The 59,308-nt window shown below is 43.8% G+C and overlaps 1 protein-coding gene across 1 annotated transcript; it reads left to right on the forward strand.

The window, feature by feature from the left end:
* The first annotated feature begins 493 nt into the window (after positions 1 to 493).
* Positions 494 to 55,763, forward strand: LOC147121904 (fibronectin-like). Its single transcript, XM_085982442.1, has 27 exons — positions 494 to 751; positions 894 to 1,148; positions 1,351 to 1,611; positions 3,287 to 3,547; positions 5,452 to 5,706; positions 7,210 to 7,470; positions 7,584 to 7,844; positions 9,127 to 9,387; positions 9,733 to 9,993; positions 20,916 to 21,176; positions 21,319 to 21,573; positions 21,776 to 22,036; positions 23,711 to 23,971; positions 25,876 to 26,130; positions 27,634 to 27,894; positions 28,008 to 28,268; positions 29,551 to 29,811; positions 30,157 to 30,417; positions 41,337 to 41,597; positions 41,740 to 41,994; positions 42,197 to 42,457; positions 44,130 to 44,390; positions 50,779 to 51,033; positions 52,858 to 53,118; positions 53,232 to 53,492; positions 54,778 to 55,038; positions 55,372 to 55,763. The coding sequence occupies exons 1-27, from the start codon at positions 523 to 525 to the stop codon at positions 55,656 to 55,658; spliced, it is 7,005 nt and encodes a 2,334-aa protein (XP_085838568.1). The 5' UTR covers positions 494 to 522; the 3' UTR covers positions 55,659 to 55,763.
* The last annotated feature ends 3,545 nt before the right edge of the window (positions 55,764 to 59,308 follow it).

Consider the following 59,308-nt stretch of genomic DNA (forward strand, 5'->3'; position numbering starts at 1 on the left):
AGTTCCAAGTCACCTGGAATAAGGGTGAAGGAGCCCAGTTTAAGCCCAGGACATATCTCTTCTAATCCCTGCCTTGCCTATGTAACCCAAATTCCCTATGTATCCATTTGTGTGCACAATTTGGCTACCGATTCAAACCTGAGCCCATTACTTTTATCTCCCTTTTTCTTTGACTATTGGGCCCTTTTCTCCTTTCTTCTTCCCTTCCAGTCACCCAGTCCTCCTTTAGAAACCTCCATAAAACTTATTTCATTGACCAAGATTTTGGTCACCACGCCCAATTACTCCTCCTTTGGCTCGGTATTATCTTTTCTTTAAGCCTCTGCGAACCAACTTGTGACTATTCTTGTATTTTAAAGGCACTATAAAAATGTAAATAGTTGTTGTTCTGTTGGTAAGATTTCATATCATACAGCTTTTAGTCATGTATATGCAGCATTAAATCTACAGCAGTTTAAGGATTGCATTCTGTGCTTTCTCTTTTCTGCAGTGCCTTGTATCCCACAGAATGTGGTAGCTCACATGAACTGTGAAAGTAATATTGTGTCAGTGTTTTGGGATCCCAGTAATGGCACAGAGTCATACCTTGTAACAGCAGAAGGAAGCCATGGCCATTGGGCCTCCTGCAATGCAACAGACACTGAATGCGAGGTCTCAGATGTGGATTGTGGACTGAACTACTATATAACTGTACAGGCAATCCGCATGCAATGTAACAGCTCACAAAGCTCTGCTTTTACAATTAAAACAGGTAATCCTAGACAAGAATTTAGAATAAGAAATTCTAAAATATACATAAAGTAGTTGGAATTTGGTCATTTTTGTATCTTACAGACAGATATGTGGCTCAGTGTTTTTCCACTGGTTGATGTTTATGAATTTTCTTCTTGCAGTACCATGTGTCCCACAGAATGTTGATGCTCACATGGACTGTGATGCTGGCTATGTGTCAGTCTCATGGGAGCTAAGTGAAGGGGCAATATCATACACTGCGACTGCAGAAGGAAGCAATGTGCAACAATGCAGTGCTAATGATACATTGTGTGATATCACTGACCTGCACTGTGGAGAGACCTACACTGTCACAGTTCATGCACACGATGACGCATGTGACACTACTGAAAGTCCTTCCATCACAATGAAAACAGGTAACTAAAGAGAAATGCGATTTCCCGTATCACTAATTTCTGTATCAATCTCACTAACCCTGATTTCTGCACTGTTCAAAACACTGTTCTCCAGAAAAACTCTCAAATACAACTGCATGAAGATTTCAGTTAGAAAACAATTCCATACAGTTTAGCAGCTGCTGGACAAGTGCTCTTCATCTGGTCTTTTTGCTCTTTTCAGTATCGTGCATCCCGCAGAATCTCGATGTCCAGCTGGACTGTAACACAAATGATGCTGCTGTGTCGTGGACCCACACTAAAGGTGCAGTGTCTTACTCTGCAACAGCAGAAGGAAGTGATGGGCACATGGTATTGTGTGATACAGCCAACAGAGAGTGTCAAATAAATGATCTACACTGTGGACAGATGTATAATTTAACTCTAATAGCACTGGATGGTATATGTGACACTTCACAAAGCTCTAACTTTGACTTCAGTACTGGTAAGTCTCTTGTATAGAATAGGATGGTTCAAAACGGACACAACCAATTTGCCACGACAATTTCATTTAGGAAGAGCCATCCGCATAGTACAATATCCCAAGACACTTCATTGTGACAGGGGATATGGATACTGAACAGCTATTGGGAGAAGTTGTGACTGAAGGCAGTATCCTAAGAGGTAAGTTTTACAGAGCCTTTTGAAGATAGGTAGAGAGGTAACAAGTCAATGGTGTTTGGAAAGTGGATTCCACACAGCAAGTCCATGATGGCTGAAGGCTCGTTCTCCAATGGTCGTCTGGAACAAGTGGGTGGGAAGTGGTGGGAGGGTAAGACGAAGTAATCCAGAATCAGAAGAGCAGGGGCTGAAAACTGGGATAAAGAACTAGAGATGTTTCCTGAAGTAGGATGTAGTGAGACCATGGTGGGATTTAAAATCAAAAAGAGAGACTGTCATTTATGTAGCGACTGTCATGGCCTCAGGACATGCCAAAGCACTTTCCAGCCAATGAAGTATTTTTGAAGTGTAGTCACTGATGTAATGCAGGAAATGCTTTTTTTGGATGGGGAGACATTGGAGGAGAAGGATGGCAGGAATTCTGTAAGAGATGAAGCTTTGTAGGATGGAGCGCAGGATGCCCTTTCGGAGAGTGGTGGTGAAGTCGATTATATGGTTCTTAGGGGGCTGCTGTCTAATTAAAATTTCCTGGCTGTGATGCATTTTCATTGAAGTGGTCATGTACTGAGTTTTTGCTATGATTGATTCTGTAATGTCATGTCTTTGGAAACAAATGTTGGAAAGGTGCATCAAACATGAATGTCATTCTCCTTTATAAACAATGGATCTAATTTCCTCCCCATCGTGCTGGCCTTCAAATTACTGAATTCATCCACCAGGATAATCGTCCTAAATTTATTCAGGGGTTCTCCCTATTGGTCGGTGTAACTTTGGCAGAAATTCAACAGAAAGCTCTTACACAGGATCTATCGGAGGTTTCCACTCATCATTCCCCGAAGTTACGATGACCGATCGGGAGAACCCTCAAGAAAGTTGCCGGCAAATTTGTATTACATGGTACAAAAATCTGCACTAACCCCAAAGGTATTTAGATTGGGCTGCAGTGTAAGTAGTTCCACGACAACAGATATTTATGAGTGCAGTGAGCAGGAGTGGAGCGTTAACTAGTTAACAGCTACATTTTATGTGTCATCCAGTATGAGAGTACTGTAAATAGAACAGCCGAAAGTGTAACCTCAAACACATGTCAATTAGTAAAGTTCAAAAATTTCAGATTTCCAGCATCCACAGTATTTTGTTTTTGTATTAGTAAATTTCAAACACTGAATAGTGAAAGTCAGTCTTGATCTTAATACACTAGGATGGTTACAGAGCTTTAAATATAATTTTCAATGAAACCAGTGCTATCTTTGAGTGAAACTAAGCCATTTTTTTTCAAAAGAGAAACTTTCTGTTTTAAAAAAAAGAGTCCAGATTTTATCTGGTGACTATTCCAACAGGTGCAGTCAAATATGTTAGTGGATTTTATTTATATAAAGAAAATATAAAAGTAAATTAATTCTTGTTTAGATGCACAAAATAATTAGTGACTTCTTGTTTTGAACATTTTGGATTATAGATATTTCCTGTCAGCCAGTTTGTCTTTCTATATTTTGCAGCCCCATGTGCACCCCAGTATATTTCCACCAATCTAAGGTGTGACACCAAGATTACATCAGTGACATGGGAGAAGGGTGATGGCGCGCTGTGGTACCTTACAACAGCAGAAGGTCAAGACGGACATGTAGCACTGTGTAACACAACAAAGACAAGCTGTGATTTCATGGACCTGCACTGCAGTCAAACATATTTGATAACTGTAAAAGCGATGGATGGTTATTGTCAGAGTATAAACACTTCCATTTTTGAAACTGAAACAGGTAAAATTTCTAAGGAACTTTGTGCTGTGTGGGAAATGTTACACTGGCGCAGTAGCAAGTACTGTTCGGAGGCCCAGGAAGGTCACATTGGTAGTCTGGGAAGTCACAGCGTCACTCTTGTGCTATCACAGGACAATTAATACAGCCCAAATAAAGAAATGCCTCATTGCTTCTCCGATCCAACATGAGTGGAGGTTTTGCAATGTACCAGTCCCAGTCCGGAGCCTCACTAGTCAGAAGCATGGACTTTGAAATTAGCTGTGGAGGTCTGTATGCCCGGCTGGTTCGGCTGCAAATTTAGCAAGAACATTTGTTTAAAGACTTTTCTGAGGCTGTGCTGCCATGTTATTCCTGGGCTACCATCAATTGCTTCTTCTCACCTCTACACTCTGCCTCCACCAATGCAACTCCTCATGCTCATTAATTGCATCCTCTGGCCTGTTTCTAGCTGTGTTGCTGCTAGCAGACTTTAGTCAGAGAGATGCAGGATGCTGTGTGGTGCTGCCTTGTTCTGGGCCCTTGGCAAAGCTGATGGACTGCTCTTTCTGGCCAGCACCTGCTGGCCACTGCCTCTTACCTTCCTCTGGCGATGAGACCTTGGAGGTGATATGGGGCAATGTCACTCTACCACTTGCCCACAGATTCCACTTCCTGCCTCCTTACTGGCCTTTCTGACCTTCTGTTTTCCTTTCCCCCTTTTTGCAAAAAGCTGAAAACTTGTTAAAAGCATTTTGAGCATTTAAAAAGGCTCAATCATTTTTTTACCCCCATATGCAACTACTTGCCTTTTAAGCTTTGCATCCCTTTCATTCTGAGCAGCAGGGTGCTGGCGTGACTCCTCCTGCAGTGCGGTGAAAGGACGGGTGGTGCAGGGAGCTTATGTAAATGATATTCGTGAACTGGGCTCACTTCATCCAATCAGTCTAGCTCCCCATTGTGATGTCATGCAGAGCAGCTGGCACAATCCAGTTCTCGAAGCTCTTCCGCCAGGGCGGGAAAAACAACCCATTGTTTATTGTGAAAGAACGTGGGGCCTTTTCATATCAAAAAGCGGTGAATGAGATAGGCCTTAGAACATAAGAACTAGGAGCAGGAGTAGGCCAATCGGCTCCTCGAGTCTGCTCCGCCATTCAATAAGATCATGGCTGATCTGATCCTAACTGCCAATCCACTATCACAGAATTTGTAGATATATCGAAGATGTGAAATGGCATATAAAAGGTAAATGGATGCATTATTTTCAGTTAAATTACAACAGCAGGACAAAGGGACGTAGTTAGGAATGAATGAAAGGCAAGTTCAAGACTGCTGTCAAGAAGCACTTCTTCACCCAAAGAGTAATCAATATCTGCAATGATCCTCTAGGAAGGATCATGAAGACATTCAGGAAACCCTGGAATAATTCAGGAGACAGTTAAATACTCTGATGGAGGAACCGTAGGTTTCTATGGAAGGATGAGGTTGTTGGAACCAACACCCTCTCTTATATGTAATTATCTTTGTGATATGTCATAAATATTTTCAGCTTAAAATAACATGGTTACAAAATGAACACCGAACCTGTGTCGCACACATCAATCAAAATAAAATGAAAGACATCTTCCGATCACTAAATGTTCACTAAGGTTGGACAATTCAATTGATTTATAATATTCTACTGACAAACGGTACCGGGAACAGAATATACTTTCAGGTGCACTTCCTCCTTGAACTGGTGATTTTCCCAATCCACCCGTGGAGTAAGGAAGGGCCCAATCAAAAATTACAGTCCATGTTGAATTCAGTGTCTGAATGGGAATCTATTTACTGCACGGCTATTGGGAATCTCTTCAGTAAGAGTAGATTTTCTGAGTTTGGTATCACTAATTCATGACATCTTATTTCTCTTTCCTCCTCCCCTAAAGTACCATGCCCCCCTCCGAATGTACAAGCGGATTGTGACGCTCTCACTGCCTTTGTAACATGGGAGCCGAGTAATCGCACAGTGTCGTACACTGCAACAGCAGAGGGCAGTGATGGACACACAGCCGCCTGTACCACGTCTGAAACAAACTGTCTGATCCTAGATCTTCACTGCAGCCAAATATACAGCATCTCTGTACTCGCATTTGGTGAAAACTGCAGCAGCATCCAAGGCTCCAGTTATGAAATTCAGACAGGTAATATAGAAAGAAAGAACTTGCCTTTATATAACACATTCCATCTCCTCAGGACAACTCAAGGCACTTCACAATCAAGAGATTACATTTGAAGTGTAGTCATTGTACTGCAGGCAAAGTGAGCAGCCAATTTACTCACAGCAAGCTCTCAAAACAGACACTGTTGAATGAGAAGTTAATCTGTTTTAGACATTCTTGGTTAAGGGACGAGGTCAACTCTTCTTCAAAAAAGTGCTGCGGGACCTTTCAACCAGAGTACATATGACCCTGGATGAACGTCTCATTGGAAAGACAGCAGATGAACAACCAGCGCTGCCTCAGTACTGAATTGACCGATCAGCCATGCTTACATGGAAGCAGGGCACAAATGCCCTGAAATTGGTGGGAAATGACCTACCACCCCGTTGCTGCGGTTGCTGTGGCCGTGGCAATGTTACCCCGGGACTATATCTGGCTGTTCAAAGCGGCCCGAGTCATGCGATGGCCCATTTAAAATGTTGATTTGGGACCTATGTACTTAGGACCTCGGCTTCCATTTCTGGACTGAGCTGGGTGAAGTGTGCGTCATGCTCACTCCGACCAGCATCAGGGAATTGTCCGGCTAAAGAGGATCCCAAAAGTGAGTTCCTTTTTGTTTTTGTGGGGGCGGTAGGAGCAGGGGTGCGAGCCCAATGCAAATAAGGCGCCTTGCTCAAAATGGATTGGCGGGGTTTTCATCGGCCACCAGCCCGGATTCCTCACTGGGAACAACTCTATAATGCTATCTTTGGGACATACAAAAAACATGGAGTAAAAGGGGCATTCAAGGGCTGTTTTATATGGGTTCTCTATTCGTGAAATAGCCAGAGGTAATGCGCATTAGAGGTACTTAAAAAATAATGTCTTATATTAGTATAAAGAGAGGGATCTGCCTATTACATCCACCCACTGGACTGGTCCAATTGGCCATCATTCACAAGTGCCTACATTACCAAGGGTTTAAGCCAAAACTAAACCAGGACACAGAACCTCTGTCCTGCCAACCTTAAGTGAACAGCACATGTGCCAGCCTGCTGCCCTGGAGCTGCCATCCTTCTGTGGATGCTCCTGGAGACAGTGGCAGCAGTGCAGTCCCCATGGTCCACTCATTTCATCCCCGCTCAGCCTACACCACGGCAAACTTCACTGGTCACTGTGGATACCAGCAATAAACTAAGGATTTTGGGATAAGCAACCTTCTGTGCCCATCTGAGATCATTGATACAAAGATTCAACATTCAGAGAAAACATTTGTAGACCTAGCAGTCAAGCTGGGTACAGACCATAGTGACCCAGAGTCCTGAGCTGCAATTTGTTGGCCCTAATACATAACATCTGGATTGAGTAGTCACATTGTGGAATATAAAGGTGACTGCATTATTGAGGTTATTTAAGTTTTATGAGATGTTGGCAAAGACCATTTGACCAAAATGTTTTCTCACATAAACACATTGGATATTAATGTTTATATTTCCTTTTCTACAGCACCGTGTGCCCCAGATGAAATCATTGTGAACGTGGACTGTAACTCTAATCGAGTAGTAGTGTCATGGGGACGGACTGCTGGAGCGATGTCATACGATGTAACTGCAGAAGGCAGTGATGGACATACACACTCGCACAACACAACAGAGACTCGCTATGAAATGCTGGATTTACACTGTGGACAGTCTTATAACATAACTGTAACAACAGTGAGTTATAGCCGGAATGGAATTTCAAGTACTTCTGCCCAAATCCAAACCGGTAAGGCTATTAATCCTTAAATAATACGCTCTATGGAAATAGTTTTACATTTATTTGTTATCACATTTACAGAACAGTGAGAGGATTGATAGTCATTTGTATTTTCTATCCAGCACCGTGCATTCCTGAGAATCTAACAGCTGAGCTGAACTGTGATTCGAATGCGGTATCCTTCTCGTGGGATGATACCGATGGGGCAAAGTTATACACTGTGACTGCTCGAGATAGTCAAAGAGTCACCGCTTTATTCAACACAAGCGAGACAAAGGCTCAAATCCCACACCTGCAGTGTGGTGAATATTATACAATCACGGTTCTGGCAACAGACAACATCTGCAAAAGTCCCCAGAATGCAGTGGTGAATGTACATGCAGGTATCGCTCATTTCCATAAAGTCTTTTGTGACATCTTAACAAATGAAGTCTTGCGTTCCACAGGCAGTATTTAAATGTTATGTGTTTTTTTCCCATGTTTTTTATTGATGCTCTTGGATATATTTAAATGTGTGTGTTTTTTGACGTTAATTATGCTCTTGTTAAATGGCTCTCTGAGGGCGGTGCAGAATAAATTGTATAACTTATGTTAGAGAGTCCACAGCTGGAATTACTCTTTATGTTGCTGACATCTTTGGTCTGGCAATGCTATAGAAATACATTGTTTATAGGTTCAAAGGCATTATTTAAACGTGGGGCGAGGGGAATCACCTCGAATTTGGTTGCTAGTGGTCAAGTTGTAAAAGTCAGGATATCTCAGCAGAAATTAGTTCCACCGGAGCTCCCCTTGTTTAAGCTCTCCACGATCTTATCATTGGGTGTGGGGCGGGCAGCTAAAGCTGAAGCCTGAAGCAGGTGGGAGCTTTATTATCATATACACAGGAATGGGGAAAGGCTCGGCACTATTTTCAGGCCTATGTGTGACAAACCTCCAGCGCATGCAGTGAAAGCTGGCAGGCACAAGGCCCAGATGGACCTGCAGGTGAGAGGGCATTTAAAAGGCCCATACACTGTAAAGGTAAGTGGACTTGGTGTTTTAAGGGACTTTTTTGCAGTTTCTTTCTTAAAGTTTTGTTTCCAGCTCACATTTAGGCTTTCATGAGCCTTTGTGCCAGGTGCAGTTATTTATTTATTTTGCCCGGGATTCCCTTCATGGACAACAGAGGATTTGCCACCAGGAATCCATCGAGCTGACCTGTTTGGATGAAGAAGGGGACAAATGAAAGTTTGCCAGTCAGATCAGATCCGACTGCCCAAGAGCGGCTCTGTGCTCTTCCACCCACATCAGCACCCCAACATCTGCAGAGAGAGGTAGCCAAATCCACCTTGGCAAAAGCTTACTGTTCAGAATAAGCGTGCAAATGACGTGTTTGACGCACTTTGGAGAGCATTTTAGTTTGTTCTTGTGGTTGTGACTCCAGTTAGATAGTCACTTGTTCAGACAGTTACGACACAGAATTAATGCAGCTCTGCATTTACAGTGTTCATTTGTGCGAGTTAATGGAGACACTCTGTATCCTTTAATTTTCTATCCACTTTCCTGTGTTTTTAGAATGACAAGTTCCAATGCAATTATTGATTATTTAGTAAATTCATCCATCCGTTTATTTATTTGAACTTACACTGATGGTTAATTCCATTTCAACTTTCAATCTCTTTTCAGTCCCTTGCAACCCACAGAATGTAGATGTAAGACTGGATTGTAACCTAAATACAGCTTTGGTGTCGTGGGACTCTAGTAAAGGTGCACTGTTGTACACTGCCATGGCTGAAGGACCCGATGGGAACATCACGTTGTGCAGCACATCAGAAACATCATGTGTAATGCCCATGTTACTCTGTGGCCAGTTGTACTCTGTATATGTCATAGCATCTGACAGCACATGCAACCAATCTCAGAGTTCAATAGTTGAAATTCAAACAGGTAACTCCTTATTTTACTGACTAATATGGCCTCTAGTTCAAAAAAAGTAATTGCCAGCATGTTTTATTAACCAGTACAGTACTGCAGTGTATAGACTTATAATACTATACAAAAAGGATCAGTAACATTGAGGACTCTCTGTTCATCCACACCATTCAATATCTTCCATTAAGTGTGTACTCTCAATCCTGCACGTAGTTCCTGTCCATGTTAACAAAGCAGCAGATGATTTACATAGTAGACTTTATTTTAATCTTTTTTAATGCAATTTGTATATACATATTCTTGAATTGAAGTAAAAAGCTGATTGTGCCTTTATCCATCTTGCTTCTCCGATATCTTCAGCCCCTTGCAGTCCCCAGAATGTAAGTGCTTCTTTGGACTGTGCAACACACACAGTGTCAGTATTGTGGGAGCAGAGTGAGGGCGCAGTGTTCTACATCGCAATTGCAGAAGGAATGGAAGGAGACAGGTATTCCTGCAATGCATCGGAAGCAAGCTGTGAGATCATAGACCTACCATGTGGCCAAATATACAGTATAACTATATTGGCAATGGATGAGAATTGTACCAGTTTACCAAGTCCAGCTTTTGAAATTCAAACAGGTAAAACATTGGTTCTCTTTTTATGAAAATAATCAAAATGCAGTCCCTAAAAGACAGGAAAATTTACAATTGACATTGCGTTATAAAACTGTCTATTAATTAACACCATCTCACATTTTGTATATTGATATTTGCTACAGTTAATCTTTGTTACAAACCCAACTATCCACCAGTTAATCCTATCAGATACTGATCAAAGTGCCTCTCACACATGTTGTGTAGCTCATATTAAAGTGTGAAACCATCAGGAAATCAGCAGCACATAAGAGGGATTGATGCCTTTACCCAGTAAACATCTGGGAATCAGGACACACTCTGAAGCAGTGCCTTGATCCACTCTTTCAATTTGTGGGCCTTCCTTTCTGGATTGCCTAAATGTTTGTTGAGGTTGTTGAGGCTTTTCAGCTGTGAGCTGAGAGTTGTATGTTGTTGTTTCTGGAGGGGGAGGGTGAACAACCAGTTGTCGTGGTGCATATAGGTACCAACGATATAGGTAAAAAACGGGATGAGGTCCTAAATAGGGAGTTAGGAGGTAAATTAAAAAATAGGACCTCAAAGGTAGTAATCTCAGGATTGCTTCCAGTGAGAATAGAAATAGAAGGATATTTCAGATGAATACGTGGCTAGAGGAATGGTGCAAGGGGGAGGGATTCAAATTCCTGGGACTTTGAAACCGGTTCTGGGGGAGTTGGGACCAGTACAAACTGGATGGTTTGCACCTAGGCAGGACCGGGACTGGTGTCCTAGGGGGTGTATTTGCTAGTGCTGTTGGGGAGGGTTTAAACTAAAATGGCAGGGGATTGGGAACCTGTGCAGCAAGACAGGGGAAAGGGAAGCAAGGATAGAAACAAAAGACAGGAAGGCGAAAAGCAAAAGTGGAAGGCAGAGAAATCAAGGGTGTAAATCAAACAGGGCTACAGTAAAAAATAATAATTCTAAAAGGACTAAGAGTGTTTAAAAAAAACAAGCCTGAAGGCTTTGGCCTAGAAATTCGGTTTTGGCGCAGCGAGGGCTTTAGCGCCGGAAGTTAGTGCCGGCGCTAAGTCCCCCTGCGCGCGCCAAAAATTCAGTAGCGCCGCGCCCAAACGGCTGCCGGCGCTACTGAGGGGTCTCAGCGCCTCAAAACTGGCACCGCATTGCGGCGCTATTCCGGCGCTGCGGCACCCGCTGCGGTGCGGCAGGCTCGGGAAGTGCAGGCCTCCTCCTTCCGTTAAGGAGGAGCTGCCTGCACCCGGCCGCGGCCCGCGATAATCTTTTTAAAAATGAGCCCGGCACCTCGGACAAGTGCCGGGCTTGCTTCTGTTCGGGGGGGGAAGTCCGGGGAGGGAGCTGCGGCCAGGCGGCCGGCGGGAAAGCGGCCGGCCGCCGCGGGGCCTTTAATGCGCCGGCGCAAAGTTCTGTAAGGCACCTCTGCCAGAACGTTGCTTGCGGCTGCCACGGGCGAGGCAGCCGCAACTCAATTTCCGAGTTCGGGCGGGTTACCATGGCAACTGGGACGCTGCGCACAGCGATGACGTCATCGGTGCCGGCGCAGCGCTACCGGCCTAACGCAGATTTAGGGCCCCTGTCAATTTCTAAACTGGCCATAACTTCGGCGCTAGGCCCTCTAGCGCCTCAAAAGCGGCGCTAAGGCCAGTGAATTTCTAGGCCTTTGTGTCTTAATGCGAGGAGCATTCGTAATAAGGTGGATGAATTAGCTGCGCAAATAGATGTAAACGGATATGATGTAATTGGAATTACGGAGACATGGCTCCAGGGTGACCAAGGCTGGGAATTCAACATCTAGGGGTATTTAATATTCAGGAAGGACAGGCAAAAAGGAAAAGGAGGTGGGGTAGCATTGCTGGTTAAAGAGGAGATTAACACAATAGTAAGGAAGGATAGAGTTCTTTGCAGCCGAGCACGAGAGTCCCGAAGGCTGTGTTGCCTGCCCAGTGCCAGGGTTAAGGACATCTCCTCTGGACTGGAGAGAAACTTGGAGTGGGAGGGGGAGGATCCAGTTGTCGTGGTCCATGTTGGTACCAACGACATAGATAGGACAAGGAAGGAGGTTCTGCTGAGGGAGTTTGAGCAGCTAGGGGCCAAATTAAAAAGCAGAACCACAAGGGTAATAATCTCTGGATTATTACCTGAGCCACGAGCGAATTTGGCTAGGACAAATAAAATTAGAGAGTTAAATGCGTGGCTCAAAGACTGGTGTGGGAGAAATGGGTTTTGCTTCCTGGGACACTGGCACCAGTACTGGGGCTGGAGGGAGCTGTTCCGTTGGGACGGGATTCACTTGGCCAGTGCTGGGACTAGAGTCCTGGCGGATCATATAAATAGGGCTGTAGAGAGGGCTTTAAACTAACTAGTGGGGGGGAGGTTCCTAGAGAGCAAATAATAAAAATGACAACAGAGAAGGTCATAGACTTAGGTAGCAGTGGGGAAATTAAAAACCAGAGCGTGTCAGGAAGGGGCAGAAGGTATGGAGTAAAAAGTAAAGTAATAAAAAGGGCAAAAGCAGGAACTAAGTGTCACAAAACATATTTGAAAGTTCTCTATCTGAATGCACGTAGCATTCGTAACAAAATAGACGAGTTAATGGCACAAATAACTGCATATGGGTATGATCTTGTGGCCATTACAGAAACATGGCTGCAGGGTGACAATGCCTGGGAATTAAACATACCAGGTTATTTAACGATCAGGAAGGACAGGCAGGAAGGAAGGGGAGGTGGGGTGGCTATGTTAATAAAGGAAGGAATCACTGTAATACAGAGAAATGATATTGGGTCAAAAGATCAGGATAATGAAACAGTTTGGGTGGAAGTAAGGAATAATAAGGGGAAAAAAACACTAGTGGGCGTAGTCTATAGGCCTCCGAACAGCTGCAACTCTGTTGGACGGAGTATCAATCAGGAAATAGTTGAGGCTTGTAATAAGGGAGCATCTATAATTATGGGGGATTTTAACTATCATATTAATTGGACAGATCAAATTGGGCAGGGCTGCCTTGAGGATGAGTTAATTGAGTGTATTAGGGATGGGTTTCTTGAGCAGTATGTAACTGAACCGACCAGGGGGCAAGGAACCTTAGATCTGGTCCTGTGTAACGAGACAGGATTAATTAAAAATGTCCTAGTAAAGGATCCCCTTGGAATGAGTGACCATAACATGGTTGAATTCCATATTCAATTAGAGGGTGAGAAGGTTGGATCTCAAACAAGCGTGCTAAGCTTGAATAAAGGAGACTATGAAGGTATGAGAGCGGAATTGAGTAGAGTGGATTGGGAAAATAGATTAAAGGGTAAGACGATACATGATCAGTGGTGTACATTTAAGGAGTTATTTTACAACTTCCAAAAAATATATATTCCACTGAGAAGAAAAGGGTGTAAAAGAAAAGACAGCCATCCCTGGCTAAGTAAAGAAATTAAGGATAGTATTCGACTAAAAACAAGGGCATATAAGGTAGCCAAATCCAGTGGGAGGATAGAGGATTGGGAAAACTTTAAAAGACAGCAAAAAATAACAAAAAGATTGATTAAGAAAGGGAAGATAGATTATGAAAGTAAATTAGCAAAAAATATAAAAACAGATAGTAAGAGTTTTTATAGTTATATAAAAAGAAAAAGGGTGGCTAAAGTAAATGTTGGTCCCTTAGAGGATGAGACCGGGAAATTAATGGTGGGAAATATGGAGATGGCAAAAACACTGAATGAATATTTTACATCAGTCTTTACAGTAGAAGACACTAAGAATATCCCAACACTGGACAAACAGGGGGCTAAAGGGGGGGAGGAGCTAAACATGATCAAAATCACTAAGGAAGTGGTACTCGTTAAAATAATGGGACTCAAGGCGGATAAATCACCTGGACCTGATGGCTTACATCCTAGGGTCTTGAGGGAAGTGGCGGTAGGGATTGTGGATGCATTGGTAATAATTTTCCAAAACTCCCTGGACTCGGCAAAGGTCCCGGCAGACTGGAAAACTGCTAATGTAACACCCTTATTTAAAAAGGGCAGTAGACAGAAGGCTGGAAACTATAGACCGGTTAGCCTAACATCTGTGGTAGGTAAAATTTTGGAGTCCATTATTAAGGAGACAGTAACAGGACATTTGGATAATCATAATTTAATAGGATAAAGTCAGCATGGTTTTATGAAGGGGAAGTCATGTTTGACAAATTTGCTGGAGTTCTTTGAGGAAGTAACGTATAGGGTGGATAAAGGGGAACCAGTGGACGTAGTGTATTTAGACTTCCAAAAGGCATTTGACAAGGTGCCACACAAAAGATTATTGCTTAAGATAAAAAATCACGGGATTGGGGGTAATATTCTGGCATGGATAGAGGATTGGCTATCTAACAGAAGGCAGAGAGTTGGGATAAATGGTTCATTCTCAGACTGGCAATCAGTAACTAGTGGTGTTCCGCTGGGGTCAGTGCTGGGTCCCCAACTCTTTACAATCTATATTAACGATTTGGAGGAGGGGACTGATTGTAACATATCAAAGTTTGCAGATGATACTAAGATGGGAGTGAAAGTAGTGAGGGAGGAGGACATAAAAAACCTGCAAGGGGACATTGACAGACTAAGTAAGTGGGCAGAGATTTGGCAGATGGAATACAATACTGGAAAGTGTGAGGTTATGCACTTTGGCAGGAAAAATCGTAGAGCAAGTTATTATCTTAATGGCAAGAAACTGGAAAGTACTGAAGTACAAAGGGATCTGGGGGTCCTGGTGCACGAAACTCAAAAGGTTAGTATGCAGGTGCAGCAAGTGATTAAGAAGGCCAATGGAATGTTGGCTTTCATTGCTAGGGGGATTGAATATAAAAATAGGGAGGTTTTGCTTCAGTTGTACAAGGTATTGGTGAGACCGCACCTGGAATACTGCGTACAGTTTTGGTGTCCATACTTAAGAAAGGACATACTTGCTCTCGAGTCAGTACAAAGAAGGTTCACTCGGTTAATCCCGGGGATGAGGGGATGGACATATGAGGAGAGGTTGAGTAGATTGGGACTCTACTCATTCGAGTTCAGAAGAATGAGAGGCGATCTTATTGAAACATATAAGATTGTGAAGGGGTTGGATCGGGTGGATGCGGGGAAGATGTTCCCGATGATGGGTGAAACTGGAACTAGGGGGCATAGTCTTAGAATAAGGGGCTGCTCTTTCAAAACTGAGATGAGGAGGAACTACTTCACTCAGAGGGTGGTAGGTCCATGGAATATGCTGCCCCAAAAAGCTGTAGAAGCTACATCATTACATAAATTTAAAACAGAAATAGACAGTTTCCTAGAAGTAAAGGGAATTAAGGGTTACGGGGAGCGGGCAGTAATTTGGACATGAGTCTAGGTTTGGATCGGTCATGGCCCTATGGGTAGCGGAGCGGGCTCAGGGGCCGTGTAGCCTGATCCTGCTCCTATTTCGTGTGTCTAATTCTGTTAGATTCAGGAGATGGTTCTGTGATAGTGGATTGGCGGTTAGGATCAGATCAGCCACGATCTTATTGAATGGCGGAGCAGGCTCGAGGGGCCGATTGGCCTACTCCTGCTCCTATTTCTTATGTTCTTATGTTCTTATATTAGCTCTGATGATGTGGGTAGAGCTGAGAATTACCAAGGGGCAGAAAACGTTAATGGGAGTTGTATGCAGAACACCAAACAGTAATGCTGAGGTTGGGGATGGCATTAACTAACCCTAACCCTAACCCTAACCCTAACCCTAACAGCAGTTATCATGGGTGACTTTAATCTACATATAGCTTGGGCTAACCAAATTAGTAACAATACCGTGGAGGAGGAATTCATAGCGTGTTTGCAGGATGGTTTCCTGGACTGATATGCTGAGGAACCAACTAGAGATCAGGCCATCTTAGACTGGGTATTATGTAATGAGAAAGGATTAATTAGCAATATTGTCGTGCGAGGCCCCTTGGGGAAGAGCGATCATAATATGATAGAATTCTTCATTAAGATGGAGAGTGAAGTAGCTGACTCAGAGACTAGGGTCCTGAATTTAAATAAAGGAAACTATGGTAGTATGAGGCGCGAGTTGGCTAGGATTCATTGGGGAACATTACTTAAAGGGTTGACGGTGGATAGGCAATGGCAAACATTTAAAGATCGCATGGATGAACTACAGCATTTGTTCATCCCTGTTTGGCATAAAAATAAAACAAAAATGGTGACTCAACCGTGGCTAACAAGGGAAATTAGGGATAGCATAAGATCCAAGGAGAGGACATACAAATTGGCCAGAAAAAGCAGCAAAAATGAGGATTGGGAGCAGTTTAGCATTCAGCAAATGATGACAAAGGGATTAATTAAGAGGGGGAAATATGATATGAGAGTAAGCTTTCAGGGAACATAAACACTGACTGTAAAAGCTTCTATAGATATGTGAAGAGAAAAAGATTGGTGAAGTCAAGCATAGGTCCCTTGCAGTCAGATTCAGGGGAATTTATAATGGGGAAGAAAGAAATGGATGACCAATTAAATTCATACTTTATTTCTATCTTCACAAAAGAGGACACAAATAACCTTCCAGAGATGTTGGGGAACATAGGGTCTAATGAGAGGGAGGAATTGAATGAAATCAGTATTTGTAGGGAAATGGTGTTAAGGAAATTGACAGCATTCAAGGCCAATAAATGCCCAGGGCCTGATAATCTACATCCTCAGCTACTTAAGGAAGTGGCCCTAGAAATAGTAGATGCATTGCTGGTTATCTTCCAAAATTCTATCGACTCTGGAATAGTTCCCATGGATTGGAGGGTAGCTGATGTAACCCCACTATTTAAAAAAGGTGGTAGAGAGAAAAGGGGAAATTATAGACCAGTAAGCCTGACATCGGTAGTGAGGGAAATGCTAGATTCCATTATAAAAGATGTAATAGCCGAGCACTTGGAAAACAGTGACAGGATTGGACAAAGTCAACATGGATTAACAAAAGGTAAATCATGCTTGACTAATCTACTGGAATTTTTTGAGAATGTAACTGGTAGCATAGATAAAGGAGAACCAGTGGATGTGGTATATTTGGACTTTAAGAAGGCTTTCGTTAAGGTCCCACATAAGAGATTGGTGTGCAAAGTTAAAGCACTTGGGATTGGGGGTAAGGTACTGACTTGGATAAGAGAACTGGTTGGCAGACAGGAAGCAAAGAGTTGGAATAAACGGGTCTTTTTCCGAGTGGCAGGCAGTGACTAGTGGGGTACTGCAGGGATCGGTGCTAGGACCCCAGTTATTCACAATGTATATTCATGATCTAGACGAGGGAACTAGATGTAATATCTCCAAGTTTGCAGATGACACAAAGCTGTGTGGGCATGTGTGCTGTGAGGAAGATGCAGAGAAACTCCAGTATGATTTGGACAGGTTGGGCGATTGGGCAGATGCATGGCAGATGCCGTATAATGTGGATAAATGTGAGGTTATCCACTTTGGTGGCAAAAACAGGAAGACAGGTTATTATCTGAATGGCAATAGATTGGGAAAAGGGGAAGTGCAACGAGACCTGGGTGTCCTTGTGCATCAGTCGCTGAAGGTAAGCATGCAGGTGCAGCAGGCAGTTAAGAAGGCAAATGTTGGCCTTCATAAAGAGAGGATTCGAGTACAGGAGCAAAGATGTCTTGCTGCAGTTGTACAGGGCCTTGGTGAGACCACACCTTGAGTATTGTGTGCAGTTTTGGTTGCCTTATCTGAGGAAGGATGTTCTTGCCATGGAGGGGGTGCAGTGAAGATTCACCAGGATCATACCTGGGATGGCAGGAATGACGTATGAAGAGAAATTGGGTCGATTAGGCTTATATTCACTCGAGTTTAGAAGAATGAGAGGGCATCTCATTGAAACTTATAAAACTCTGACAGGACTAGACAGACTAGATGCAGGAAGGATGTTCCCGATGGCGGGGAGTCCAGAACCAGGGGTCACATTCTAAGGATAAGGGGTAAGCCATTTAAAACTGAGATGAGGAGGAATTTCTTCACCCAGAGAGTGGTGAACCTGTGGAATTCTCTACCACAGAAGGCAGTTGAGGCCAACTTATTAAATATATTCAAGAAGGAGTTAGATATATTTCTTAAGGCTAAAGGGATCAAGGGCTATGGGGAGAAAGCAGGGACAGGATTCTGAATTTGGATGATCAGCCATGTTCTCATTAAATGGCGGAACAGGCTCGAGGGGCCGAATGGCCTACTCCTGCTCCTATCTTCTATGTTTCTATGTTTTCGTATATTGTTTCCCCTGGACAATCGAATGAAATAGTCGAGGATTCGCAGAATGATTAACAGTCTAGCAGGCTGCAAGCTGAGTGCTCCTTCCATTGCCGTAAGTAATGTTATACCAACCAATAGACAGGTTAGGCCATTGCAGGGAGGGTTTTATGGGCCCGCAGAACCCATATGAATTGGGGGAGGTGGGGGCCACCCACACCCACTGGATGCAAGTATCCTGCTGGATGTTAACCTAGAATTCAGATCAGGAGCTCCAATCTCCACTCGGCAGGATTGCCTGGAGCAGGGTTCCAAACCTGCACCTTCTGGGCTGAATTTTGCTGGCGCTCAGAGAGCGGGTTCGGAGGCGGGTCCGCTGTCAATAGCAGTGATTGACAGCGGGGCGGAAGTCCGCTCTGAACCTGCCTCCTTGTTAATTTCCCAGGTGCCTGTTCTGCCTGCGGTTTGCAGACCTGGCACTAAGCGGCGGGTCAGGCAATTGAGGTACTTAAGAAGCTGCTTAAAGGTAATTAAGCAGCATTTTACCAGGTCCTATCAATTTTTCCATGTTTTTTGCGAGGTTCCCGGCACTCGGGGATCACGTCAGGTAAGTGTGTCGGGTTCTCAATGACTCTCCATTGCTCTGAATAGTTGACAGTTACAAAAGTGGTATCAAAGCTAGCATTTCACAGCTGTTCAATTTCCAATCTTAGAAGCTGGATCCTTCAGGATTTGGCATACATATTTCAGCTTTATGGAGGTTTGAAGTGTTTGGAGCAAACTCTCTATCCAGTGTCACCTCCTTGGAGCAAGCTCTCTCTCCATTGACAGATCGCTTCTATCATTTCAACTTCAGCTACCATCTATTCCATCAACATCGGTGCCCTTGAAAAAATCTCACCTAGGTCCTCAGATTCCCACCACGATCAGCCCCAACACCAACGTCACCAGGCACACCAGTATCACCAGGCACAGCAGCAGCACCAACAACAGCTCCAATCTTCTCCGCAATCACCTGATGCTGCACAGGACACAGGGCATCAGCACTCGAGCACATTGCTGCCTGGGAGGCCAGGGATGGCCACACCATGGCCAGATTTACTTCACTTGACGCTGTACACCCTGGCTGCCACATGATGCGCCCCGACAATGTCCAATCCATTCCTTTCTCACTCGTCACCATTTGGGGGGTACTGTTATGTCTCACCATTCATTGCAACGCACTAAGCCACTTCCAAAAGTGCACACATATCTGTCCAAGAAGGCAAAGTGTTGAAAATAAAGATTTCAATGTTTGACAACAGAGTAACAGAAACTTTACATCAACATTGGTGAAAACACCCAACTGCCTACCCTTGTGTGTTGTTAGTTGGCATGATTGGACAAGGGTGAGGGTCAGTGTGAGGGCTGGTTAGTGATTTGGGGAAGTGATAATGTAGATAGAGAGGGATGGGTGGAGGTGCAAGGTAAGTTGGTGTCAGTAAGGATGTGCAGGAGTAGGGTAGGGAAGGCAGATTGATGGGGATGTGATGAGTGGCACAGCAGAATGAGGTTTGGTGTGGCTTTCCAGTAACGTTTTGTGATCTACTGAGATCATTGAAAGGTTTGCGCCACTGCAGCCTGGTCCTCCTGATGGCATCCCTGCTTTTGTCCTCCTGTGCAATGTGCAACCAGGCTGCATTGGTCTCCTGGGGAGGTCTCTTCCGCCTATTGGAAGGGAAGAGAACCTCCCTGCATGCTGTGACCCCGTCCATAAGCATATGGAGGGAGTAATGGGTGAGCCTGGGTGCAGCCGTGTGCCTCTGTGCAGTGCTTGTCTGTGTTTCCAGCACCTCAATGCGGTAGAACACTGACAACACAAGTGTCAAAATGAATGTGGACATGGCCCCTTTAAGGAAACTGGCTGGTGACGCGTCATATAATGATGGTAGCAGACCCGCTTCCTATTAATTGGGCGGAAACCTCGCAGGGCAGCCTTAACAAGCCCCATCAATGGAAAACCTTGTTGCAGGCCGGGATCGAGACGGATGAGAGGTCCCCACACACCACGGACATCGCCTACCACGGACCCACCGAGGTTGGAAACATTTATCACTCTGAGTTGGAGGCAGGAATCCTATTACTAAACCAAAGGCTTGAGTCTGAGAGTTGGTTAATCAGATATTGTGGCATTTTATTGTAAGATTACTGTACCGAGTATACTGAATATAACAATTTTTCATCCATCGGTTCCAAGTCACCTGGAATAAGGGTGAAGGAGCCCAGTTTAAGCCCAGGACATATCTCTTCTAATCCCTGCCTTGCCTATGTAACCCAAATTCCCTATGTATCCATTTGTGTGCACAATTTGACTACCGATTCAAACCTGAGCCCATTACTTTTATCTCCCTTTTTCTTTTAACTATTGGGCCCTTTTCTCCTTTCTTCTTCCCTTCCAGTCACCCAGTCCTCCTTTAGAAACCTCCATAAAGCTTATTTCATTGACCAAGATTTTAGTCACCTCGCCCAATTACTCCTGCTTTGGCTCGGTATTATCTTTTCTTTACGCCTCTGCGAACCAACTTGTGACTATTCTTGTATTTTAAAGACACTATAAAAATGTAAATAGTTCTTCTGTTGGTAAGATTTCATATCATACAACCTTTAGTCATATATATGCAGCATTATATCTACAGCAGTTTAAGGATTGCATTCTGTGCTTCCTCCTTTCTGCAGTGCCTTGTATCCCACAGAATGTGGTAGCTCACATGAACTGTGAAAGTAATATGGTGTCAGTGTTTTGGGATCCCAGTAATGGTACAGAGTCATACCTTGTAACAGCAGAAGGAAGCCATGGCCATTGGGCCTCCTGCAATGCAACAGACACTGAATGCGAGGTCTCAGATGTGGATTGTGGACTGAACTACTATATAACTGTACAGGCAATCCGCATGCAATGTAACAGCTCACAAAGCTCTGCTTTTACAATTAAAACAGGTAATCCTAGACAAGAATTTAGAAAAAGAAATTCTAAAATATACACACATTAGTTGGAATTTGGTCATTTTTGTATCTTACAGAAAGTTATGTGGCTCAGTGTTTTTCCACTGGTTGATGTTTATGAATTTTCTTCTTGCAGTACCATGTGTCCCACAGAATGTTGATGCTCACATGGACTGTGATGCTGGCTATGTGTCAGTCTCATGGGAGCTAAGTGAAGGGGCAATATCATACACTGCGACTGCAGAAGGAAGCAATGTGCAACAATGCAGTGCTAATGATACATTGTGTGATATCACTGACCTGCACTGTGGAGAGACCTACACTGTCACAGTTCATGCACACGATGACGCATGTGACACTACTGAAAGTCCTTCCATCACAATGAAAACAGGTAACTAAAGAGAAATGCGATTTCCCGTATCACTAATTTCTGTATCAATCTCACTAACCCTGATTTCTGCACTGTTCAAAACACTGTTCTCCAGAAAAACTCTCAAATACAACTGCATGAAGATTTCAGTTAGAAAACAATTCCATACAGTTTAGCAGCTGCTGGACAAGTGCTCTTCATCTGGTCTTTTTGCTCTTTTCAGTATCGTGCATCCCGCAGAATCTCGATGTCCAGCTGGACTGTAACACAAATGATGCTGCTGTGTCATGGACCCACACTAAAGGTGCAGTGTCTTACTCTGCAACAGCAGAAGGAAGTGATGGGCACATGGTATTGTGTGATACAGCCAACAGAGAGTGTCAAATAAATGATCTACACTGTGGACAGATGTATAATTTAACTCTAATAGCACTGGATGGTATATGTGACACTTCACAACGCTCTAACTTTGACTTCAGTACTGGTAAGTCTCTTGTATAGAATAGGATGGTTCAAAACGGACACAACCAATTTGCCACGACAATTTCATTTAGGAAGAGCCATCCCCATAGTACAATATCCCAAGACACTTCATTGTGACAGGGGATATGGATACTGAACAGCTATTGGGAGAAGTTGTGACTGAAGGCAGTATCCTAAGAGGTAAGTTTTACAGAGCCTTTTGAAGATAGGTAGAGTGGTAACAAGTCAATGGTGTTTGGAAAGTGGATTCCACACAGCAAGTCCATGATGGCTGAAGGCTCGTTATCCAATGGTCGCCTGGAACAAGTGGGTGGGAAGTGGTGGGAGGGTAAGACAAAGTAATCCAGAATCAGAAGAGCAGGGGCTGAAAACTGGGATAAAGAACTAGAGATGTTTCCTGAAGTAGGATGTAGTGAGACCATGGTGGGATTTAAAATCAAAAAGAGAGACTGTCATTTATATAGCGACTGTCATGGCCTCAGGACATCCCAAAGCACTTTCCAGCCAATGAAGTATTTTTGAAGTGTAGTCACTGATGTAATGCAGGAAATGCTTTTTTTGGATGGGGAGACATTGGAGGAGAAGGATGACAGGAGTTCTGTAAGAGATGAAGCTTTGTAGGATGGAGCGCAGGATGCCCTTTCGGAGAGTGGTGGTGAAGTCGATTATATGCTTCTTAGGGGGCTGCTGTCTAATTAAAATTTCCTGGCTGTGATGCATTTTCATTGAAGTGGTCATGTACTGAGTTTTTGCTATGATTGATTCTGTAATGTCATGTCTTTGGAAACAAATGTTGGAAAGGTGCATCAAACATGAATGTCATTCTCCTTTATAAACAATGGATCTAATTTCCTCCCCATCGTGCTGGCCTTCAAATTACTGAATTCATCCACCAGGATAATCGTCCTAAATTTATTCAGGGGTTCTCCCTATTGGTCGGTGTAACTTTGGCAGAAATTCAACAGAAAGCTCTTACGCAGGGGCTATCAGAGGTTTCCACTCATCATTCCCCGAAGTTACGATGACCGATCGGGAGAACCCTCAAGAAAGTTGCCGGCAAATTTGTATTACATGGTACAAAAATCTGCACTAACCCCAAAGGTATTTAGATTGGGCTGCAGTGTAAGTAGTTCCACGACAACAGATATTTATGAGTGCAGTGAGCAGGAGTGGAGCGTTAACTAGTTAACAGCTACATTTTATGTGTCATCCAGTATGAGAGTACTGTAAATAGAACAGCCGAAAGTGTAACCTCAAACACATGTCAATTAGTAAAGTTCAAAAATTTCAGATTTCCAGCATCCACAGTATTTTGTTTTTGTATTAGTAAATTTCAAACACTGAATAGTGAAAGTCAGTCTTGATCTTAATACACTAGGATGGTTACAGAGCTTTAAATATAATTTTCAATGAAACCAGTGCTATCTTTGAGTGAAACTAAGCCATTTTTTTTCAAAAGAGAAACTTTCTGTTTTAAAAAAAGAGTCCAGATTTTATCTGGTGACTATTCCAACAGGTGCAGTCAAATATGTTAGTGGATTTTATTTATATAAAGAAAATATAAAAGTAAATTAATTCTTGTTTAGATGCACAAAATAATTAGTGACTTCTTGTTTTGAACATTTTGGATTATAGATATTTCCTGTCAGCCAGTTTGTCTTTCTATATTTTGCAGCCCCATGTGCACCCCAGTATATTTCCACCAATCTAAGGTGTGACACCAAGATTACATCAGTGACATGGGAGAAGGGTGATGGCGCGCTGTGGTACCTTACAACAGCAGAAGGTCAAGACGGACATGTAGCACTGTGTAACACAACAAAGACAAGCTGTGATTTCATGGACCTGCACTGCAGTCAAACATATTTGATAACTGTAAAAGCGATGGATGGTTATTGTCAGAGTATAAACACTTCCATTTTTGAAACTGAAACAGGTAAAATTTCTAAGGAACTTTGTGCTGTGTGGGAAATGTTACACTGGCGCAGTAGCAAGTACTGTTCGGAGGCCCAGGAAGGTCACATTGGTAGTCTGGGAAGTCACAGCGTCACTCTTGTGCTATCACAGGACAATTAATACAGCCCAAATAAAGAAATGCCTCATTGCTTCTCCGATCCAACATGAGTGGAGGTTTTGCAATGTACCAGTCCCAGTCCGGAGCCTCACTAGTCAGAAGCATGGACTTTGAAATTAGCTGTGGAGGTCTGTATGCCCGGCTGGTTCGGCTGCAAATTTAGCAAGAACATTTGTTTAAAGACTTTTCTGAGGCTGTGCTGCCATGTTATTCCTGGGCTACCATCAATTGCTTCTTCTCACCTCTACACTCTGCCTCCACCAATGCAACTCCTCATGCTCATTAATTGCATCCTCTGGCCTGTTTCTAGCTGTGTTGCTGCTAGCAGACTTTAGTCAGAGAGATGCAGGATGCTGTGTGGTGCTGCCTTGTTCTGGGCCCTTGGCAAAGCTGATGGACTGCTCTTTCTGGCCAGCACCTGCTGGCCACTGCCTCTTACCTTCCTCTGGCGATGAGACCTTGGAGGTGATATGGGGCAATGTCACTCTACCACTTGCCCACAGATTCCACTTCCTGCCTCCTTACTGGCCTTTCTGACCTTCTGTTTTCCTTTCCCCCTTTTTGCAAAAAGCTGAAAACTTGTTAAAAGCATTTTGAGCATTTAAAAAGGCTCAATCATTTTTTTACCCCCATATGCAACTACTTGCCTTTTAAGCTTTGCATCCCTTTCATTCTGAGCAGCAGGGTGCTGGCGTGACTCCTCCTGCAGTGCGGTGAAAGGACGGGTGGTGCAGGGAGCTTATGTAAATGATATTCGTGAACTGGGCTCACTTCATCCAATCAGTCTAGCTCCCCATTGTGATGTCATGCAGAGCAGCTGGCACAATCCAGTTCTCGAAGCTCTTCCGCCAGGGCGGGAAAAACAACCCATTGTTTATTGTGAAAGAACGTGGGGCCTTTTCATATCAAAAAGCGGTGAATGAGATAGGCCTTAGAACATAAGAACTAGGAGCAGGAGTAGGCCAATCGGCTCCTCGAGTCTGCTCCGCCATTCAATAAGATCATGGCTGATCTGATCCTAACTGCCAATCCACTATCACAGAATTTGTAGATATATCGAAGATGTGAAATGGCATATAAAAGGTAAATGGATGCATTATTTTCAGTTAAATTACAACAGCAGGACAAAGGGACGTAGTTAGGAATGAATGAAAGGCAAGTTCAAGACTGCTGTCAAGAAGCACTTCTTCACCCAAAGAGTAATCAATATCTGCAATGATCCTCTAGGAAGGATCATGAAGACATTCAGGAAACCCTGGAATAATTCAGGAGACAGTTAAATACTCTGATGGAGGAACCGTAGGTTTCTATGGAAGGATGAGGTTGTTGGAACCAACACCCTCTCTTATATGTAATTATCTTTGTGATATGTCATAAATATTTTCAGCTTAAAATAACATGGTTACAAAATGAACACCGAACCTGTGTCGCACACATCAATCAAAATAAAATGAAAGACATCTTCCGATCACTAAATGTTCACTAAGGTTGGACAATTCAATTGATTTATAATATTCTACTGACAAACGGTACCGGGAACAGAATATACTTTCAGGTGCACTTCCTCCTTGAACTGGTGATTTTCCCAATCCACCCGTGGAGTAAGGAAGGGCCCAATCAAAAATTACAGTCCATGTTGAATTCAGTGTCTGAATGGGAATCTATTTACTGCACGGCTATTGGGAATCTCTTCAGTAAGAGTAGATTTTCTGAGTTTGGTATCACTAATTCATGACATCTTATTTCTCTTTCCTCCTCCCCTAAAGTACCATGCCCCCCTCCGAATGTACAAGCGGATTGTGACGCTCTCACTGCCTTTGTAACATGGGAGCCGAGTAATCGCACAGTGTCGTACACTGCAACAGCAGAGGGCAGTGATGGACACACAGCCGCCTGTACCACGTCTGAAACAAACTGTCTGATCCTAGATCTTCACTGCAGCCAAATATACAGCATCTCTGTACTCGCATTTGGTGAAAACTGCAGCAGCATCCAAGGCTCCAGTTATGAAATTCAGACAGGTAATATAGAAAGAAAGAACTTGCCTTTATATAACACATTCCATCTCCTCAGGACAACTCAAGGCACTTCACAATCAAGAGATTACATTTGAAGTGTAGTCATTGTACTGCAGGCAAAGTGAGCAGCCAATTTACTCACAGCAAGCTCTCAAAACAGACACTGTTGAATGAGAAGTTAATCTGTTTTAGACATTCTTGGTTAAGGGACGAGGTCAACTCTTCTTCAAAAAAGTGCTGCGGGACCTTTCAACCAGAGTACATATGACCCTGGATGAACGTCTCATTGGAAAGACAGCAGATGAACAACCAGCGCTGCCTCAGTACTGAATTGACCGATCAGCCATGCTTACATGGAAGCAGGGCACAAATGCCCTGAAATTGGTGGGAAATGACCTACCACCCCGTTGCTGCGGTTGCTGTGGCCGTGGCAATGTTACCCCGGGACTATATCTGGCTGTTCAAAGCGGCCCGAGTCATGCGATGGCCCATTTAAAATGTTGATTTGGGACCTATGTACTTAGGACCTCGGCTTCCATTTCTGGACTGAGCTGGGTGAAGTGTGCGTCATGCTCACTCCGACCAGCATCAGGGAATTGTCCGGCTAAAGAGGATCCCAAAAGTGAGTTCCTTTTTGTTTTTGTGGGGGCGGTAGGAGCAGGGGTGCGAGCCCAATGCAAATAAGGCGCCTTGCTCAAAATGGATTGGCGGGGTTTTCATCGGCCACCAGCCCGGATTCCTCACTGGGAACAACTCTATAATGCTATCTTTGGGACATACAAAAAACATGGAGTAAAAGGGGCATTCAAGGGCTGTTTTATATGGGTTCTCTATTCGTGAAATAGCCAGAGGTAATGCGCATTAGAGGTACTTAAAAAATAATGTCTTATATTAGTATAAAGAGAGGGATCTGCCTATTACATCCACCCACTGGACTGGTCCAATTGGCCATCATTCACAAGTGCCTACATTACCAAGGGTTTAAGCCAAAACTAAACCAGGACACAGAACCTCTGTCCTGCCAACCTTAAGTGAACAGCACATGTGCCAGCCTGCTGCCCTGGAGCTGCCATCCTTCTGTGGATGCTCCTGGAGACAGTGGCAGCAGTGCAGTCCCCATGGTCCACTCATTTCATCCCCGCTCAGCCTACACCACGGCAAACTTCACTGGTCACTGTGGATACCAGCAATAAACTAAGGATTTTGGGATAAGCAACCTTCTGTGCCCATCTGAGATCATTGATACAAAGATTCAACATTCAGAGAAAACATTTGTAGACCTAGCAGTCAAGCTGGGTACAGACCATAGTGACCCAGAGTCCTGAGCTGCAATTTGTTGGCCCTAATACATAACATCTGGATTGAGTAGTCACATTGTGGAATATAAAGGTGACTGCATTATTGAGGTTATTTAAGTTTTATGAGATGTTGGCAAAGACCATTTGACCAAAATGTTTTCTCACATAAACACATTGGATATTAATGTTTATATTTCCTTTTCTACAGCACCGTGTGCCCCAGATGAAATCATTGTGAACGTGGACTGTAACTCTAATCGAGTAGTAGTGTCATGGGGACGGACTGCTGGAGCGATGTCATACGATGTAACTGCAGAAGGCAGTGATGGACATACACACTCGCACAACACAACAGAGACTCGCTATGAAATGCTGGATTTACACTGTGGACAGTCTTATAACATAACTGTAACAACAGTGAGTTATAGCCGGAATGGAATTTCAAGTACTTCTGCCCAAATCCAAACCGGTAAGGCTATTAATCCTTAAATAATACGCTCTATGGAAATAGTTTTACATTTATTTGTTATCACATTTACAGAACAGTGAGAGGATTGATAGTCATTTGTATTTTCTATCCAGCACCGTGCATTCCTGAGAATCTAACAGCTGAGCTGAACTGTGATTCGAATGCGGTATCCTTCTCGTGGGATGATACCGATGGGGCAAAGTTATACACTGTGACTGCTCGAGATAGTCAAAGAGTCACCGCTTTATTCAACACAAGCGAGACAAAGGCTCAAATCCCACACCTGCAGTGTGGTGAATATTATACAATCACGGTTCTGGCAACAGACAACATCTGCAAAAGTCCCCAGAATGCAGTGGTGAATGTACATGCAGGTATCGCTCATTTCCATAAAGTCTTTTGTGACATCTTAACAAATGAAGTCTTGCGTTCCACAGGCAGTATTTAAATGTTATGTGTTTTTTTCCCATGTTTTTTATTGATGCTCTTGGATATATTTAAATGTGTGTGTTTTTTGACGTTAATTATGCTCTTGTTAAATGGCTCTCTGAGGGCGGTGCAGAATAAATTGTATAACTTATGTTAGAGAGTCCACAGCTGGAATTACTCTTTATGTTGCTGACATCTTTGGTCTGGCAATGCTATAGAAATACATTGTTTATAGGTTCAAAGGCATTATTTAAACGTGGGGCGAGGGGAATCACCTCGAATTTGGTTGCTAGTGGTCAAGTTGTAAAAGTCAGGATATCTCAGCAGAAATTAGTTCCACCGGAGCTCCCCTTGTTTAAGCTCTCCACGATCTTATCATTGGGTGTGGGGCGGGCAGCTAAAGCTGAAGCCTGAAGCAGGTGGGAGCTTTATTATCATATACACAGGAATGGGGAAAGGCTCGGCACTATTTTCAGGCCTATGTGTGACAAACCTCCAGCGCATGCAGTGAAAGCTGGCAGGCACAAGGCCCAGATGGACCTGCAGGTGAGAGGGCATTTAAAAGGCCCATACACTGTAAAGGTAAGTGGACTTGGTGTTTTAAGGGACTTTTTTGCAGTTTCTTTCTTAAAGTTTTGTTTCCAGCTCACATTTAGGCTTTCATGAGCCTTTGTGCCAGGTGCAGTTATTTATTTATTTTGCCCGGGATTCCCTTCATGGACAACAGAGGATTTGCCACCAGGAATCCATCGAGCTGACCTGTTTGGATGAAGAAGGGGACAAATGAAAGTTTGCCAGTCAGATCAGATCCGACTGCCCAAGAGCGGCTCTGTGCTCTTCCACCCACATCAGCACCCCAACATCTGCAGAGAGAGGTAGCCAAATCCACCTTGGCAAAAGCTTACTGTTCAGAATAAGCGTGCAAATGACGTGTTTGACGCACTTTGGAGAGCATTTTAGTTTGTTCTTGTGGTTGTGACTCCAGTTAGATAGTCACTTGTTCAGACAGTTACGACACAGAATTAATGCAGCTCTGCATTTACAGTGTTCATTTGTGCGAGTTAATGGAGACACTCTGTATCCTTTAATTTTCTATCCACTTTCCTGTGTTTTTAGAATGACAAGTTCCAATGCAATTATTGATTATTTAGTAAATTCATCCATCCGTTTATTTATTTGAACTTACACTGATGGTTAATTCCATTTCAACTTTCAATCTCTTTTCAGTCCCTTGCAACCCACAGAATGTAGATGTAAGACTGGATTGTAACCTAAATACAGCTTTGGTGTCGTGGGACTCTAGTAAAGGTGCACTGTTGTACACTGCCATGGCTGAAGGACCCGATGGGAACATCACGTTGTGCAGCACATCAGAAACATCATGTGTAATGCCCATGTTACTCTGTGGCCAGTTGTACTCTGTATATGTCATAGCATCTGACAGCACATGCAACCAATCTCAGAGTTCAATAGTTGAAATTCAAACAGGTAACTCCTTATTTTACTGACTAATATGGCCTCTAGTTCAAAAAAAGTAATTGCCAGCATGTTTTATTAACCAGTACAGTACTGCAGTGTATAGACTTATAATACTATACAAAAAGGATCAGTAACATTGAGGACTCTCTGTTCATCCACACCATTCAATATCTTCCATTAAGTGTGTACTCTCAATCCTGCACGTAGTTCCTGTCCATGTTAACAAAGCAGCAGATGATTTACATAGTAGACTTTATTTTAATCTTTTTTAATGCAATTTGTATATACATATTCTTGAATTGAAGTAAAAAGCTGATTGTGCCTTTATCCATCTTGCTTCTCCGATATCTTCAGCCCCTTGCAGTCCCCAGAATGTAAGTGCTTCTTTGGACTGTGCAACACACACAGTGTCAGTATTGTGGGAGCAGAGTGAGGGCGCAGTGTTCTACATCGCAATTGCAGAAGGAATGGAAGGAGACAGGTATTCCTGCAATGCATCGGAAGCAAGCTGTGAGATCATAGACCTACCATGTGGCCAAATATACAGTATAACTATATTGGCAATGGATGAGAATTGTACCAGTTTACCAAGTCCAGCTTTTGAAATTCAAACAGGTAAAACATTGGTTCTCTTTTTATGAAAATAATCAAAATGCAGTCCCTAAAAGACAGGAAAATTTACAATTGACATTGCGTTATAAAACTGTCTATTAATTAACACCATCTCACATTTTGTATATTGATATTTGCTACAGTTAATCTTTGTTACAAACCCAACTATCCACCAGTTAATCCTATCAGATACTGATCAAAGTGCCTCTCACACATGTTGTGTAGCTCATATTAAAGTGTGAAACCATCAGGAAATCAGCAGCACATAAGAGGGATTGATGCCTTTACCCAGTAAACATCTGGGAATCAGGACACACTCTGAAGCAGTGCCTTGATCCACTCTTTCAATTTGTGGGCCTTCCTTTCTGGATTGCCTAAATGTTTGTTGAGGTTGTTGAGGCTTTTCAGCTGTGAGCTGAGAGTTGTATGTTGTTGTTTCTGGAGGGGGAGGGTGAACAACCAGTTGTCGTGGTGCATATAGGTACCAACGATATAGGTAAAAAACGGGATGAGGTCCTAAATAGGGAGTTAGGAGGTAAATTAAAAAATAGGACCTCAAAGGTAGTAATCTCAGGATTGCTTCCAGTGAGAATAGAAATAGAAGGATATTTCAGATGAATACGTGGCTAGAGGAATGGTGCAAGGGGGAGGGATTCAAATTCCTGGGACTTTGAAACCGGTTCTGGGGGAGTTGGGACCAGTACAAACTGGATGGTTTGCACCTAGGCAGGACCGGGACTGGTGTCCTAGGGGGTGTATTTGCTAGTGCTGTTGGGGAGGGTTTAAACTAAAATGGCAGGGGATTGGGAACCTGTGCAGCAAGACAGGGGAAAGGGAAGCAAGGATAGAAACAAAAGACAGGAAGGCGAAAAGCAAAAGTGGAAGGCAGAGAAATCAAGGGTGTAAATCAAACAGGGCTACAGTAAAAAATAATAATTCTAAAAGGACTAAGAGTGTTTAAAAAAAACAAGCCTGAAGGCTTTGGCCTAGAAATTCGGTTTTGGCGCAGCGAGGGCTTTAGCGCCGGAAGTTAGTGCCGGCGCTAAGTCCCCCTGCGCGCGCCAAAAATTCAGTAGCGCCGCGCCCAAACGGCTGCCGGCGCTACTGAGGGGTCTCAGCGCCTCAAAACTGGCGCCGCATTGCGGCGCTATTCCGGCGCTGCGGCACCCGCTGCGGTGCGGCAGGCTCGGGAAGTGCAGGCCTCCTCCTTCCGTTAAGGAGGAGCTGCCTGCACCCGGCCGCGGCCCGCGATAATCTTTTTAAAAATGAGCCCGGCACCTCGGACAAGTGCCGGGCTTGCTTCTGTTCGGGGGGGGAAGTCCGGGGAGGGAGCTGCGGCCAGGCGGCAGGCGGGAAAGCGGCCGGCCGCCGCGGGGCCTTTAATGCGCCGGCGCAAAGTTCTGTAAGGCACCTCTGCCAGAACGTTGCTTGCGGCTGCCACGGGCGAGGCAGCCGCAACTCAATTTCCGAGTTCGGGCGGGTTACCATGGCAACTGGGACGCTGCGCACAGCGATGACGTCATCGGTGCCGGCGCAGCGCTACCGGCCTAACGCAGATTTAGGGCCCCTGTCAATTTCTAAACTGGCCATAACTTCGGCGCTAGGCCCTCTAGCGCCTCAAAAGCGGCGCTAAGGCCAGTGAATTTCTAGGCCTTTGTGTCTTAATGCGAGGAGCATTCGTAATAAGGTGGATGAATTAGCTGCGCAAATAGATGTAAACGGATATGATGTAATTGGAATTACGGAGACATGGCTCCAGGGTGACCAAGGCTGGGAATTCAACATCTAGGGGTATTCAATATTCAGGAAGGACAGGCAAAAAGGAAAAGGAGGTGGGGTAGCATTGCTGGTTAAAGAGGAGATTAACACAATAGTAAGGAAGGATAGAGTTCTTTGCAGCCGAGCACGAGAGTCCCGAAGGCTGTGTTGCCTGCCCAGTGCCAGGGTTAAGGACATCTCCTCTGGACTGGAGAGAAACTTGGAGTGGGAGGGGGAGGATCCAGTTGTCGTGGTCCATGTTGGTACCAACGACATAGATAGGACAAGGAAGGAGGTTCTGCTGAGGGAGTTTGAGCAGCTAGGGGCCAAATTAAAAAGCAGAACCACAAGGGTAATAATCTCTGGATTATTACCTGAGCCACGAGCGAATTTGGCTAGGACAAATAAAATTAGAGAGTTAAATGCGTGGCTCAAAGACTGGTGTGGGAGAAATGGGTTTTGCTTCCTGGGACACTGGCACCAGTACTGGGGCTGGAGGGAGCTGTTCCGTTGGGACGGGATTCACTTGGCCAGTGCTGGGACTAGAGTCCTGGCGGATCATATAAATAGGGCTGTAGAGAGGGCTTTAAACTAACTAGTGGGGGGGAGGTTCCTAGAGAGCAAATAATAAAAATGACAACAGAGAAGGTCATAGACTTAGGTAGCAGTGGGGAAATTAAAAACCAGAGCGTGTCAGGAAGGGGCAGAAGGTATGGAGTAAAAAGTAAAGTAATAAAAAGGGCAAAAGCAGGAACTAAGTGTCACAAAACATATTTGAAAGTTCTCTCTGAATGCACGTAGCATTCGTAACAAAATAGACGAGTTAATGGCACAAATAACTGCATATGGGTATGATCTTGTGGCCATTACAGAAACATGGCTGCAGGGTGACAATGCCTGGGAATTAAACATACCAGGTTATTTAACGATCAGGAAGGACAGGCAGGAAGGAAGGGGAGGTGGGGTGGCTATGTTAATAAAGGAAGGAATCACTGTAATACAGAGAAATGATATTGGGTCAAAAGATCAGGATAATGAAACAGTTTGGGTGGAAGTAAGGAATAATAAGGGGAAAAAAACACTAGTGGGCGTAGTCTATAGGCCTCCGAACAGCTGCAACTCTGTTGGACGGAGTATCAATCAGGAAATAGTTGAGGCTTGTAATAAGGGAGCATCTATAATTATGGGGGATTTTAACTATCATATTAATTGGACAGATCAAATTGGGCAGGGCTGCCTTGAGGATGAGTTAATTGAGTGTATTAGGGATGGGTTTCTTGAGCAGTATGTAACTGAACCGACCAGGGGGCAAGGAACCTTAGATCTGGTCCTGTGTAACGAGACAGGATTAATTAAAAATGTCCTAGTAAAGGATCCCCTTGGAATGAGTGACCATAACATGGTTGAATTCCATATTCAATTAGAGGGTGAGAAGGTTGGATCTCAAACAAGCGTGCTAAGCTTGAATAAAGGAGACTATGAAGGTATGAGAGCGGAATTGAGTAGAGTGGATTGGGAAAATAGATTAAAGGGTAAGACGATACATGATCAGTGGTGTACATTTAAGGAGTTATTTTACAACTTCCAAAAAATATATATTCCACTGAGAAGAAAAGGGTGTAAAAGAAAAGACAGCCATCCCTGGCTAAGTAAAGAAATTAAGGATAGTATTCGACTAAAAACAAGGGCATATAAGGTAGCCAAATCCAGTGGGAGGATAGAGGATTGGGAAAACTTTAAAAGACAGCAAAAAATAACAAAAAGATTGATTAAGAAAGGGAAGATAGATTATGAAAGTAAATTAGCAAAAAATATAAAAACAGATAGTAAGAGTTTTTATAGTTATATAAAAAGAAAAAGGGTGGCTAAAGTAAATGTTGGTCCCTTAGAGGATGAGACCGGGAAATTAATGGTGGGAAATATGGAGATGGCAAAAACACTGAATGAATATTTTACATCAGTCTTTACAGTAGAAGACACTAAGAATATCCCAACACTGGACAAACAGGGGGCTAAAGGGGGGGAGGAGCTAAACACGATCAAAATCACTAAGGAAGTGGTACTCGTTAAAATAATGGGACTCAAGGCGGATAAATCACCTGGACCTGATGGCTTACATCCTAGGGTCTTGAGGGAAGTGGCGGTAGGGATTGTGGATGCATTGGTAATAATTTTCCAAAACTCCCTGGACTCGGCAAAGGTCCCGGCAGACTGGAAAACTGCTAATGTAACACCCTTATTTAAAAAGGGCAGTAGACAGAAGGCTGGAAACTATAGACCGGTTAGCCTAACATCTGTGGTAGGTAAAATTTTGGAGTCCATTATTAAGGAGACAGTAACAGGACATTTGGATAATCATAATTTAATAGGATAAAGTCAGCATGGTTTTATGAAGGGGAATTCATGTTTGACAAATTTGCTGGAGTTCTTTGAGGAAGTAACGTATAGGGTGGATAAAGGGGAACCAGTGGACGTAGTGTATTTAGACTTCCAAAAGGCATTTGACAAGGTGCCACACAAAAGATTATTGCTTAAGATAAAAAATCACGGGATTGGGGGTAATATTCTGGCATGGATAGAGGATTGGCTATCTAACAGAAGGCAGAGAGTTGGGATAAATGGTTCATTCTCAGACTGGCAATCAGTAACTAGTGGTGTTCCGCTGGGGTCAGTGCTGGGTCCCCAACTCTTTACAATCTATATTAACGATTTGGAGGAGGGGACTGATTGTAACATATCAAAGTTTGCAGATGATACTAAGATGGGAGTGAAAGTAGTGAGGGAGGAGGACATAAAAAACCTGCAAGGGGACATTGACAGACTAAGTAAGTGGGCAGAGATTTGGCAGATGGAATACAATACTGGAAAGTGTGAGGTTATGCACTTTGGCAGGAAAAATCGTAGAGCAAGTTATTATCTTAATGGCAAGAAACTGGAAAGTACTGAAGTACAAAGGGATCTGGGGGTCCTGGTGCACGAAACTCAAAAGGTTAGTATGCAGGTGCAGCAAGTGATTAAGAAGGCCAATGGAATGTTGGCTTTCATTGCTAGGGGGATTGAATATAAAAATAGGGAGGTTTTGCTTCAGTTGTACAAGGTATTGGTGAGACCGCACCTGGAATACTGCGTACAGTTTTGGTGTCCATACTTAAGAAAGGACATACTTGCTCTCGAGTCAGTACAAAGAAGGTTCACTCGGTTAATCCCGGGGATGAGGGGATGGACATATGAGGAGAGGTTGAGTAGATTGGGACTCTACTCATTCGAGTTCAGAAGAATGAGAGGCGATCTTATTGAAACATATAAGATTGTGAAGGGGTTGGATCGGGTGGATGCGGGGAAGATGTTCCCGATGATGGGTGAAACTGGAACTAGGGGGCATAGTCTTAGAATAAGGGGCTGCTCTTTCAAAACTGAGCTGAGGAGGAACTACTTCACTCAGAGGGTGGTAGGTCCATGGAATATGCTGCCCCAAAAAGCTGTAGAAGCTACATCATTACATAAATTTAAAACAGAAATAGACAGTTTCCTAGAAGTAAAGGGAATTAAGGGTTACGGGGAGCGGGCAGTAATTTGGACATGAGTCTAGGTTTGGATCGGTCATGGCCCTGTGGGTAGCGGAGCGGGCTCAGGGGCCGTGTAGCCTGATCCTGCTCCTATTTCGTGTGTCTAATTCTGTTAGATTCAGGAGATGGTTCTGTGATAGTGGATTGGCGGTTAGGATCAGATCAGCCACGATCTTATTGAATGGCGGAGCAGGCTCGAGGGGCCGATTGGCCTACTCCTGCTCCTATTTCTTATGTTCTTATGTTCTTATATTAGCTCTGATGATGTGGGTAGAGCTGAGAATTACCAAGGGGCAGAAAACGTTAATGGGAGTTGTATGCAGAACACCAAACAGTAATGCTGAGGTTGGGGATGGCATTAAATGGGAAATTAGAGACGCGTGCAATAAGGGCACAGCAGTTATCATGGGTGACTTTAATCTACATATAGCTTGGGCTAACCAAATTAGTAACAATACCGTGGAGGAGGAATTCATAGCGTGTTTGCGGGATGGTTTCCTGGACTGATATGCTGAGGAACCAACTAGAGATCAGGCCATCTTAGACTGGGTATTATGTAATGAGAAAGGATTAATTAGCAATATTGTCGTGCGAGGCCCCTTGGGGAAGAGCGATCATAATATGATAGAATTCTTCATTAAGATGGAGAGTGAAGTAGCTGACTCAGAGACTAGGGTCCTGAATTTAAATAAAGGAAACTATGGTAGTATGAGGCGCGAGTTGGCTAGGATTCATTGGGGAACATTACTTAAAGGGTTGACGGTGGATAGGCAATGGCAAACATTTAAAGATCGCATGGATGAACTACAGCATTTGTTCATCCCTGTTTGGCATAAAAATAAAACAAAAATGGTGACTCAACCGTGGCTAACAAGGGAAATTAGGGATAGCATAAGATCCAAGGAGAGGACATACAAATTGGCCAGAAAAAGCAGCAAAAATGAGGATTGGGAGCAGTTTAGCATTCAGCAAATGATGACAAAGGGATTAATTAAGAGGGGGAAATATGATATGAGAGTAAGCTTTCAGGGAACATAAACACTGACTGTAAAAGCTTCTATAGATATGTGAAGAGAAAAAGATTGGTGAAGTCAAGCATAGGTCCCTTGCAGTCAGATTCAGGGGAATTTATAATGGGGAAGAAAGAAATGGATGACCAATTAAATTCATACTTTATTTCTATCTTCACAAAAGAGGACACAAATAACCTTCCAGAGATGTTGGGGAACATAGGGTCTAATGAGAGGGAGGAATTGAATGAAATCAGTATTTGTAGGGAAATGGTGTTAAGGAAATTGACAGCATTCAAGGCCAATAAATGCCCAGGGCCTGATAATCTACATCCTCAGCTACTTAAGGAAGTGGCCCTAGAAATAGTAGATGCATTGCTGGTTATCTTCCAAAATTCTATCGACTCTGGAATAGTTCCCATGGATTGGAGGGTAGCTGATGTAACCCCACTATTTAAAAAAGGTGGTAGAGAGAAAAGGGGAAATTATAGACCAGTAAGCCTGACATCGGTAGTGAGGGAAATGCTAGATTCCATTATAAAAGATGTAATAGCCGAGCACTTGGAAAACAGTGACAGGATTGGACAAAGTCAACATGGATTAACAAAAGGTAAATCATGCTTGACTAATCTACTGGAATTTTTTGAGAATGTAACTGGTAGCATAGATAAAGGAGAACCAGTGGATGTGGTATATTTGGACTTTAAGAAGGCTTTCGTTAAGGTCCCACATAAGAGATTGGTGTGCAAAGTTAAAGCACTTGGGATTGGGGGTAAGGTACTGACTTGGATAAGAGAACTGGTTGGCAGACAGGAAGCAAAGAGTTGGAATAAACGGGTCTTTTTCCGAGTGGCAGGCAGTGACTAGTGGGGTACTGCAGGGATCGGTGCTAGGACCCCAGTTATTCACAATATATATTCATGATCTAGACGAGGGAACTAGATGTAATATCTCCAAGTTTGCAGATGACACAAAGCTGTGTGGGCATGTGTGCTGTGAGGAAGATGCAGAGAAACTCCAGTATGATTTGGACAGGTTGGGCGATTGGGCAGATGCATGGCAGATGCCGTATAATGTGGATAAATGTGAGGTTATCCACTTTGGTGGCAAAAACAGGAAGACAGGTTATTATCTGAACGGCAATAGATTGGGAAAAGGGGAAGTGCAACGAGACCTGGGTGTCCTTGTGCATCAGTCGCTGAAGGTAAGCATGCAGGTGCAGCAGGCAGTTAAGAAGGCAAATGTTGGCCTTCATAAAGAGAGGATTCGAGTACAGGAGCAAAGATGTCTTGCTGCAGTTGTACAGGGCCTTGGTGAGGCCACTCCTTGAGTATTGTGTGCAGTTTTGGTTGCCTTATCTGAGGAAGGATGTTCTTGCCATGGAGGGGGTGCAGTGAAGATTCACCAGGATCATACCTGGGATGGCAGGAATGACGTATGAAGAGAAATTGGGTCGATTAGGCTTATATTCGCTCGAGTTTAGAAGAATGAGAGGGCATCTCATTGAAACTTATAAAACTCTGACAGGACTAGACAGACTAGATGCAGGAAGGATGTTCCCGATGGCGGGGAGTCCAGAACCAGGGGTCACATTCTAAGGATAAGGGGTAAGCCATTTAAAACTGAGATGAGGAGGAATTTCTTCACCCAGAGAGTGGTGAACCTGTGGAATTCTCTACCACAGAAGGCAGTTGAGGCCAACTTATTAAATATATTCAAGAAGGAGTTCGATATATTTCTTAAGGCTAAAGGGATCAAGGGCTATGGGGAGAAAGCAGGGACAGGATTCTGAATTTGGATGATCAGCCATGTTCTCATTAAATGGCGGAACAGGCTCGAGGGGCCGAATGGCCTACTCCTGCTCCTATCTTCTATGTTTCTATGTTTTCGTATATTGTTTCCCCTGGACAATCGAATGAAATAGTCGAGGATTTGCAGAATGATTAACAGTCTAGCAGGCTGCAAGCTGAGTGCTCCTTCCATTGCCGTAAGCAATGTTATACCAACCAATAGACAGGTTAGGCCATTGCAGGGAGGGTTTTATGGGCCCGCAGAACCCATATGAATTGGGGGAGGTGGGGGCCACCCACACCCACTGGATGCAAGTATCCTGCTGGATGTTAACCTAGAATTCAGATCAGGAGCTCCAATCTCCACTCGGCAGGATTGCCTGGAGCAGGGTTCCAAACCTGCACCTTCTGGGCTGAATTTTGCTGGCGCTCAGAGAGCGGGTTCGGAGGCGGGTCCGCTGTCAATAGCAGTGATTGACAGCGGGGCGGAAGTCCGCTCTGAACCTGCCTCCTTGTTAATTTCCCAGGTGCCTGTTCTGCCTGCGGTTTGCAGACCTGGCACTAAGCGGCGGGTCAGGCAATTGAGGTACTTAAGAAGCTGCTTAAAGGTAATTAAGCAGCATTTTACCAGGTCCTATCAATTTTTCCATGTTTTTTGCGAGGTTCCCGGCACTCGGGGATCACGTCAGGTAAGTGTGTCGGGTTCTCAATGACTCTCCATTGCTCTGAATAGTTGACAGTTACAAAAGTGGTATCAAAGCTAGCATTTCACAGCTGTTCAATTTCCAATCTTAGAAGCTGGATCCTTCAGGATTTGGCATACATATTTCAGCTTTATGGAGGTTTGAAGTGTTTGGAGCAAACTCTCTATCCAGTGTCACCTCCTTGGAGCAAGCTCTCTCTCCATTGACAGATCGCTTCTATCATTTCAACTTCAGCTACCATCTATTCCATCAACATCGGTGCCCTTGAAAAAATCTCACCTAGGTCCTCAGATTCCCACCACGATCAGCCCCAACACCAACGTCACCAGGCACACCAGTATCACCAGGCACAGCAGCAGCACCAACAACAGCTCCAATCTTCTCCGCAATCACCTGATGCTGCACAGGACACAGGGCATCAGCACTCGAGCACATTGCTGCCTGGGAGGCCAGGGATGGCCACACCATGGCCAGATTTACTTCACTTGACGCTGTACACCCTGGCTGCCACATGATGTGCCCCGACAATGTCCAATCCATTCCTTTCTCACTCGTCACCATTTGGGGGGTACTGTTCTGTCTCACCATTCATTGCAACGCACTAAGCCACTTCCAAAAGTGCACACATATCTGTCCAAGAAGGCAAAGTGTTGAAAATAAAGATTTCAATGTTTGACAACAGAGTAACAGAAACTTTACATCAACATTGGTGAAAACACCCAACTGCCTACCCTTGTGTGTTGTTAGTTGGCATGATTGGACAAGGGTGAGGGTCAGTGTGAGGGCTGGTTAGTGATTTGGGGAAGTGATAATGTAGATAGAGAGGGATGGGTGGAGGTGCAAGGTAAGTTGGTGTCAGTAAGGATGTGCAGGAGTAGGGTAGGGAAGGCAGATTGATGGGGATGTGATGAGTGGCACAGCAGAATGAGGTTTAGTGTGGCTTTCCAGTAACGTTTTGTGATCTACTGAGATCATTGAAAGGTTTGCGCCACTGCAGCCTGGTCCTCCTGATGACATCCCTGCTTTTGTCCTCCTGTGCAATGTGCAACCAGGCTGCATTGGTCTCCTGGGGAGGTCTCTTCCGCCTATTGGAAGGGAAGAGAACCTCCCTGCATGCTATGACCCCGTCCATAAGCATATGGAGGGAGTAATGGGTGAGCCTGGGTGCAGCCGTGTGCCTCTGTGCAGTGCTTGTCTGTGTTTCCAGCACCTCAATGCGGTAGAACACTGACAACACAAGTGTCAAAATGAATGTGGACATGGCCCCTTTAAGGAAACTGGCTGGTGACGCGTCATATAATGATGGTAGCAGACCCGCTTCCTATTAATTGGGCGGAAACCTCGCAGGGCAGCCTTAACAAGCCCCATCAATGGAAAACCTTGTTGCAGGCCGGGATCGAGACGGATGAGAGGTCCCCACACACCACGGACATCGCCTACCACGGACCCGCCGAGGTTGGAAACATTTATCACTGAGTCGGAGGCAGGAATCCTATTACTAAACCAAAGGCTTGAGTCTGAGAGTTGGTTAATCAGATATTGTGGCATTTTATTGTAAGATTACTGTACCGAGTATACTGAATATAACAATTTTTCATCCATCGGTTCCAAGTCACCTGGAATAAGGGTGAAGGAGCCCAGTTTAAGCCCAGGACATATCTCTTCTAATCCCTGCCTTGCCTATGTAACCCAAATTCCCTATGTATCCATTTGTGTGCACAATTTGACTACCGATTCAAACCTGAGCCCATTACTTTTATCTCCCTTTTTCTTTTAACTATTGGGCCCTTTTCTCCTTTCTTCTTCCCTTCCAGTCACCCAGTCCTCCTTTAGAAACCTCCATAAAACTTATTTCATTGACCAAGATTTTAGTCACCTCGCCCAATTACTCCTGCTTTGGCTCGGTATTATCTTTTCTTTACACCTCTGCGAATCAACTTGTGACTATTCTTGTATTTTAAAGGCACTATAAAAATGTAAATAGTTGTTGTTCTGTTGGTAAGATTTCATATCATACAGCTTTTAGTCATGTATATGCAGCATTAAATCTACAGCAGTTTAAGGATTGCATTCTGTGCTTTCTCTTTTCTGCAGTGCCTTGTATCCCACAGAATGTGGTAGCTCACATGAACTGTGAAAGTAATATTGTGTCAGTGTTTTGGGATCCCAGTAATGGCACAGAGTCATACCTTGTAACAGCAGAAGGAAGCCATGGCCATTGGGCCTCCTGCAATGCAACAGACACTGAATGCGAGGTCTCAGATGTGGATTGTGGACTGAACTACTATATAACTGTACAGGCAATCCGCATGCAATGTAACAGCTCACAAAGCTCTGCTTTTACAATTAAAACAGGTAATCCTAGACAAGAATTTAGAAAAAGAAATTCTAAAATATACACACATTAGTTGGAATTTGGTCATTTTTGTATCTTACAGAAAGTTATGTGGCTCAGTGTTTTTCCACTGGTTGATGTTTATGAATTTTCTTCTTGCAGTACCATGTGTCCCACAGAATGTTGATGCTCACATGGACTGTGATGCTGGCTATGTGTCAGTCTCATGGGAGCTAAGTGAAGGGGCAATATCATACACTGCGACTGCAGAAGGAAGCAATGTGCAACAATGCAGTGCTAATGATACATTGTGTGATATCACTGACCTGCACTGTGGAGAGACCTACACTGTCACAGTTCATGCACACGATGACGCATGTGACACTACTGAAAGTCCTTCCATCACAATGAAAACAGGTAACTAAAGAGAAATGCGATTTCCCGTATCACTAATTTCTGTATCAATCTCACTAACCCTGATTTCTGCACTGTTCAAAACACTGTTCTCCAGAAAAACTCTCAAATACAACTGCATGAAGATTTCAGTTAGAAAACAATTCCATACAGTTTAGCAGCTGCTGGACAAGTGCTCTTCATCTGGTCTTTTTGCTCTTTTCAGTATCGTGCATCCCGCAGAATCTCGATGTCCAGCTGGACTGTAACACAAACGATGCTGCTGTGTCATGGACCCACACTAAAGGTGCAGTGTCTTACTCTGCAACAGCAGAAGGAAGTGATGGGCACATGGTATTGTGTGATACAGCCAACAGAGAGTGTCAAATAAATGATCTACACTGTGGACAGATGTATAATTTAACTCTAATAGCACTGGATGGTATATGTGACACTTCACAAAGCTCTAACTTTGACTTCAGTACTGGTAAGTCTCTTGTATAGAATAGGATGGTTCAAAACGGACACAACCAATTTGCCACGACAATTTCATTTAGGAAGAGCCATCCCCATAGTACAATATCCCAAGACACTTCATTGTGACAGGGGATATGGATACTGAACAGCTATTGGGAGAAGTTGTGACTGAAGGCAGTATCCTAAGAGGTAAGTTTTACAGAGCCTTTTGAAGATAGGTAGAGTGGTAACAAGTCAATGGTGTTTGGAAAGTGGATTCCACACAGCAAGTCCATGATGGCTGAAGGCTCGTTATCCAATGGTCGCCTGGAACAAGTGGGTGGGAAGTGGTGGGAGGGTAAGACAAAGTAATCCAGAATCAGAAGAGCAGGGGCTGAAAACTGGGATAAAGAACTAGAGATGTTTCCTGAAGTAGGATGTAGTGAGACCATGGGTGGGATTTAAAATCAAAAAGAGAGACTGTCATTTATATAGCGACTGTCATGGCCTCAGGACATCCCAAAGCACTTTCCAGCCAATGAAGTATTTTTGAAGTGTAGTCACTGATGTAATGCAGGAAATGCTTTTTTTGGATGGGGAGACATTGGAGGAGAAGGATGACAGGAGTTCTGTAAGAGATGAAGCTTTGTAGGATGGAGCGCAGGATGCCCTTTCGGAGAGTGGTGGTGAAGTCGATTATATGGTTCTTAGGGGGCTGCTGTCTAATTAAAATTTCCTGGCTGTGATGCATTTTCATTGAAGTGGTCATGTACTGAGTTTTTGCTACGATTGATTCTGTAATGTCATGTCTTTGGAAACAAATGTTGGAAAGGTGCATCAAACATGAATGTCATTCTCCTTTATAAACAATGGATCTAATTTCCTCCCCATCGTGCTGGCCTTCAAATTACTGAATTCATCCACCAGGATAATCGTTCTAAATTTATTCAGGGGTTCTCCCTATTGGTCGGTGTAACTTTGGCAGAAATTCAACAGAAAGCTCTTACGCAGGGGCTATCAGAGGTTTCCACTCATCATTCCCCGAAGTTACGATGACCGATCGGGAGAACCCTCAAGAAAGTTGCCGGCAAATTTGTATTACATGGTACAAAAATCTGCACTAACCCCAAAGGTATTTAGATTGGGCTGCAGTGTAAGTAGTTCCACGACAACAGATATTTATGAGTGCAGTGAGCAGGAGTGGACAGTTAACAAGTTAACAGCTACATTTTATGTGTCATCCAGTATGAGAGTACTGTAAATACAACAGCCGAAAGTGTAACCTCAAACACAAGTCAATTAGTAAAGTTCAAAAATTTCAGATTTCCAGCATCCACAGTAGTTTGCTTTTGTATTAGTAAAGTTCAAATACTGAATAGTGAAAGTCAGCCTTGATCTTAATACACTAGGATGGTTACAGAGCTTTAAATATAATTTTCAATGAAACCAGTGCTATCTTTGAGTGAAACTAAGCCATTTTTTTTCAAAAGAGAAACTTTCTGTTTAAAAAGAGGCCAGATTTTATCTGGTGACTATTCCAACAGGTGCAGTCAAATATGTTACAGGATTTTATTTATATAAAGAAAATATAAAAGTAAATTAATTATTGTTCAGATGCACAAAATAATTAGTGACTTCTGATTTTGAACATTTTGGATTATAGATATTTCCTGTCAGCCAGTTTGTCTTTCTATATTTTGCAGCCCCATGTGCACCCCAGTATATTTCCACCAATCTAAGGTGTGACACCAAGATTACATCAGTGACATGGGAGAAGGGTGATGGTGCGCTGTGGTACCTTACAACAGCAGAAGGTCAAGATGGACACGTAGCACTGTGTAACACAACAAAGACAAGCTGTGATTTAATGGACCTGCACTGCAGTCAAACATATTTGATAACTGTAAAAGCGATGGATGGTTATTGTCAGAGTATAAACACTTCCATTTTTGACACGGAAACAGGTAAAATTTCTAAGGAAGTTTGTGCTGTGTGGGAAATGTTACACTGGCGCAGTAGCAAGTACTGTTCGGAGGTCCAGGAAGGTCACATTGGTAGTCTGGGAAGTCACAGCTCTTATGTTCATTCATAAATAGACATTCTTATTATGAACACAGCTAGCTTTTGCTAGCTGCTTTATTGAGCACATGTGGACTAGGTACAGTATCTGTAGAGGCTTCCATCTTGACTGCTGACTTGTGGGTAGCCTAGTGCCTCATGGGTAATGTAGTCTTAATATACATACAGCTGGGTAGTGTAGTCTTATACATACAGCTATATACAGCTCTACAGCTCCACCTAGTGTCCAGTATAGAATGACATGTTATTGATCATTACATCCCCCTTTCTTTGAGGTTTAACAAAATCAATATCAATCAACTTTCAAGAACACAATAAAGATAATATCAGTAACACTTTTGTTAGTGCTCTATAAACATAAACATTTTCAAAACAGTCAACACATTTTCAAAGCTTTACATTGTACTCAAAGATTAAGTCTATCAGGCTCTTTTACTTCACGTGTGGATCTTCTCAACACGGGTAAGTCTGATGTGTCTTCATGAGATTGTTCTGATGGTGAATGACGATGCAGTTGCGGCATTGTCATCAATCTGCTCTTGTATAGATCGAGGTCTCCTTGCGATCTTTGCTTGGAGAGGGTTTCAGTGTTTCCTTCACTCTTCATGCCATAACTCTCAATGTAGTCAATGCACTCTCGAAAAACTGCTGGCAGCTGGGTCCCATCATACAGCATAGTCCTCTCAGCAGCCTCGGCTAATGGAACACCAAAGATTGGCCTGAGGGAAGGAGGAGTATCCACCGGAACTGCTTCCTGCTCTGGTTAGGCTTCTTCTTTTTCTTTTTCTCTTTCCACTGCTTAACAACATCTGCTGCGGTTATATCTTTGGACTTTTTCTCCTTGTGTTTTTCCTCTTTGTGCTTTTCTTCCTTTGGCTTCTCTTTGACCTTAAAGTCTTTTTATTTCTTCGTGGAGAAATTAGGCTTTTTGAAGACATGGATACCCTTTGGCCTTTTCATGCTTGATGGGCTCTCTGCTTCATCACCTGAGTCATCTGGTCTGCTTATGGCACAGTTTATACGGTAGACTCTCTTGACCAGTTCTAAGTCTTCACAAGCTTTGTCACCTAGTATCGAATCAAGTCTTTCAGCCACAACAGAAAACATGAGATGATGCACTTTGTCTTTGACTGTCACTTTAAGTCTGCATACACCTAAGCTATCTATTTTCTGTCCATTATAGCTCTTCAGTAGTACTGACTTTTTCTGTATTTTGGGCTTTGCTTTCATATTTTTTATGTCACTCATACTGATTAAGTTTGCTTTTGCCCCAGTGTCCAGTTTCAATGTAACTAATGCTCCATTTATCTGCAGTGGGATCATCCATTTGTCCACTTTTACTGCATTGACTTTATGTTCAGCATTGTCCATTTCTGAGGGCTGCACATTTTCTATATCTTTTTTGATATCATCACATGACACCAATCCTACAAAAAATGCCTCACTTAAATCAGTGTCCTCAATCACATTAACTTGTTGCCCTTTCGTTGTTTTTACTTTTGAAAAGCATTGTTTGGCAAAGTGATTCTTTCCATTACACTTTGTGCACATTTTTCCAAACGCTGGGCATTGTCTTAACTGGTGTTTGTAACCACAGCGTTTACAATTAAAAATTTCATCCTCCGATTGCTTTTCATTTCTGTTCTGCCCACGTTTCTTCCCCTTGTAGGACACAGCACCGACAGCAGCATTATCACTCATTACAATCGCATCATTATTGATTTCACTGAAAGTCTTCGCGTGCTTTCGAGCTAGCTCGCTGGCTTGGCATATTTTCACCGCATTTTCCAAATTTAGTTCGGTTTCTCTCAACAGACGTTCCCTGACTTTTTTATCATGAATACCAAACACAATCTGGTCACGAATCATGGATGATTTCAGCTCAGAGAAATTACATGTCTGTGCTTTCAGTTTCAGATCAGTTATAAAGCCCATTAGGGACCAAAGTGGCAATCTGTGTGTAGAGCCAGATGATGTAGGCGGGGTTTTAAATTAATTTTTTGCATCTGTGTTCACTATGGAGAGAGACGATGCAGACATAGAAATCGGGCAAGGGGACTGTGACATACTTGAACATATTAGCATCGAGAGGGAGGAGGTGCTAGCGGTTTTAGCAGGCCAAAAAGTGGATAAATCCCCAGGCCCGGACGAGATGTATCCCAGGCTGCTGTGGGAGGTAAAGGAGGAGATTGCAGGGGCTCTGACACAAATTTTCAGAACCTCTCTGGCCACAGGGGATGTACCAGAGGACTGGAGAACAGCTAATGTAGTACCATTATACAAGAAGGGTAGCAGGGATAAACCAGGGAATTACAGGCCAGTGAGCCTAACATCTGTGGTAGGGAAATTATTGGAAAAAATTCTGAGGGACAAAATTAGTCTCCACTTGGAGAGGCAAGGATTAATCGGGGATAGTCAGCATGGCTTTGTCAAGGGTAAATCATGTCTGACAAATCTGATTGAATTTTTCGAGGGGGTGACTAGGGGGGTGGATGAGGGAAATGCTGTGGATGTGGTTTACATGGACTTCAGTAAAGCTTTTGACAAAGTCCCGCATAGGAGACTGGTCAAGAAGGTAAGAGCCCATGGGATCCAGGGTGCCTTGGCGCGTTGGATCCTAAACTGGCTGAGTGGCAGGAGGCAGAGGGTGATGGTCGATGGTTGCTTTTGTGACTGGAAGCCTGTGTCCAGTGGGGTACCTCAGGGATCGGTGCTGGGTCCCTTATTGTTTGTGATCTACATAAATGATTTGGATGAGAATGTAAAAGGTATGATCAGTAAGTTCGCAGATGACACGAAAATTGGTGGGGTGGTAAATTGTGAGGAGGAAAGCCTCAGGCTACAGGACGATATAAACGGGTTGGTCAGATGGGTGGAAAAGTGGCAAATGGAATTTAACCCTGAAAAGTGCGAGGTGATGCATTTTGGACGGACAAATAAGGCAAGGGAATACACAATGAGTGGTAGGACCCAAGGAAGTACAGAGGGTCAGAGGGACCTTGGTGTACATGTACATAGATCTCTGAAGGCAGCGGAACAGGTAGACAAGGTGGTTAAAAAGGCATATGGGATACTTGCCTTCATTAGCCGAGGCATAGAATATAAGAGCAGGGAGGTTATGATGGAGCTGTACAAAACGCTGGTGAGGCCACAGCTGGAGTACTGTGTGCAGTTCTGGTCACCTCACTATAGGAAGGATGTGATTGCTTTGGAGAGGGTGCAGAGAAGATTCACCAGGATGTTACCTGGGATGGAGCGCCTCAACTATGAAGAAAGACTAAACCGGCTGGGGTTGTTTTCCTTGGAGCAAAGAAGGCTGAGGGGGGACCTGATTGAGGTGTACAAAATGATGAGGGGCATAGATAGGGTAGATAAAGAGGAACTTTTCCCCTTAGTAGGGGGGTCAATAACAAGGGGGCATAGATTCAGGGTAAGGGGCAGGAGATTTAGAGGGGATTTGAGGAGGAACTTTTTCACCCAGAGGGTGGTTGGAATCTGGAACTCACTGCCTGAAAGGGTGGTAGAGGCAGGAACCCTCACAACATTCAAGAAGCATTTGGATGAGCACTTGAAATGCCATTGCATACAAGGCTATGGACCAAATGCTGGAAAATGGGATTAGACAGGACAGGGATGGATGGGCGGCGCGGACACGATGGGCCGAAGGGCCTCTTTCTGTGCTGTAAAACTCTATGACTCTATGACTCTATCAAAAGTCTAATTTTGTTGCTGTGTCCAAGAACGGAAGATGTATCTTTCATACGTCTCATTCTTTTTGGGAGAGCAATGTGCATCAAATTTTTTTAGCACATCTTCTAATTTTTCTCTGTTCTCCTCTGGATTAAATACAAATGTATTAAATACCTCTATCGCCTGTGGGCCTGCAACCGTAAGCAGCAACGCAATTTTCCTTGTGTCTGGCTTTGTACCGAATCCGATGGCTGCAATGTAGATTTCGAATTGTTGTTTAAAAGTCTGCCAATTGTAGTCGATTTTTCCTGTGAGTTTCAAACGCTCTGGTGGCTTCAAATTCTCCATGTTGCTTTTCACAATTTTCAGCAGATCTTCACCATCCTGGTACCATCTTATGTTCATTAATAAATAGACATTCTTATTATGAACACAGCTAGCTTTTGCTAGCTGCTTTATTGAGCACATGTGGACTAGGTACAGTATCTGTAGAGGCTTCCATCTTGACTGCTGCCTTGTGGGTAGCCTAGTGCCTCATGGGTAATGTAGTCTTAATATACATACAGCTGGGTAGTGTAGTCTTATACATACAGCTATATACAGCTCTACACGGCTCTACGGCTCCACCTAGTGTCCACTATAGAATGACATGTTATTGATCATTACAACAGTGTCACTCTTGTGCTATCACAGGACAATTAATACAGCCTAAATAAAGAAATGCCTCATTGCTTCTCCGATCCAACATGAGTGGAGGTTTTGCAATGTACCAGTCCCGGTCCGGAGCCTCACTAGTCAGAAGCATGGACTTTGAAATTAGCTGTGGAGGTCTGTATGCCTGGCTGGTTCGGCTGCAAAATTAGCAATGACATTTCTTTAAAAACTTTTCAGAGGCTGTGCTGCCATGTTATTCCTGGGCTACCATCAATTGCTTCTTCTCACCTCTACACTCTGCCTCAACCAATGCAACTCCTCATGCTCATTAATTGCATCCTCTGGGCTGTTTCTAGCTGTGTTGCTGCTTGCAGACTTTAGTCAGAGGGATGCAGGATGCTGTGTGGTGCTGCCTTGTTCTGGACCCTTGGCAATGCTGATGGACTGCTCTTTCTGGCCAGCACCTGCTGGCCACTGCCTCCTGCCATCCTCTGGCGATGGGACCTTGGAGGTGCAACAAGGCAGCGCTCCCCATTAGTTTGACAGCCACCAAGCAGGTGATATGGGGCAATGCCACTCTACCACTTGCCCACCGATTCCACTTCCTGCCTCCTTACTGGCCTTTCTGACCTTCTGTTTTCCTTTCCCCATTTTTGCAAAAAGCTGAAAACTTGTTAAAAGCATTTTGAGCATTTAAAAAGGCTCAATCATTTTTTTACCCCCATATGCAACTACTTGCCTTTTAAGCTTTGCATCCCTTTCATTCTGAGCAGCAGGGTGCTGGCGTGACTCCTCCTGCAGTGCGGTGAAAGGACGGGTGGTGCAGGGAGCTTATGTAAATGATATTCGTGAACTGGGCTCACTTCATCCAATCAGTCCAGCTCCCCATTGTGATGTCATGCAGAGCAGTTGGCACAATCCAGTTCTAGAAGCTCTTCCACCAGGGCGGGGAAAACAACCCATTGTCTATTGTGAAAGAACGTGGGGCCTTTTCATATCAAAAAGCGGTGAATGAGACGGGCCTTATTAATATATCGAAGATGTGAAATGGCATATAAAAGGTAAATGGATGCATTATTTTCAGTTAAATTACAACAGCAGGACAAAGGGACGTAGTTAGGAATGAATGAAAGGCAAGTTCAAGACTGCTGTCAAGAAGCACTTCTTCACCCAAAGAGTAATCAATATCTGCAATGATCCTCTAGGAAGGATCATGAAGACATTCAGGAAACCCTGGAATAATTCAGGAGACAGTTAAATACTCTGATGGAGGAACTGTAGGTTTCTATGGAAGAATGAGGTTGTTGGAACATAATTAAATGTAATTATCTTTGTGATATGTCATAAATATTTTCAGCTTAAAATAACATGGTTACAAAATGAACACCTAACCTGTGTCGCACACATCAATCAAAATAAATGAAAGACATCTTTTGATCACTAAATGTTCACTAAGGTTGGACAATTCAATTGATTTATAATACTCTACTGACAAACGGTACCAGGAACAGAATATACTTTCAGGTGCACTTTGTTGCGTCCGTGTATAATAAGACACAGACTGCGGAGAACGGTACAACAGGTGTTTACTCAACGTGGCTCACACTGCAACTGATCTGTACAGATTACTACTCAGGGTTATATACAGGTGTGGTCATTGCCGGTACTGCAGTATACATGAACTGTAAAACATAGTTCCCCCCTTAAAGGTATATACATTACAATCTTCCTCCTTGAACTGGTGATTTTCCCAATCCATCCGTGGAGTAAGGGCCCAATCAAAAATTACAGTCCGTGTTGAATTCAGTGTCTCTGAATGGGAATCTATTTACTGCACGGCTATTGGGAATCTCTTCAGTAAGAGTAGATTTTCTGAGTTTGGTATCACTAATTCATGACATCTTATTTCTCTTTCCTCCTCCCCTAAAGTACCATGCCCCCCTCAGAATGTACAAGCGGATTGTGACGCTCTCACTGCCTTTGTAACATGGGAGCCGAGTAATCGCACAGTGTCGTACACTGCAACAGCAGAGGGCAGTGATGGACACACAGCCGCCTGTACCACGTCTGAAACAAACTGTCTGATCCCAGATCTTCACTGCAGCCAAATATACAGCATCTCTGTACTCGCATTTGGTGAAAATTGCAGCAGCATCCAAGGCTCCAGTTATGAAATTCAGACAGGTAATATAGAAAGAAAGAACTTGCCTTTATATAACACATTTCATCTCCTCAGGACAACTCAAGGCACTTCACAATCAAGAGATTACTTTTGAAGTGTAGTCATTGTACTGGAGGCAAACTGAGCAGCCAATTTACTCACAGCAAGCTCTCAAAACAGACACTGTTGAATGAGAAGTTAATCTGTTTTAGACATTCTTTGTTAAGGAATGAGGTCAACTCTTCTTCAAAAAAGTGCTGCGGGACCTTTCAACCAGAGTACATATGACCCTGGATGAACGTCTCATTGGAAAGACAGCAGATGAACAACCAGCGCTGCCTCAGTACTGAATTGACCTATCAGCCATGTTTACATGGAAGCAGGGCACAAATGCCCTGAAATTGGTGGGAAATGACCTACCACCCCGTTGTTGCGGTTGCTGTGGCCGTGGCAATGTTACCCCGGGACTATATCTGGCCGTTCAAAGCGGCCCGAGTCATGCGATGGCCCATTTAAGATGTTGATTTGGGACCTATGTACTTAGGACCTCAGCTTCCATTTCTGGACTGAGCTGGGTGAAGTGTGCGCTGTGCTCACTCCGACCAGCATCAGGTAATCGTCAGGCTAAAGTGGATCCCGAAAGTGAGTTCCTTTTTGTTTTTGTGGGGGCGGTAGGAGCAGGAGTGCGAGCCCAATGCAAATAAGGCGCCTTGCTCAAAATGGATTGGCGGGGTTTTCATCGGTCACCGGCCCGGTTTCCTCACTGGGAACAACTCTATAATGCTATCTTTGGGACATACAAAAAGCATGGAGTAAAAGGGGCATTCAAGGGCTGTTTTATATGGGTTCTCTATTCGCAAAGAAAGGGATCTGTCTATTACATCCACCCACTGGACTGGCCCAATTGGCCATCATTCAGAAGTGCCTACATTACCAAGGATTTGAGCTAAAACTAAGCCAGGACACAGAACTTCTGTCCTGCCAACCTTAAGTGAACAGCACATGTGCCAACCTGCTGCCCTGGAGCTGCCATCCTTCTGTGGATGCTCCTGTAGACAGTGGCAGCAGTGCAGCCCCCATGCTCCACTCATTTCATCCCTGCTTAGCCTGCACCATGGCAAACTTCGCTGGTCCCTGTGGGTACCAGCAATAAACTAAGCATTTTGGGATCAGCAACATTCTGTGCCCATCTGAGATCATTGATACTGCGGTGCAGCCACTAAGGGACTCTGATCAGTTGTATATAATTCCCTTTAATAATATGTTAGCTACAGCCTGAGTCTGTATCTTTTTGTTTTCACTGTTTACATGTACAGAGCGCGATCACTTTAATAGCGCGGGTAAATGCGATGACGTCACGCCATTTATCACGTGATCCCCACCGGCGGGAAAAACGTGATGACGTCATGACTTCAGCCACGGGACCGCCCAAGCAGTCGTCGTGGAGCGTCCAAACTGACTAGACCTATATTCGATGTTCTCCTGTAGTTATCCGTTAAACTCTGTTAGTTTTCATTAAACCTCGTTTATTTGATCGCCTGAGTGGACCTCAGTCTTTTGGGTAGGAACTAGACATTCCTACAATACAAAGATTCAACATTCAGAGAAAACATTTGTAGACCTAGCAGTCAAGTTGGGTACAGACCATAGTGACCCAGAGTCCTGAGCTGCAATTTGTTGGCCCCAATACATAACATCTGGATTGAGTAGTCACATTGTAGAATATAAAGGTGACTGCGTTATTGAGGTTATTTAAGTTCTATGAGATGTTGGCAAAGACCATTTGACCAAAACATTTTCTCACATAAACCCGGTGGATACTAACGTTTATATTTCCTTTTCTACAGCACCGTGCGCCCCAGATGAAATCGTTGTGAACGTGGACTGTAACTCTAATCGAGTAGTAGTGTCATGGGGACGGACTGCTGGAGCGATGTCATACGATGTAACTGCAGAAGGCAGTGATGGACATACACACTCGCACAACACAACAGAGACTCGCTATGAAATGCTGGAGTTACACTGTGGACAGTCTTATAACATAACTGTAACAACAGTGAGTTATAGCCGGAATGGAATTTCAAGTACTTCTGCCCAAATCCAAACCGGTAAGGCTATTAATCCTTAAATAAGACGCACTATGGAAATAGTTTTACATTTATTTGTTATGACGTTTACAGAACAGTAAGAGGATTGATACACATTTGTATTTTCTATCCAGCACCGTGCATTCCTGAGAATCTAACAGCTGAGCTGAACTGTGATTCGAATGCGGTATCCTTCTCGTGGGATGACACCGATGGGGCAAAGTTATACACTGTGACTGCTCGAGATAGTCAAAGAGTCACAGCTTTATTCAACACAAGCGAGACAAAGGCTCAAATCCCACACCTGCAGTGTGGTGAATATTATACAATCTCGGTTCTGGCAACAGACAACATCTGCAAAAGTCCCCAGAGTGCAGTGGTGAATGTACATGCAGGTATCGTTCATTTCCATAAAGTCTTTTGTGACATCTTAACAAATGAAGCTTTGCGTTCCACAGGCAGTATTTAAATGTTATGTGTTTTTTTTTCCATGTTTTTTATTGATGCTCTTGGATATATTTAAATGTGTGTGTTTTTTGATGTTAATTATGCTCTTGTTAAATGGATCTCTGAGGACGGTGCAGAATAAATTATATCACTTATGTTAGAGAGTCCACAGCTGAAATTACTCTTTATGTTGCTGACATCTTTGGTCTGGCAATGCTATAGGAATACATTGTTTTTAGGTTCAAAGGCAGTATTTAAACGTGGGGCGAGGGGAATCACCTCGAATTTGGTTGCTGGTGGTCAAGTTGTAAAAGTCAGGATATTTCAGCAGAAATTAGTTCCACCGGAGCTCCCCTTGTTTAAGCTCTCCACGATCTTATCATTGGGTGTGGGGCGAGCATCTAAAGCTGAAGCCTGAAGCAGGTGGGAGCTTTATTATCATACACAGGAATGGGGAAAGGCTCGGCATTATTTTCAGGCCTATGAACGTGCGACAAGTCTCCAGCGCATGCAGTGAAAGCTGGCAGGCACAAGGCCCAGCTGGACCTGCAGGTGAGAGGGCATTTAACAGGCCCATACACTGTAAAGGTAAGTGGACTTGGTGTTTTAAGGGACTTTTTTGCAGTTTCTTTCTTAAAGTTTTGTTTCCAGCTCACATTTAGGCTTTCATGAGCCTTTGTGCCAGGTGCAGTTATTTATTTATTTTGCCCGGGATTCCCTTCATGGACAACAGAGGATTTGCCACCAGGAATCCATCGAGCTGACCTGTTTGGATGAAGAAGGGGACAAATGAAAGTTTGCCAGTCAGATCAGATCAGACTGCCCAAGAGCGGCTCTGTGCTCTTCCACCCACATCAGCACCCCAACATCTGCAGAGAGAGGTAGCCAAATCCACCTTGGCAAAAGCTTACTGTTCGGAATAAGCGTGCAAATGACGTGTTTGACGCACTTTGGAGAGCATTTTAGTTTGTTCTTGTGGTTGTGACTCCAGTTAGATCGTCACTTGTTCAGACAGTTATGACACAGAATTAATGCAGCTCTGCATTTACAGTGTTCATTTGTGTGAGTTAATGGAGACACTCTGTATGCTTTAATTTTCTATCCACTTTCCTGTGTTTTTAGAATGACAAGTTCCAATGCAATTATTGATTATTTAGTAAATTCATCCATCTGTTTATTTATTTGAACTTACACTAATGGTTGATTCCATTTCAACTTTCAATCCCTTTTCAGTCCCTTGCGACCCACAGAATGTAGATGTAAGACTGGATTGTAACCTAAATACAGCTTTGGTGTCGTGGGACTCTAGTAAAGGTGCACTTTTGTACACTGCCATGGCTGAAGGACCCGATGGGAACATCACGTTGTGCAGCACATCAGAAACATCATGTGTAATGCCCATGTTACTTTGTGGCCAGTTGTACTCTGTATATGTCATAGCATCTGACAGCACATGCAACCAATCTCAGAGTTCAATAGTTGAAATTCAAACAGGTAACTCCTTATTTTACTGACTAATATGGCCTCTAGTTCAAAAAAAGTAATATGCCAGCATGTTTTATTAACCAGTACAGTATATTATAATACTATGCAAAAAGGATCAGTAACCCTGAGGTCTCTCTGTTCAGCCACACCATTCAATATCTTCCATTAAGTGTGTACTCTCAATCCTGCACATAGTTCCTTTCCATGTTAACAAAGCAGCAGCTGATTTACATAGTAGACTTTATTTTAACCTTTTTAAATGCAATTTGTATATACATATTCTTGAATTGAAGTAAAAAGCTGATTGTGCCTTTATCCATCTTGTTTCTCCGATATCTTCAGCCCCTTGCAGTCCCCAGAATGTAAGTGCTTCTTTGGACTGTGCAACACACACAGTGTCAGTATTGTGGGAGCAGAGTGAGGGCGCAGTGTTCTACATCGCAATTGCAGAAGGAATGGAAGGAGACAGGTTTTCCTGCAATGCATCGGAAGCAAGCTGTAAGATCATAGACCTACCATGTGGCCAAATATACAGTATAACTATATTAGCAATGGATGAGAATTGTACCAGTTTACCAAGTTCAGCTTTTGAAATTCAAACAGGTAAAACATTGGTTCTCTTTTTATGAAAATAAACAAAATGAAGTCCCTAAAAGACAGGAAAATTTACAATTGACATTGTGTTATAAAACTGTCTACTAATAAACACCATCTCACATTTTGTATATTGATAATTGCTACATTTAATCTTTGTTACAAACCCAACTATCCATCAGTTAATCCTATCAGATACTGATCAAAGTGCCTCTCACACATGTTGTGTAGCTCATATTAAAGTGTGAAACCATCAGGAAATCAGCAGCACATAAGAGGGATTGATGCCTTTACCCAGTAAACATCTGGGAATCAGGACACACTCTGAAGCAGTGCCTTGATCCACTCTTTCAAATTGTGGGCCTTCCTTTCTGGATTGCTTTAATGTTTGTAGAGGTTGTTGAGTCTTTTCAGCTGTGAGCTGACAGTTGGATGTTGTTGTTTCTGGAGGGGGAGGGTGAACAACCAGTTGTCGTGGTGCATATAGGTACCAACGATATAGGTAAAAAACGGGATGAGGTCCTAAATAGGGAGTTAGGAGCTAAATTAAAAAATAGGACCTCAAAGGTAGTAATCTCAGGATTGCTTCCAGTGCCCCATGCTAGTCAGAGTAGAAATAGAAGGATATTTCAGATGAATACGTGACTAGAGGAATGGTGCAAGGGGGAGGGATTCAAATTCCTGGGACTTTGGAACCGGTTCTGGGGGAGTTGGGACCAGTACAAACTGGATGGTTTGCACCTAGGCGGGACCGGGACTGGTGTCCTAGGGGGTGTATTTGCTAGTGCTGTTGGGGAGGGTTTAAACTAAAATGGCATGGGATTGGGAACCTGTGCAGCAAGACAGAGGAAAGGGAAGCAAGGATAGAAACAAAAGACAGGAAGGCGAAAAGCAAAAGTGGAAGGCAGAGAAATCAAGGGTGTAAATCAAACAGGGCTACAGTAAAAAATAATAATTCTAAAAGGACTAAGAGTGTTAAAAAAACAAGCCTGAAGGCTTTGTGTCTTAATGCGAGGAGCATTTGTAATAAGGTGGATGAATTAGCTGCGCAAATAGATGTAAACGGATATGATGTAATTTGAATTACGGAGACATGGCTCCAGGGGGACCAAGGCTGGGAATTCAACACCTAGGGGTATTCAATATTCAGGAAGGACAGGCAAAAAGGAAAAGGAGGCTGGGTAGCATTGCTGGTAAAAGAGGCGATTAACACAATAGTAAGGAAGGATATTAGCTCTGATGATGTGGGTAGAGCTAAGAAATACCAAGGGGCAGAAAACGTTAATGGGAGTTGTATACAGACCCCCAAACAGTAATGCTGAGGTTGGGGATGGCATTAAATGGGAAATTAGAGATGTGTGCAATAAGGGCACAGCAGTTATCATGGGTGACTTTAATCTACATATAGATTGGGCTAACCAAATTAGTAACAATACCGTGGAGGAGGAATTCATAGAGTGTTTGCGGGATGGTTTCCCGGACCAATATATCGAGGAACCAACTAGAGATCAGGCCATCTTAGACTGGGTATTATGTAATGAGAAAGGATTAATCAGCAATATTGTTGTGCCAGGCCCCTTGGGGAAGAGCGATCATAATATGATGGAATTCTTCATTAAGATGGAGAGTGAAGTAGCTGACTCAGAGACTAGTGTCCTGAATTTAAATAAAGGAAACTACGATGGTATGAGGTGCGAGTTGGCTAGGATGGATTAGGGAACTTTACTTAAAGGGTTGACGGTGTATAGGCAATGGCAAACATTTAAAGATCGCATGGATGAACTACAGCATTTGTTCATCCTTGTTTGGCATAAAAATAAAACAAAAATGGTGACTCAACCGTGGCTAACAAGGGAAATTAGGGATAGCATAAGTTCCAAGGAGAAGACATATAAATTGACCAGAAAAAGCAGCAAAAATGAGGATTGGGAGCAGTTAGGATGACAAAGGGATTAATTAAGAGGGGGAAAGAGTAAGCTTGCAGGGAACTGTTGTGTCTCAAGGGGTTTTATACCCTTACCTATATAACAATTAAGAAGGACTCCGGGGTGGAGAGTTTAGTTAACGGCCATTTTATTTACAATGTGCTTCTTCACTCAATGCACTACATTTCCCATAGTGCATTGCAAATCACCACTACGGTATCCCATGTGGGACAATTCTAATACACATTCAAACTACACAACATATTTCCTCCCCCTTAAAATAGAATGTCCACAAAACAGAATAACTGAAAATGACTATAACTTTAGAAGAGAGGGTAGACTGCCTCTACATTCCGCTAACCCTGGGGATTATTCTGCCCCATGCACACAGGTTAGCACTAACTGTAACTAAGGCGCTCTGGAGGCTGCCTTTCTCTTTGGGGGTAATGCCTAGTCTCAGGAGCAGGCTCTGGCTGGCTCTCCCGTGACCCTGCAGGCGTGGCTTCCTCCCTCGATGGCACAAGAGTGGATGGTGCCACCATCTCAGGGTCGGACGACCAGTCCCTGCTGGAGCCCCCAGCAGATCCTTGATCCTCTGTTTCTTGGGTTACCTGTGGCGACTGTCTTGGCAGTAACTGGTCTACATGCCGTCTCCATGTTCGGTCGTCTCCGGTGCGGACTCGGTATGAAACGGGGCCCGTCTTTTGAATGACCGTAGCCGGGACCCACCGCTCTGGGGTGGTGTAGTTACGCGTGAGGACTTTGCCCCCCACCACAAAGTGTCATTCTTTGGACCTTTGAGCTTGTCTGCTGACTTGATCCTGCTGATTGGCGTGCACCACTGCTTTTGTGGACGTTGGCCTCAGCAGGTCAAGGTGTGTCCGTAGCTGCCTTCCCATGAGTAGGTAAGCAGGAGATGCTCCAGTCGTAGCATGAGGCGTGTTTCGGTATTTCAGCAAGAAAGCATTCAGGCGCTGCTTTAGAGGAGCATCACTTCTTGCCGCTTTCAATGCGCGTTTCAGCGTTCTGACAAATCTCTCCGCCAATCCATTCATGGATGGATGATAAGGCGCGGAGAACGTGTGCTGGATTCCATTGCTCTTGAGGAACTCCTCCATCTCCTGGGATGTGAACTGTGTTCCATTGTCGGTTACGATCTGCTCCGGCAGACCAAATCGCCCGAACATCTCTCTGAGTCTCGATGGTTTTCTCCGTAGTGGTAGTGGACATTACTGCAACCTTCGGCCATTTGGAATGGGAGTCCATCGCGACCAGGAACATTGCTCCTTCCACTGGTCCCGCGAAGTCCAGATGGATCCGTTGCCACGGTGTCGCCAGCCATCCCCATGGATGCAGTGGCGCTGCTCTTGGCGTATCCCTGGTTGTCTCGCATGATGGGCATGATTTCACTTCAACTTCAATTTCATGATCCAGACCGGGCCACCAGAAGTAGCTTCGTGCCAGCTCCTTCATCCAGACAATACCACAATGTCCTGAGTGTAGCTCGTTGAGGACATGTTTCTGCAGCTTTGGTGGTATGATCACTCGCATGCCCCAAAGGAGGCATCCTGACGTGACAGACAACTCCTTCCCTCTTGACAGGTAAGGTAGGAGCTCAGGTGGTGCGTCTGACACCCGTGATCCGTCTCCTCGCATCACCCGATCCAGCACCTTGGATAGCGTAGGGTCCACTCTGGTCTCTTTCTTGACCTGCCGGGCCGTGACAGGGGCATTGCTCACCATGTCAAAGTAGAAAATCT

This window comes from Somniosus microcephalus, chromosome 3, assembly GCF_052327205.1.
Source record: "Somniosus microcephalus isolate GS21.2 chromosome 3, FLI_Smic_1.0, whole genome shotgun sequence".
In the NCBI taxonomy this organism is placed as follows: Eukaryota; Metazoa; Chordata; class Chondrichthyes; order Squaliformes; family Somniosidae; genus Somniosus; species Somniosus microcephalus.

Excerpts from the sequence above, each read along its gene's own strand:
- LOC147121904 (XM_085982442.1), top strand. The coding sequence starts at position 523 with ATGAACTGTGAAAGTAATATTGTGTCAGTGTTTTGGGATCCCAGTAAT. Across the intron at positions 30,418-41,336 it reads AGCTTTTGAAATTCAAACAG|TGCCTTGTATCCCACAGAAT; the intron begins GTAAAACATTGG and ends TCTTTTCTGCAG. Across the intron at positions 41,995-42,196 it reads TTCCATCACAATGAAAACAG|TATCGTGCATCCCGCAGAAT; the intron begins GTAACTAAAGAG and ends TGCTCTTTTCAG.